The 69675-nt window shown below is 43.1% G+C and overlaps 7 protein-coding genes across 12 annotated transcripts in view; 4 read left to right on the top strand and 3 right to left on the bottom strand.

Moving 5' to 3' along the window:
- Positions 1-8671, bottom strand: part of dip2a (disco-interacting protein 2 homolog A) — a 91282-nt gene extending 82611 nt beyond the window's left edge. The window contains 1 exon segment of the mRNA XM_042083548.1: positions 8178-8671. Within this exon segment, the coding sequence (XP_041939482.1) occupies positions 8178-8301 (124 nt within the window). The 5' untranslated portion in view covers positions 8302-8671.
- A 2414-nt stretch (positions 8672-11085) lies between these two features.
- On the bottom strand, positions 11086-16759 carry LOC121700566 (CASP8 and FADD-like apoptosis regulator). 2 transcript variants are annotated; one of them, XM_042083627.1, is made up of 9 exons: positions 16380-16759; positions 14507-14612; positions 14269-14404; positions 14009-14070; positions 13832-13898; positions 13572-13624; positions 13273-13351; positions 12569-13082; positions 11086-11635 (listed from the first exon to the last, which is right to left on the bottom strand). In XM_042083627.1, exons 1-9 carry the CDS (start codon positions 16661-16663, stop codon positions 11506-11508), a joined length of 1431 nt encoding a protein of 476 aa, XP_041939561.1. In that variant the 5' UTR covers positions 16664-16759; the 3' UTR covers positions 11086-11505. The 2 variants fall into 2 exon arrangements, with proteins under 2 accessions (XP_041939561.1, XP_041939570.1); XM_042083636.1 differs by having other exon boundaries at positions 14009-14067.
- Positions 16760-16888: 129 nt separating this feature from the next.
- On the top strand, positions 16889-28208 carry LOC121700555 (cell surface A33 antigen-like). Of its 2 annotated transcripts, XM_042083617.1 has the most exons (8): positions 16889-17016; positions 23214-23295; positions 24335-24501; positions 24667-24883; positions 25953-26117; positions 26238-26354; positions 26685-26811; positions 27005-28208. In XM_042083617.1, the coding sequence occupies exons 2-8, from the start codon at positions 23250-23252 to the stop codon at positions 27666-27668; spliced, it is 1503 nt and encodes a 500-aa protein (XP_041939551.1). In that variant the 5' UTR covers positions 16889-17016; positions 23214-23249; the 3' UTR covers positions 27669-28208. The 2 variants fall into 2 exon arrangements, with proteins under 2 accessions (XP_041939551.1, XP_041939541.1); XM_042083607.1 differs by lacking the exon at positions 16889-17016 and having other exon boundaries at positions 22749-23295.
- Positions 18364-22239, bottom strand: ndufb3 (NADH:ubiquinone oxidoreductase subunit B3). The gene is made up of 3 exons (XM_042083683.1): positions 22112-22239; positions 19011-19140; positions 18364-18690 (listed from the first exon to the last, which is right to left on the bottom strand). The coding sequence occupies exons 2-3, from the start codon at positions 19136-19138 to the stop codon at positions 18540-18542; spliced, it is 279 nt and encodes a 92-aa protein (XP_041939617.1). The 5' UTR covers positions 19139-19140; positions 22112-22239; the 3' UTR covers positions 18364-18539.
- Positions 28209-28449: 241 nt separating the features above from the next.
- Positions 28450-41548, top strand: ildr2 (immunoglobulin-like domain containing receptor 2). 3 transcript variants are annotated; one of them, XM_042083562.1, is made up of 10 exons: positions 28450-28847; positions 30880-31209; positions 31840-31959; positions 35045-35101; positions 35849-35995; positions 37270-37437; positions 38048-38161; positions 38763-38964; positions 39079-39757; positions 40611-41548. In XM_042083562.1, exons 1-10 carry the CDS (start codon positions 28805-28807, stop codon positions 40644-40646), a joined length of 1896 nt encoding a protein of 631 aa, XP_041939496.1. In that variant the 5' UTR covers positions 28450-28804; the 3' UTR covers positions 40647-41548. The 3 variants fall into 3 exon arrangements, with proteins under 3 accessions (XP_041939496.1, XP_041939505.1, XP_041939514.1); XM_042083571.1 differs by lacking the exon at positions 35045-35101; XM_042083580.1 differs by lacking the exon at positions 38048-38161 and having other exon boundaries at positions 28452-28847.
- Positions 41549-42565: 1017 nt separating this feature from the next.
- ildr1b (immunoglobulin-like domain containing receptor 1b) lies at positions 42566-49221 on the top strand. Its single transcript, XM_042083595.1, has 8 exons — positions 42566-42875; positions 43301-43471; positions 44430-44579; positions 44723-44842; positions 45078-45224; positions 46453-46578; positions 46874-47766; positions 47917-49221. Exons 1-8 carry the CDS (start codon positions 42809-42811, stop codon positions 47953-47955), a joined length of 1713 nt encoding a protein of 570 aa, XP_041939529.1. The 5' UTR covers positions 42566-42808; the 3' UTR covers positions 47956-49221.
- A 784-nt stretch (positions 49222-50005) lies between these two features.
- mstnb (myostatin b) lies at positions 50006-54287 on the top strand. 2 transcript variants are annotated; one of them, XM_042083659.1, is made up of 4 exons: positions 50006-50080; positions 51237-51563; positions 52092-52459; positions 52910-54287. In XM_042083659.1, exons 2-4 carry the CDS (start codon positions 51341-51343, stop codon positions 53288-53290), a joined length of 972 nt encoding a protein of 323 aa, XP_041939593.1. In that variant the 5' UTR covers positions 50006-50080; positions 51237-51340; the 3' UTR covers positions 53291-54287. The 2 variants fall into 2 exon arrangements, with proteins under 2 accessions (XP_041939593.1, XP_041939582.1); XM_042083648.1 differs by lacking the exon at positions 50006-50080 and having other exon boundaries at positions 51099-51563.
- Positions 54288-69675: the final 15388 nt, after the last annotated feature.

Genomic DNA, 69675 nt, shown 5'->3' with positions numbered 1-69675 from the left:
CTCTCTCTCTCACACAAACACACACACACTCACTCACCTCCCCCACGCTCGGTCTTTCAGTCCTACATTTTGTTTTAAATACCCCTCTCATCTCACAGCCTTTCATAAGGCTTGTCATTTGTCCTTATGCCACTGGGCTACTTGGTTATTTTGGGGAGGGGTGTGTTTATGGCCGTTGGGCGTGACCTGTGCCTGTGACCCTGTGTTGTTTGACCACTGCGGGGAGCAACAACAGATCAATATGGGTAGCAAATGATACCTTCTTATTCAAGGGCCATGACGGGCATTGATCCCCTTCAGACCTCTGAGGGACCAGCGGTGAGGATGACCCTTTTCACACAGTCCTACAAGAGGTCGGACTTGATCACGCATTGTGTTGGCCTGCCCACAGGGCAATCTATGCAGCGGACATTAGATCATGAATGATGCCCGCAATTTAAAAAAACAGGCCCCTCCTACACACAGAGGGAAATATACACACATGCACGCACAGTTTGGTAAGATTAGCCACCTATTTACACACATAGAGGCAGAAAGGATTCTTTTGTTATGCACTAAGCCCTCCTTGGGTGATGCTTGGCTGAGGCAGCCATGACCAGGTTTATGAAATGGGCAGATTGTAACAGTGTTCTTGGCCCAGGGAGGTGTCCTTGACTGGCACACACAGACACACACACACACACACAGACACTGCTGTTGCTGCTGCTGGCTTTACCCAGACCTGAGTGGGCATGGCCTCTCATTCTTTCTTTCTCTTTCTCCCTCCCAACCAAGTCTCCTATCTGTTCCCTTCTAAGATAATACATGGCAGAGCTTGAGGTCAACTTCCTGAAAGACCAAAGTGTAGTGTTGTGGCCAGTATAATAATTCTGTGACAGCTCTCTCCTGTTGCTAAATAGTGACTCGAGGAAGTGACAGAATCGGGCTGACTTTCTCTCTCAGGTGTCGTCCATTTCTCTGGATGCTACTCTTATCTGCGGTCAGCACCAACGCTGCAAGTAGCTCAGCAGCAATATTCTGCTTAGACAGAGGAGAACGGCTTGCTTGCACTGTGGGAACAAATTGGCACTGACTGTCCAACCAATGAGAGCACCGCGCCACTGAGCGGGAGAGAGCAGACCGCATGGCTGACTGGACAGATGGCAGCAGCGAGAGCTCTGGACGGTGGACAGGATCTGTTTGCGTGGTGTGCTTGAGGTGCCAGTAGCCGCTGTGATCAAACACTCCTTACTTCCTTAAAGCCTCGGGAGTGACGTCAATGTTAAACAAATGCCAGCTGCAGTCGGTGTAACATAATGACCTTTGATTACCTACCTGCAAGGCCTATAGTGCTCTATCCATTCTGATGAAACAGCAGTTTGGTAGTCACACACCCTGAAGCCTGGAGCACAAGAGATGTCAGAAAAACATCTAGGCTACGGAACACTTCCTTAGCATCCCATCAAAACAAAGTCTGTCTATGAACTACAGCCTATAGGAAATGTGGGCACAACACATTGCTTTAAGTTATGTTTTGTCCAAAGCATGTGAACATACATGTATATGTATGCTAAGGTGGTTATACTGTATTACTAGCATGTACTGAAAACCCAAAATACAAGCTGGAACAACCATATTTACCAATTAGCCATGCACACTCAGCAGCTGGGGGTGGAAGTGAGCTGTATCCAGTGTCAACTGCCTCAGGAAATGAAGCACAATAGCTACTGGAACACTGCATGAGAGAGGGCACTCAGACAACACTGGTGATAAAGACGGTTAAAAAACTACCAAAGGTACCCTTGGTGACCTTAGAACTAATGCTACTAATGTGTGGAGTGAATTCAATTGGACAGAAACTTGTTTAGAATACCAGACTGCTACATAGGGAGAGGGTCACATGAAGACAACCTCATTTTAAATTTCTCAAGAGAGGGAGAGGCTTTTTGATGGCAGCCAGTGAAGCCAAAGTACAATTGTACTGCAAAGACTTTTTACAATGCATTGCCACCAAAAATGCCACAGTGGTGAAAAAAGATGGCAAGTTAAACCTGATGTAGCGGGCTTTGTCATTAAATGTAAATAAATGGAGGAGAAGCAGAAAAATATTTTGAGATATTGGCTTCCCCTGGCAAAGTCCATTAATTATTCATGTTTAATCTTATGGCATGAGATGAAAAGATGCTCTAGAGGGGGAGAAAATAAACAACGCCCAGGAGGAGGAGAGTCCTGGACAACCACTATTCCACCATGACCTGGAATAAAGACAGGCTCAACCTCTTGAAGAAAGTGGGGGAAAGCCTGCATCAATAAACAAACACAACCAAACAAGACATAACAGCCCCAGCTTCATGCAAACATACATCTCCCCTCAAACACACACACTACCACAGAACACGCAAATATGCACTTCCAGGCAGTGCATTGCAGGAAAATAATAATAAAAAAAAATAAAATCCTTTAAAGCCAGTCTGAAAAGCTGACAGGCTTGAAATATTTATGACCCCCCCCCCCCCCCCCCCCCCCCCACGCAGGTCCTATTCTGCACAGCAGCAAGCACCCAGATTCTTGTCTGCTAGAGCCGTCTGAACCCTGCACCCAAAGCGCCACCTCCGACCCAAGGCCTGCTTTTGTCCAGATCCTCTTAAGGTGCAAGTCAGCAGCCGCGGAACAGGCCTCCTTTTGTGAACGGCTGGAAATCCTCTGGTCTGGCTGCAGGCTCCAGCTCAGAAAAATTAATGCTTGTGGATGTTAGTTTATTCAACACGCGGTGGGCTTGTGTAATTCTGCTGTCACGCATTCATGAACAATATTACTGAGGTGTTGGATTTCTGTCGGGAGGACGAGTCAAGCGTGGGTCATGTACACATGGGTGTGTGCTGTGGAGCTTCATAAACCTCAACGTTAACTCCACAGTGCGCACACACACACACACACACACACACACACAATGTGTGCACACAAAAACATATTTTTACCAGAGCTGCTGAGGGAAGAGATGAGTCATTGTAGCTTCTCTCTTGGACTTTTGCTTCATGCTTCTAGCCTGTCTTCTTACTGCCTGGATATTGCTCAATAATCATGAGGAATGAAAGGGCAAAGATGCAGGTTCGCCAAAAGTGTGATGTCAATCAATTGAACGGGCTAGATTCTAAATATATTATATCAAATCACAAAGCAAATCACAAAGGCATTGGCTACTAATGCCTCGGGCACTGCAACATGAGCCTATTCTTGTTAACATATTGCCTAATATAACTTCATGATCCAGCAGTAAAATTCTAATCACGCCAACACTACTATGGACATTATAAGGGGTTCCAGTGCATGCATTTGGAATTGCTGATAGCCTAACACTATCTTCCTGGTCCAGCCTAATAAAACAACACCTCCATGACACTTGGGAGACTTTCACTCTGCCCCTGGCGATAAACACCATGGAGTGCAGCTCACACCATAAACCACACTCTGTTAAGTCTAACGCACCAGCGGGCAACCAGAAATAACGTGCAAAAAACAACGCCACGCCCCACGGGCCGCGGAAGAGATGAGGACACCAGCGTCTGCCGTTTCTGACAGGCCTTTCTCCGTCACGCCACACAGATGCATCGTGGGCCGCAGAACTTTCCCCTCGGCTGAGCTCACACCTCTGATTCTGTCTTCCACCAGAGGCCTGTGGCAGGGGAGGGAGCCAACTCCAGCTCCGAGAGAGCTCAGCTGCAACACCTCTGATTCACCGCATCACATCACCGGTGCGTCGCCGCCAGCCTCCCACAGCCCCAACTCCTCCATCTGTTACACTTAAAAATGACACTTGGCCAGAGTGCCAACTACTGTAGGAGAAAATACATGAGGTCCAAATTCAGATCAAGATGGCAGAAAGGACCCCAGTCACCTCCTATCAGGGTGAGCATGACATAAGTGAACATCCCAAGTTAACCGAAACAACATCATTTCCTCCCAGAGATACTGAGACAGAGCCAGGCCCTCCTCTGAAGAGAGCTGAGGTCTGGCTTTATCAACACCCAAACTCTACTCATGGAGAACCAACAGTGTGAGAGTTGTGCCTTGAGTAACTTCTTGAGTGGAGGAAAGATAAATAAACATTCAGAGCTGCAAGACCAAACACAAACATAACAGAATGAAATGTTCCCCACTGCTACAATCCAAAGCTCCCTAACTCTAGCTTGCATTTCAAAAGCTGGCTTTGAGCCGTTCTGTCTTTACAAGAAACTTCACAATGAAAAAAAAAAAGAAAAACACCTGACTGAGGGAGTTACAGAAGTGGCCACCTGACCATGTTTGGGCTGTTGAAACGCATTAAAAACGTACTGTTCAATCCTCATAAATAATGGGAAATCATGCAGTGCCCAGTCATGTGCTCTGCTCTTGGGCTTGACCACGCAGCCCTGTCCAAGAACGCACAGCACAACAAGGAATGAGGGAGGAGGAGAGCCAGTGAGCAGGCGCGCTGAACCAGCAGAGATGGGCTGAGAGGAGAATTAGGCTGGCAGACAAAGCGTCACTACTAGGCTGCATTAAGTCACTACTTAATGCAGCCCATTTGTCTTCTTGACCTTGTTTTGCGTCCACCGGCCCCGGAGCCACTGGTCCGCATCCAGGACACTGACTGTCATCTGTCAAGAACCCAGCAGATCGGACCCTGGACACATCTGCACTCACTGCCCCACCACTCTCCACATCAATTCACAGGCAAAAGTATCACAGTAAAATGCCACATGCTCCTACCACACAACATCTCAGCTATAATCCCTTATCCTTTCGCAGGGCTCCCATTGGATATAATTCTGAGTGCCTCGGTAAGACCCAAGGCCGCCACCACGCTGCCCATAAAAAAAGAAGCCAGAATATCAAGCATTCTGTGGGGATGATAAATAATTCACGTGCGCAAGAGTCAGGCTCCAGATTTGCTAGGAACTCAGTTTCACATGGCATGCAACTCACTTATTTATTAGTCTCGAATACAGGGCTAATTAAGTACTGGGTAGGATAACAGCGCAACTCCCACACACCCTCTTGAGACAGACATAAAAAGGAAAAGTGGAAGACATAATTGAGGGGTTGGGGGGGGGGGGGGGGTGCACTTAAGCATAACCTACACAATATCCTCTTCCTCCCAAAAGAGGAGCACTCCAAGAAGGCAGTGGACCTGCTTGTGATGACACATATTGATCTAGCACTGTCTTCACACTCCTTCATGCTTCCTCAAGATTGATCTAGCCTAACCAGGGATGATCCTTGAGAATAAGGATGAGAATAACGACTTTACCTTTCAGAAAAACTAGCACCAACAAACTGCCTAAGCCCTGGGGCAACCATCTGGTTACACCAATATAACCATCTTTTTTTCTACAGTATACTTTGCTTCAGCCTTTTCCAATGAGATTCACAGGAAGTGAATCTCACAGCAGGAATCAAACTTTTATTTGATTTTGCAGTCATCGGTTTACATAGAGGATGCAAGATAATGAGATACGGGAAGACTGGGAACATAGGCCTACATAAATACTGGCATCTGTGGGAAGAAAAACAACAAACAAACAGAGCGAATAATCCAAAACAGAACCTTAGCGGCATATTAACATATCCACAACATCTCCTATTTCACAAAGCTCATCAAACAAATGAGTTTGTTCAGCTATGAATTTGGCCTACATGTGATGAGAGGGTGGTACAGCCTAACCCGGCTCTGCAAACAGGTCGGAGTTGCTGGATTTGAGGTGAGATTAAGTCACTTCCCAGTCTCACTGACAGAAGTGAGAGAAGTTCCTAAGACAGGTGAGTCATACATTACTCTACATGACTACCTTTATCAACACCATACTGAAGATCACTTCAGCTGGTGGCAACCATATTCTTTTGGGTGACTAATAGTAGCAAAAGTCATGGCAAGTCAGTCTGTTGACCAGCAAAAGACACGGACAGCTACAGTATCAGACTGAGACAGCAGGACAGGAAGTGACATGCGGAGCAGAGCAGGAAAACAGAGGCCATGCAGATACAGGGCGTGGCAATCAGTCATGCCACCCGGCTGTTTTCACTGAGGTGGTGAAAAAATGTGCTTATTTGGAGGGCTGTAATAATCCTTTTAAACCCAAAACAAAATGATTAGGCATAGGCTTAAGTTTGCCAGGGAGATTTACCCTCTGCCCACACACACACACACACACACAGACTAGGAAATTACTGATTTGGGTCCTCAAACAGACTGACTGCCAACCATTGCCCTATCATGAGCTTCTATTTCCGTTCCTCTCTCCCAGGCAACCTTCTCTCCCTCAAGCCTGACAAGAAAATAGGTCTACTGAAGCACATCAGCACCCAGTCCCCAATCTAATCAAATGCAATATAGGTCATTAGTGTGCACGGCCTGGCCTTATGCACTGCTCCATGTTACTGTTGAGCCAGTAAGATGCTGACAAATTTCCAGCATGGACCTTTCAATCAGATATGGCCAACAAGAAAGCAGGTGGGCAGGTACTGTAGCTAAGGGTACAGGGATTCTTTTCTAATCTGCTTGATTTGGGCTGTACTCCACAATAGTAACAAACACACAACGGCTACATGGTTGACATCTAACTTTTCCTGTGGAGTTCTGATAATAAAGTTACTCGAGTCACAAGATAATAACTAGTTAAATCTCTTACCTCTAACTTCACTACAATAGCTAGACACACTTGCTAGATGACAGTGTGTAATGTAGACCTAAAAGCATAACATAGCCTCACAGCAACATCCCTCCACACCCTTGGTCCTCTCTTCCACAGCTTTGTGACCGGTCTCATCTCTGTAAGAGGAGATTACAAGTTCACATATATCATTTCTTGACTAACTGCCCAAGAATAATGTCAGTTCCTCTCACTACATATCAAATCTATCAAAACCCATCTTGCACCCATGGCTGCTACAGAGCCTCTCATGCTTCTGATGTGTCTCCAAAAAAAGAACCTCTGCTATGACTTTCTTCATTCCAAAATAAAAACATGTGCAGGACAGACTCTTTGGCAATGATTCTACACAGGAATAGACAAAGACATTATTCAAAAACTGACCTAGTGCTTACTCCATTTGTTACAGTGGTGCATGGAAAACAGCTTAGTCTCCTTTCATACATGGAAAGCATGGATGGTCATGGCACAGATAGGTAGAGCTCAACTTCAGCCTCCGACACTCCAAAATTATGTGGAGATATGCTTCAGTTAAAATGAGCCGGTTCACTGCCATTTCCTTTTGCTCAATTAAATAGCTGCTCCCAGGTTACCTTAGCTTTGCCTTTAACAACAATATTCCCAAAAGACTGAGTTTTGTGAGGTATGAGAGTTCTTGTTTTGTGATTATATTCCAAAACAATCTTTTCCCAAATAACTGATATAATTCAAATAGATACAAGCATAAGCCTAATGCATAACATAAGATATTTTGTAGCCTTCTAGGTGTTCAGGACAGAACAACTGTACACGCACATGTTTCCATGAGAATTGACAACCAAGACATTCCCATTCACAGCTGACCAAAACTGTGAACAGTAGGCTACCAGAACCTCTTAATTCATGACAGTCTGTCTTGTCTCTGTTCCACTACTTCACTGGACGACCTAATCAACACAAAACAACAGGCGGACCTATCCAGAGGAAGCCACATGTGTGTGGTCCTTGAAAAAAGCTTCTAGAAATGAACAAAAGCAATACAACTCATTTTTCTTTCTTATACGACTAAGTTAACAGGCCGATTCTTTCATGTCATCACCAACCTGGTCATCCTGTCAGAATAGTTTGCTGCACTCTAGCAATTGTGTCATAACTTGCACAATTTAGGTTGTTAGCCCCCACTTTGTATTTGATCTTTAGATAAGGAGTAGCAAAATTTCACAGCACATAGGGGTGTTTGCCCTGCGTAGCCTATGTTGACCATAATGTGCTATGAAACACAATAGTTTACCTTAACTCAAAAACACAGCTTAACGTTACCATTACCCTCCAACCTATCGTCTTGAGTCTTTATCAGTACTAACGCCGGATAGATCAAACAGACCAGATTTATCAAATAATTTACCTATAACCTAGGGAACGAAATTAACAGACTAGCAGTGTCTGTTTGAACTGTCTTTTCCTGATTTACACCTTGTGCATACTGTGTCCGCCTTGCCCAGTGTAACGTTAGCAATAAAAGGTGAATACCTTCGGATAGCTCTAGCTCCAGCTCCGCGAGTTTCTCTCGAACCTCTGCCGGGAGAGTCATTGCAATTGCCGGAGTTGGCTCCATCATCATCATTAGTAATCCAGTGGAGTTTCGTTCAGCCATGATGTTCCAGTTCACTCTGTGATTCACTGGTTTGTGAATACTCCTCCTGAAATTGTCCAACGAGCGAGTAGTGGTGGGTGGTGGTGGTTCCCTATTGCATGCAGATGTGAGATGATTCCACGGAGCGGTTGCATAGGCTACTGTTCGCTAGCACGGCTAGCACATTTCTCTCTCAACAGAAATGCAGGAACGAAGACACTTGTCAGAATTCGTTTGCCACTGAAGCTTTGTTCTCCTTCGCGTATTCTTGCCACAATCCATACACGACACACGGAAATAAACTCATTCAACTTCAATCTTCAGTGCGCCGCCATTGCAGCAGTGTGGCAACAGCAGCCCTGATACTGCGCGTGCACTGTGCCTTGCTGCGCGTTATCGCCCTCAAACTCACCTAGATACTGCTGGTGTGAAATAATTAGCTTTCATTTCTTCTTCAGCACAATAATTTCTCCTCTCATGATGTGTTTCTAGGACAGAGACACTGTAACCAACATTGACGACTAATTTGCGCCCCAACACTTTCTAGATTGACCATGTTAACTTTTGTAACGTCAGGCAGGTGCGTATAGGCTTACGTGCGATGTGACCTGGCCCTGCCTGTGTTCTCTGTTAGATCTAGACCTTTAATGAATCACATAATTGCCAAGCATTTTTATTGCTTATCATGCACAAATTCGATGCATTAGCTAAACTGTATGAATATTAGGTCAGGTGTGCTTAGGGTGGTGCAAAGTGAGGATCAGCATTCCACAGACTATGATAGGCCTATTAAGCACGCTCTTGTATTGAATTCATAGGCTAATTTAGTAGGAATGGATAGCCTAAATATATTAGGACGCCGTATGTCGTCTAGGCTACTTGGGCTGGGCTATCCTACTTATAAAGGGCTTGGCTACATTCAAGAGTCGACGTCGCCATCAAGTGGACTATTTTGAAAAATACAGTAGGCCTAGCCTATTTATATCCCTCAGTGGTTTCGTTCAATACCAAAATCACTTAGTCTATGAACACAGAAAAGTCCATGTAGCCTACTGTATAAACCAAACCACTAAAGTGAAATCGAATCTTCACCAGTTATCATTCCATACAACAATCAACATAATGACCATATGAGGTTAGGTAGGTAAGGTAAAGTAACTTTATTTATAGCGCATTTTTGTATGCAGAGTGCAACCCAAAGCGCTCCACACAAGACATTGACACATAAAGACAAAGCATACCCGTGCCGTGAGTGAATAATTCAATTTCATTATTTTATTTATTTATTCATAAAAGGGACATATGTGTATAAACAATATATATTTCATAAATAATTTAAATTGTCCAACTTAAAGTGTACATAGACTAATATTGTAAAGCACCACAGCCTACAGTAACGAAGAAAATTGTCTTGGATAAAATAAACCGCTGCATCAAACAGTACACACATCAAATGAGACAATGACTGGAACACATTTACATCACTCTGACATACATTACAGTCTCACTTCCCTTAAAAGCACAATAAATAAACCTTAAATTGCACACATATGCATTTTGCAGACATGAATGACATGACTGTAGGCTATTTTTTGTCAGTCACACAACTCTCTCCTACATAAATCCACACACAACACAGCCACCCGTATAGCCTCACCTTACTTCAATCCTCTATGTAACTGATGACTGCAAAAATCAAATCAAAGTTTTACTGCTTGTTGCCAATTTTCATTGAGGAAAATAAAGTTATATGGTGTAACCATATGGTGCTAGGCAATTTGTTGATGCTAGGTTTTCTGAAACTCATCCTTATTCTAAGGATCATCCCTAGTTAGGCTAGATCAATCTTGAGTTAGCATGAAGGAGTGTGAAGACAGTGCTAGATCAATATGTCATCACCAGCAGGTCCACTGCCTTCTTAGAGTGCTCCTTTTTTTACACTTGCCACATCTGCCACCTAAGGCTAAGATCACTGTTGGCATGCCCTCGTAAGTAAGAAGTAACTTGTTTAATATCCTTATGGCAACAGTGCTGGTTACTGATTGATCTGGAATCTATCAGTACTTCTTCTGTTTTGCGTTCATTCATGAGAAAGTGATGCTCATCATCATCACACCAATGGGCTATACTACGAATCTCGATTAGTAGGTTAGCGAGGTATGTTGCGCTTAAAGCCAGGGTATGCTGTGACACGAAAGTGGCTCTGTTTTAGCGTCACTGTATCACCATGGTGTCTTATGCCCTCAACCAAACCAAAACTACTGCCCACTGACCAATCAATTATCTTGAAAAATGAAGTTCTCTCACATGTAGGATTCTGTCATATATCTTACAGGTGGAGCTCCGCCTCTACAAACATTTTGCATCTCACATGTCCTTTAATAGTGCGTGCAAATATGCCACTATGGACGTGCATACCATAGCCTACAACATCAATTTATTTGATGTTATAGGCTAGACATTAAAAATGACCGCAGTGTAGATTACCCTATCGCTCATAAATCCAGAAGTAATTGTTTTTTTAATATAGGCGGTCTTGTGCGTCTCCACGTTTCACGATTGGCCAACATCATCCCAACACAGAGAACGCGCACAGATCTGAGTTGAAAGCCTAGTTTGACAAATATATCACATAACTGCTATCGTAGTATCACTTAACTTATACCCCTGAGTCAAGGCTTTGTGTAGCCTCGATATGTCTAGATAGCCTAGGTAAGTCTTGAATTTCCCCTGGGGATCAATAAAGTATCTATCTATCTATCTATCTATCTATCTATCTATCTATCTATCTATCTATCTATCTATCTAATGTGCTTCGTAGTATACCCCACTGTTCAACCTGTCCCCTCTGGCTACATGGGTGGCAAATGCTGTCCTTTAACAATTTATTTATGAGATAGATGCAAAATGGTGCAACCCACTTAGACAAATGTCATTGTAGCTGCTAAAAAGGATTAATGCAAAGTTAATAATGTCAGTCAATAACTAATACTAATCAAATAAATACTAAAATTAGCACCTTGTGATATCCTTGGGGGCAAGTTCACAACAACGTCAGTGCAACAACAAACAAGTACCGTACATACAAATTAGCCTAATGGGTAAAATTCAAAGAACATTCTTGAAGCAATATATATATTATTGTTAGCATACTCATGCTATAAATGTATCTGAAAGACTGTTTTTCAAGTTCACAATGCAATGATATTCCCTCAAAATAAGCAATTATGACAGAAATAACATTTTTCGAAGTGTGTGTCTAAGATCAAGTCCATACGTTTGTGTTGGATTCCTATCATTGTGCTCAAAAATTTTTTGATTCACCACCATATGAACATCCAGAAGATTCCTCTTTCTGCAACAGAATAGAGAAAAAAATCCATAATACATAACACATAATTAGCAATGAATGACATAAGCATCAACTGTAATGATGATGATTTTAATGAACAAACATAGATGCAGGCAGCAATGAGGGAGCTAAGCAGTCAAGCATGCTATTAGCAATGCTATTACATCTGACATATGCATTTACATTTACATTTACATTTATTCATTTGGCGGACACACATTTGTCCAAAGCGACTTACAGCAATGCAATAACATTTAGGCCAGGGCTGTTCAACTTAATTACCAAGCGGGCCAGACAGGAAAACCACTGGGTCTTTACAGGCCACCCAAAATACGGTGTTGCGAAAATTAATCCTATTGCAGCTATAAGACATACGCTCATGAGTAGCCTATTCAGCTACATTCAATGAGTTCAGTCAAATATATTCACACTGGATGTGGTGGACATTCCTTTCTGAGATGCATCAAAAGGCTCTCAGAACAATTCCAAACAGACATAAGGTGCTTATAGGGCAGGTCTATAGATTATTTGTCAAATCAACCAGTAAAACAGTATACTATCAGGGGACAGAATATATAACATTCACATCCCAACATCTGTCACAGCTCATAGAAAGAAATCAGTGAAACAGTATCCTGACAGACAATAAGCAGCATTGCAATGCCTCAATCAAGTGATAGGCTAATGGATGCAATGGCAACCATTGGTGGCGCTAGAGTGCCTGTGGTGCAGACATGAAACGTGGTGAAATGAATCATGGGACTGTACCCAATCAGTGTGCCAAATCTCACAATTTTTTACCAGACGGTTCTATGGGCTGCCATCCCTCCCATTGCGAAGGATCCATAATAATAAGAAAACGTAAAAACACAATGGGCGCCATCGCAGCTTCGCAGGCCCCCAATAATGTTTTAAGACAACCCAAAACAAGCTTACCCTTGTTGCCCATTCAAAAGTGATGACTGCAAAGCTTGCAGATATGCAGACTGGTGGTTTTGCTCTTTCAGAGCTGTCTCCTGTGTCCAGCAGTGGCTCCAAAAGACATCTGCAGATGTGGGGATGGCCTCATCATAGGCCACAGCAGGCCCATCTGTTTCAAGATACTTATCCCAGTAGCTGTAGTAGCCTGAGCATCCAGCTGACCTCGGAGGCTCAAAGGCGCTGTAGCTCTGGACAAAGAATAGTTTGGGTTTGCCCACCAGCCCTGGACAGGAGTTGGAATTAAAGAGATGCCTGACCGCATCTAGGCTCAGGCCCGAGGCCTGTGCCTCTGTGCCCAGCAGGTGACTTTCGGAAGCCCGGCTGATGAGACAGCAGGCGAAGGCGTCCGCATCACAGTGGCAACTGAGCTGGGCCACCTCTCGTAGGGTAGACAGGCAGTCTGTCACACTCAGCAGCTTCCGCATGATCACGTGGAAATGTAGACACTTAAATGTCTGTTCAAGCCTGTCTGTGTGAATAGCAATTGCTCAAATCAGCTGCTACAACCTTTTAGAGACAGATTTAGTGCATGCCAATAAAAATATCCATTGTCGAGTTTCTTAACATTTACTCTCATTCTCAGCATAGTTAGATCATAAACTAGTGATAAGAATGAAAAAGACCATTCCAGGACAATGAGTTACTTTGTAAATGCTCACCTCCATCATATCCCACACAGTCGATGATCACACATACTCCACGAGGCTGGGCCTGCAATCTATACACATCCAATGAATTCTGCAGAAAAAAAAACACTACTACATTCCCATTTGGCCATTTAGAATTAGCAGTGAAAGGTCTTCTAATTGTGTCTATTATCAATACACTTGGAGACTAATAAATAGTTGACAATTTGTATGAGAAAGTTGTTCGCAAATGTAGATTGTAGTAAGACCAAGTATGCCAAAATGTATGTGTGTGGGGGATGGGCTCAATGAATGAACAGTGGCAGTCTTACCTGATAGGATATTCTTTCACTTTTGGTGGGCCTACAAGACATTCTGTCATTTTCTACATTAAAAACAGAAAACGCATTCAAATAGAAACCAAAACTCAACTGAGAGACACGTCAGACAACAGATTGCTTTTATACAAAATGCACAACTAAACAATGAGAAACAAATTCTTAATGTCATCCTGTGATGAAAGACATGATTAGTCAGATAAATTCCATAACTTAATTTGAATAAAATTAAAGTAATGTTAATTTCTTCTTACTCTGAAGTCTGAGTAGTTCCCACTTCTCATTTGAAACCTCAGGGGTAACCCTGGACTCTTGTTCTGACTGTGGAGAGAATAAATGTACCTGTAACTACAAAGCGCTTCATAGGTTTCACTTGAAAAACAAGAGGTCACAAAACAGTTGTCTGGGAAAATATTTACAGTGCTTCTCACCTTTCTAAGATTCTTAATACCACTTGTGTGATTTGACACAGACGTTCCTTGTATTTCTGCTACTGGAAAAAAAACACACTATCATTATTTTCAATGAAATGTAACATGACTCATGTCAGCAATGCAAAATGAAGAAAAGCGTGACACAGGCTACTATGAAATGATTAGTCATCATCATAAGGAGATGAATAATCATAATATGTGGAGTGCATTTGTTGAACACAGTCTGTTTAAAAATTAATACAATTAAAAATGCTCACCTTTCTCCTTGTACTTGTTTATCTTTTTTACAAGATCGATACGGTGAATGCTCTTAAGACACTGTTCTATTAGGTCCATACTCCCATTGGACACTTCACCTTGCTTCTCAAGGTCAGTGACTATGTCCAAGAAACTCTGTGATATTGACAAAGAATACATTCCTCTCTGTTAACTCCTCTGATTTATTTGGTTTAAACAGGGACTTAAAAATAAAGTACTATAGGCAATGTAGCCTACCTGCATGCCATCCAGCCTTTCTCTTGACAGGGAACTACTGAGCAGAAATCCTATGGAGCGCAAATCCTCTGCTCCAATATTGTCACTTAGATCAACCATAAGCACTCTGAAATGAAATTGGAATCAGACACACTAGGCTTATAATAGCTTCATATTTTGTAGGTTTAGGCTATGCTTGACACGTGTTAAACCTGTGACGAGAGTGTCGTTTATAGATCTGATGTCTATGGCCTACAGCAGGGGTCTCAAACACCCGGCCCGCGTCCTGCCCAATTCCGGCCCGCGACGTATGACAAAATAATAATGTAATCCGGCCCTTGAGGCTATTAATTGCGACAAACAACGATACTGATTAAAATAGACGATAGATCCCCTACTCTGCTCCACTATGTGCAAGACATCTAGAGCTTGATTCAAACCCAAAATCGCTGTCTATGGCCTACGGCAGGGGTCTCAAACACCCGGCCCGCGTCCTGCCCAATTCCGGCCCGCGACGTATGACAAAATAATAATGTAATCCGGCCCTTGAGGCTATTAATTGCGACAAACAACGATACTGATTAAAATAGACGATAGATCCCCTACTCTGCTCCACTATGTGCAAGACATCTAGAGCTTGATTCAAACCCAAAATCGCTGCGCAAAGTTTTCAGGAAATACTTGTATTACACGCGAGAAACACAAAGACGTGCATTTGTAATGACGCGGAAGCGATGCAGGCCATAGTGTTGCAGAAATTGAAGCAGAAATTAAGCAGAAATAGCCAGGCCTACACCAAATGTTGAAAAACGTTCACGTGTGATGAAGTCTTAGGTAAGCTTATTCACCTATTCTAATTCTGAAGGAGAATATCCTTTTGGAGATTATGATCGATCGTCTATGACAGTGATAGTCACGGTGCGTCTGTGAATGGAGGTGCGTGTATACAACGGTGTCCACTAAGCATACCATGCTGGTTTCGACCCTCTGCCCAACATAGCTTGGAGGTTGCAGTGGTAATCGTGATGATAGTGTCCGTAATGGATGTGGTACAGACAGCAGGGCTAGTAGAAATAGGGCTCTAAAGAACTACAAAGTCACCCGCAATATGATGCGAACTTCTGGGTACTGCAGATTACCCGCGATAGGAACTGTTTGACCAGAATACTTTATTGTAGGCCTATATTGTAGTAATCTATTACTAAACCACAACATCTTAGGTGTTGGTATACATCTTAGGTGTTTTTCTGTTAATTTGTTATGTGGGTAATATGAAAAAAGGAAAGTAAACCTGCTTACATATGTTCATCCAGTATTTACTGAAAGGTGCATAATTTGAGGTGCTTGCCATCATCCAGTGACAAATTAGATGGGTAAATTTACCCCCTTCATAAACTTTTGTTTTACTCAAAGATTTTTACATTTACAGTATAACTTTATCTCTGACCACTTTCAAGCCATGGCCTTTTAAATTTTGATATAAAAATCCAATGGTGTTGCTTTCTTAACCCTGATGCCTAGTTTGCCAGGTTTAAAAAAGTTATGAGAGGAAATATTTGTATTTGGTGTGAAACACACACACATACCTGTTTTTTATGTTTTTCATTTATTTTATAATTTGTATTAATATTTATTTTATCATTATTTTATTTATAAGCTAAGGTTGCTAGCACAGGTGTCTAAAACTAGATAAAAACACTTGCACTTTCTGTTTGCAGTTTTGTGTGGTATTTGAAAAAAAGAACATTGCATTTTCAGAAATAGCCGGCCCTCCAATCAGATGACGTTGGCAGAATTGGCCCCCAGCTCATTTGAGTTTGAGACCCCTGGCCTACAGGCTAACATTAAATGGCAACTAGCTATTGAATGAATGGCCTACGTGACAGTAGCCTACCTGTAGTCTGAGACGAACTGTACAGTTCTCAGTATTTCGTCAACTTCTGTCCTGCTGGCTCGTAGTACTTTCTTTAATATGTCGAAACGTCTCATCCTGAACATGAGTTCCATCAAAAATACATCCATATCCACTACATTTGTCACGCAACTCAGTACGTTTCTGATATCTGCTGATGCGAAATTGACGTCCTCCACTCCGGATAAGTATAGTAATGTCTTACGCTCCGCAAAACTAAGACTTTCAGCAATTTGCTTAATAGTTAGAGATAACTGTGCGGTCATTATACCTGTTGTGATCCAAAGCCATGTAAGATAGCCTACCTTAGTCCTAGCCTACTCAACCCGAAATGATCGGACAGTAGCCTAAAGAGAGCATATTTTGTCATAACATCTGAGGGAGGCTACCCATGACGCAATTTCACTTCCCCCGAGGAATCCCCCAGCAAGGGAAATGAGTTCTCATGAAAGGAAACTCATGTAAAGTGAAGTCATAAGGCAACTAATAAGCTATAAAGTGAAGTGATGAGGTTTCGAGAAAAATTCCATTGCACTTCGTAGGCCTACAAACAAATTGAGAGTCGGCTCTTCCTGTCATTACTTCTACATTGAAGGCTATTTGTGCTACTCACAAAAAGGTAGGGGTGAAATTTAATGTCCAGTACAGAAAGTAGCCTAGCCTACTGAAACATTGAACTGTTGGACATGCGCATTCAAAAGTTTAGAAAGGTTAGGCTGGTGGATTTTAAGTTCATCCTTAAATTTCACCCGAAAGCCGCAGCCTGATGTTTTTGAGTAGTGTGTTAAAAATAGGCCTTGGCCTATAGTGAAAATAATAGAATTGTTGCAGTTTTCCCTAATAAACTGTGTGTTGCTTCATTCCCAATGCCTGATGATGCTTGCGAAGAATACATAATATTAGTGTAAAAGGAACTGGCAAATTTCACCAAGTTGACTGCTCAAGTATATAGATAGATAGATACTTTATTGATCCCCAAGGGGAAATTCAAGTATCACAAGAGTATACCTCAACATTTTTATCAAATTATTTGATATTATTTGATATCTGGGTTGCTTAATCATAAGGACTAACATCTTAACCCGAGTTGTTAAGACCTTCAGTAGCAGTCACAATGACAACCAGCCACTACCAGCTCTCTATTTTATCTAAAATATTAGGCTATATGAAAGATCTAAATTAGCCTATACAATTGTTGCATTACTGGAGTACTCTGCAGAACTTATGACTGACTTGGGTGTAGCTGAGCAAATACAAATTAGACTTCAATGACACCATTGCATGTCTTGAAAAGTAAGTCCACAAGAATATCAGGGTCAGACCCAGATAGGTAGAGCAGAGTCAGGCAACATAGGTAACAAAACAGTCCAGGTAAACCGAACAAAACTGTCCAGGTTAACTGAACCGACTGGAGCAAAAATGAGTGTTTGTTCAAAGTTTTGAGGTGGGCAACTAGCATACTTATAGCAGGGATTTCCACCACAGTGGTTGCCTGTGAACTAAATGTACAGAAGTGCTCACTAATGATGGTTTTACCGTATTTGTGAAAAAATAAACCTTTGCTGTGTAAGCTTTAGATCTTTTACTTCAACTCATGTAAAATGGGAAATTGAAAATGCTCAGTGAAACTAGCGTATATTTTTGTTCAGTAGCCTTCACTTTTCTGATACTGTCCTATGCCATGATTTTTTTTTTTTTAAATGCAGTAAACTGCATCCAACAACATCCTTAGTAATGCTGAACAGTTGCTCCCTGATTCAACCCAAAACATGAAAGTGGTAAGCCTAGAAATTGAGGTGAAAACCTCATCAGTTGTTGAAAACACAAAGCAAGGATAACTTTTTTCAGTAAGGCATCGAATATACTTGATGCTGTTTGTACCACCCTTCTCACAAGGTTTAGGATGCTATTGCAATTGTAGCCACTGAAATTAAATCACCTAGAAGTGATGACTAAAAACTGCAAATGACATTTTTATATTATTTTATTAATGCATGTAGTTAAACATGACCATACAATCTAATTACAACATCCAAGGAATATTCATGGGAAAGACAAAAAGTACACATCTTGGTTAACACCATTATGATCACATACAGTGATAGATGCCGCCAAAGTCCAGCTTTTACTTCCAAACATGAATCAGTGCTCTGATTTCTTGGGAGGGAAAAAAGCATACTCCACTGCCAGGCACACAGCAAAAGCAAGGAATCCTTTCTTGAACCCACGGGCAAGGACATCTTTAAAGGTAACTGGAACACCAAATGATCCTGTGTATCTCCAAGCTTCATTCCTGCAATACATATTTTAGCATTTAAACATTCACTTCCACAGACCACTTATAATCCATAGAGGGAATACAACACAGTTAGAGTTGAATTATAGTTGAACTTTTTGGTTTAGTTTAGTTTAAAGGTGCAGTCAGGGAATTTCTTAAGTCTATAGTCATCGAGAGGCACAGCTAATTCAGAGACTCATTTACCAATTCTCTCCACTATTTGGCCAATGATGGGCTATCTTCCAAGTTGTCAATTCAAAACAAGCAACAAATTTACAATAATACATTTGTGATAATGACAATAGTTCTATGCAAAGGCTGGTCTGGCTCCCTACCGCATCCATGGGTCCCGCAATCCCCTCCGAGCAAGCCTCTGCTGTGTGTCTGCAAGTGGCGTTCCCTCCCATTTCCAGATCTTGTAGTCTGGCAGGGCCACTTTGCTGTGGCCGTGATCCCCACCCATACCTGTCAAAAAAAGTTTGATGTGAACATGTGAAAGTGCAGGGGATAAACAAAACGAATCATTTCACTGGGATAGAAACCAATACAACATCAGTTCCATATTAGACCTATGCTTTGTAACACCTAAATCACAGTTGTCGAGAATTATTTTTTAAGCATGACCAGTATACCAGAACAGAACTGTACAGTTATCTTGGAAAAAGTGCTCACCAGAGCATAAGACTAGCTTTAACATTACCTCCAACACACTGGCACAACTCAGCTAAGCAGTCATCCTACATCTACTTTGTTGAGACATGGGTCATTCCATGTAATTTCTGTTTAAATCCTAGTTCCTCTTTTTTTCAGCCATTGATATTACTTCAGTTTTACAGCCCGATTTTTTTTTTTTTAATCTGGGAAGCAATGTTTGGGCATTAATATCATGAAAAGCATTATTCATAGCCAGCCCAAACTCTGTAGGATGGAAGACAAGCATGTTCTCAGTATGATTAACAGTTTGCATGGCATGGTAGTATAAACTTGTTTTTGTACATATTTGGCATCAATCTTTTTTCCCCTATTAAATGCAATATTTTAATAATCTGTCAATATTTCAGCTTTCCACATACAATGGGCTTGAAGTAGGGGTGTCACGATTTCGGTCTTAAGTCAAAAATCGATCAAAATTATATCTTGAACGTCGAAATCAAATGTAGAATTGACAATGCAGCCACACCCCCAAAGTCACATCCAGCATGCATGCCAAGAGACCAAAAAACAAAACACACACACGTTGAACTGTGGCGGGTTCTGTCCTCTAACTTCAAGCTGCAAAAAAAAAACAAAAAAAAAAACAAAAAAAAAAACAAACATGAACCGAACTTGCCACTCTGAAATCTCCGGTATGGAAGTATGCTATTTTGTCTTTCATTCACGTCAGTTAACACTAACTTAGCCTACTCAACTTATAAAATGAAATTATAGTTTTGTGTCATTTCATGTTCACGTCTATGTTTAATGTCTGGTCTGTTCGCTGTAGGCTTGTTTTAAAATATGCAGTTTCAAAATAAAAATCCCCAAAACAAGGAAATAAGACAAAAAGGTAAAAAAAAAAAAAAAAAAAAAAAAATTGCATTAATAGTAATATAATTGAAAAAAGTTTGAAAATCGAATCCTGACTTGATTCGAATATGAAATCGAATCAAGATTTGGAGAAGCGTGACCCCCCATCAAAGATTTAAAATGGTATGTGGAGTAGCTAGAAGGCACATAAAAATCTATGTGGAAGTAGCTCAATGTATGCACATTTAGTGAACAAAGTGCCAATGTTGTACAATGGATAAATAGATAGTAGGGGTGTAATGGTACATAAAAATCACGGTTCGGTGTTTACCTCTGTTTAGAAGTCACGGTTCGGTTAATTTTCGGTACATGAACACGTAAATTCACGGACAATATTTTTGTTGCACGAATCGGAAATGGTATTTTATATGTTTTTTAGTATTTATTTTTGCACTAGCTACCCCACACACCATTTTAGTCCCATCAAAACTGCCAACTGTGTGTGAGGGTGAATGTGGATGTTTTGTCTATGTTAGGTGTGGGTATGTGGGGGTGGTGGTTGGGGGGGGTACTGGGGTAGTTAGAGGGTATGTGGATATGGGTGTAGATGAATGCTGTATGTATAGCCAGAGACTTTCTAATGAGGAGACACAGCACTCAAAAATTCCTCCATAGAAATGCATGGGGCTAGTTTGTAACGCCAATATGGCAGTTGTCTACGCATATCACACCCCTTCCGCGGCAAAACGTCGACATGTGAATACATTGAGCCAATCATATGGTGTGATGTGAAGACATCGTGCCAATCATGTGTTGTGAACTCGCCGCTGGAGCAAGATTGGTGTCGTGAAGCCTTGCGCACGCGCATTTCTGCCGAACAGGATGCCCGATGAGTGCCCAAAAAAACGTTGAAATATGGCCGCCGAAGTGGAGGGATTTGCCTAAAAGGACTTTGGTATAGCCTATGTGGGTGGAAGCCATATTGTATTGTGTGATTGATTTGTTGTACTGTAATTGAGATTATGATGGTAAAGATCTAATATACTGTTGATATGCATATTGGAACTCCAATGTAATCTCTGAAAAGTAAATAAACACAATTATAAAAAATAAAAATATTTTTAGAAAAACTGCCAAGACAAATGCAATCACACCTCATTTTATCCTTGGCCGAATATTTCACGTGCATTTGCTACAGAGACCTCAAATATTGGCACAAGATTAAGTAACTATTTTTTTGTATCCACATGACATCAATCAGTATTTTGATCCTGAATATCACCAGTTTTTAGCCTGACGTGCGTCTAGATTTCTAGGCTACACCAGTACTTGCACTTAGTTCTAGGGCATGCACTACAAACTGTTACTGGTCCAGTCATACTGAGAACATGTGTTTCAAGTTTCCAAGATAAGACATTTTTGAGAGATTAACAATTATGGAAAAAAAAAAAAATCAAGGGTGTAAAAATGTTGGAATTTAACAAAATATATCTTACTGGTCTTAGTTTTGGGACCTAGGCTAAACATTATGTAAACAAACTCTGAGCAAAATCTGAAAAGGTGCCGCAGCAACCAGTCCTGGATTCTATCTGATTTGACATGGAATGACCCACACCACAGACGAATGGCACAGTAGACTGGCAAAATGTTATGGTAGTGAAATATTTAATGTTGACATGACTTATGTTTAACCTAGCCATCTCACACTATCTGGCATGTCTTTGAAGTTAGCCAGCTGTGAAGTTACCGTATCTCTGCTAACATCATCTGCTATGGCTAGCCGGCTAGCATTCTGACCTCACTAACAAGCAGACATTAGGCAGAATAGTCATCCATCCATTAATAGCTGCAAACAATGACCACAGTGCATTTCAATAAAACAGCTGTTCTGAAAATAAATATTATTGTAATACAGGAAAATATATCAAACCTTCTCTTGTTGAGCTTGGTGACCTTAGAATAGCCAAACACGAATACGTAGCCTACTGCGCACCTGCGCACTGGTATGGTTGTGATGCATAGATGTCACTTCCTCTTCACTATTGCCCTCTAGTGATTTGGAGAGCATACATACAAAGACTCACAAATCACAGTTAATCAGTAGGGTAAACTAGGCTAATGGGCAACCTAATTTTCGCTATTAATAATCAGCTTTTTGAATGAACACGCCCTATGGGATCTTGATTAGATAGGATGATCTACCAGGCTACCATCAGGTTAGCCTAATTGTGTGTTTAAGCTATAGTATTGTTTGTTCCATATGTTCATGTGGCGTAACTGCACCTGAGCTGGGGCACCTGGCAGGCAAGGTTTAAACAGATTATTGATATCCTTTTGAAAATATCAGCTTTCAAAAATCAGACAAATCAACTACTGTTACTGTATACTACAAGTATTCTCTGAACGGGTTAATAAAAATAAATAAATAAATAAATAAAGCCAGAGAAATGGCCACTGCTTGAGCACATTTGATTTGCTCAGGTGTTTCTCATAAAAGCCCTGCACCCATCTGTGAAGTTTCACAGGTATCACAATGCTACTTAACTGAGACCTAATTTACATATAATCCACATTTGTTTCAGCACCGTAGGCCCTAGTTGCAGGGACATCAAACCCACCCCGACAATGAATCCCCTTTCCCAATGTGTTTTTTTTTTTTTAAACAACCTACAATGTTTATTATTATAGCAGAATAAAACGTGTGTAGAAGTAAATCTACTTAATCTAGGCCTGTCCGTTCCTTGCATGTCTTTGCATACATGGCAGCAACGGGGAGTGCATAGGCTACAACTCTTAATATTAACACAGTAGTCTACAATAAAACATATTTTGAACTGATAACAGTTTTCAGTTCCTGTTCTGATACACAGATGGAGAGGGAGGTGTCAGTGTGGAGGGCAAAGTCCATATTTGACCATCATTGGCATGAAGTCTTACCTGGCAAGGTGTGGCTAGTGCCAGTGCACAGTCCAGTGAAAGACAGTGATAGTCTTGGTTTTAAAAGTAAAAAAGTAAAAACTTTGCTTTATTAGGTGGAAATTGTTTGGCATAATTAAATACAGACGAGAATGGGTACTGGGCAAAAGGTAACATTTGGACTTTACATACTCTCAGGTAAGAGTTTTTACTTTTTTCATTTATTCAGTTAACTTTAATCAGTTTAGGTTGTCACCCCTAATGTTAGACCATTTTCTAACTGATATCATATTCAACTATTGTATTAATATGGAGTTAGCATTTTCTCTTTTGAGAAATAGTTGCAGTTCTTTGGATATTACAACAGCATATTTTGTCTTGAAGCTCTCTATGAAGTTAATTTCACAGAGTGACTTTGCTATAAAATAGCAAATATTTAATTGAGTGAAAAAACACAGCGTGTCCTTAACTTGAAATAAGTCTCTTTTTGCTCAAGGTGATAACTGAATGCAAACTAATCGTATACTATTCAGTAACCTGTTGCTGTGAATAGGGGTCATGCTTGCTCATGCAGTGAACTTTACTTCCTGCACTTTGAAAAATGCAAATGTGTAATGTGTTGGTGCAATGAATCACCTTGGTGAAAAGAAAAACATCTGAAAGAATGAAGACAGAGAGTATTCAAAAGACTTTTCAACGTCTTTCTGCTGGCAATTGCATGTCACTTTTGGCAAAATGTCTTTCAAGTGTTGCAAGGTCGCAGGTGTTCCCGTTTACTCCCGTTATATAGGTGTAGGTCAGGTATATCAGCCGTTGATGTCATTACACTACACATGCTAAGATTTGCTTGGTATGCCTGATCAGCCTACTTGTGTTACAAATCCATTGTCATTTCTGCAATATTGCAAAATCATTTTATTTTAGAATTCAGTTGCCTTCGGTTTTGCACCTAATGACTTCCAATTAAAATGGACATTCACAGGAATGTGATATATAATTATCACACAATGGAGGGAGTCTTGGCTTCCAGAAAGGCTTATACTGATGTCCTCAACGTAGGGAAATCTTGTAGGCAACACAATTCTTCAAAAATGATCCATTTTCATGTCAACATGATACAGATGGGATGTATTTTTTGGCACATCACAAGGCTAGGGCATGAGATTAACACCAAAGGTGCAATGGTTTTATCATTTAGTTAGTCAAATGTTAATGTTACTTCTTTATTTTTGTTAAGCTCTCTCAGTCATCTTGGGGATTAATGTAGAGTTTCAGCAGCCAGAGTATGAGGTTGCTAGGGATGATCCGGTCACCATGAGATGCATCTTCCAGACCAAAAAACCAAACAGTCCCACTGTTATAATCTCCTGGACAGCTGATGCGGATGACCCAACAGAGCCACAGGTGACACTGTACAAGCGTTATATGGCATATATGTTCACATCACAAAGCTTTCTCCCAAATACTTGAATTGTCTCTTTGTTACACTGATTCCCTTTTAATGGGAATCAGGAAGATCTGTTGGACTTCATTCCTTTTACATTCCATGCTTTTCTTGCACATATACAGATAACAATTGGAACTTTTTACCACCCTGGTAACCAGATAGACATCACTTCTGAATATGAGGGCAGAGTTACCATGACAAATGATGTAGCTGCTAGAATATCATCACTGTCCTTCTCTCGTGTCACCATGCAAGACAACAGAGTTTTCCAATGTGCAGTGAAGATCCCTGGGGATAATGATGGCCAGCCAGCAGACACAGCCAGACTGCTGGTACTGGGTGAGACACTATAACATGTTCTAAATGATGACTTTTGTTACCTCTAAATTCAAAAGGGCTGATGGTTAAATGGCAGTTACACTTATGGTGGAACGATCAGTGAATGATAGTTGCACGTCTGGTGGAAATATCTTTAGTCTCATGCTCCTCCAAGTGACCCTTAAATGAGTATATACTTTCTGGTTGCTGTTCAGAACATGCTACACAATGGAAAGCAACTCTGGACTTTTGTTTGCTCAATGATGGCTAATATCAATCAAAAAGAAATCCATACGCTTTTTAAATGTGATCTAACATGAAAGCTCTGTGCTCCGTGTCAAACAGAGGAAGGAGAGGATGAGGAAATGCATTCAGGAAACTCAGGAAATTTCAGAAACAAAAGTAGGGCAGATCTAGTGCTATGAAAACTAGACCTACTTATTCATGTGAGCATTAAGAATTTGAGTAGTTTTACCTAAAAGTTTAAATAGCCAAGTCATTCTGACACAAATCTCGTTAAGGTAAATGGCAGATTTTTTGGAACATGATATAATAGATATGTGGCAGCCGTGGCCTACTGGTTAGCGCTTCGGACTTGTAATCGGAGGGTTGCCGGTTCGAACCCCGATCATAGGAATGGCTGAAGTGCCCTTGAGCAAGGCACCTAACCCTTCACTGCTCCCCGAGCGCCGCTGTAGCAGGTAGCTCACTGCGTCAGGATTAAGTGTGTGCTTCACCTCACTGTGTGCTGAGTGTGTTTCACTAATTCACGGATTGGGATAAATGCAGGGACCAAGTTTCCCTCACGGGATCAAAAGAGTATACTTATATACTATACTACAGTATATAGAGTTTATAATTGTGCACAAATGTATAATAAATATATGTTGAGAAAGTTGGTGAGCACAGCAGCCATTGATTATGAAAAAAGTGGCAGTCATATGAACTGAGCCAGTCACCTGAATTCTTTCAATTGTCCATCCAACTGTTGGTCTTGCCAAGTTTAATTAATATTGTGTACAGAGGCAGACAAAAGAACATGTTGGCCCAGAACACCTATCTAAAATGAATGCCTGTTTTCTCTCCATAGTTGCTCCATCTGTCCCTGTCTGTAATGTCCAGGGAGCAGCAGAGTATGGCCACAATATTAACCTAACCTGCAAGTCTGCGGAGGGGTCTCCACCTCCCACATACAAGTGGGAGAGATTTGACACCAGAAATATCCCCCAACCCTTTCCACCAAGGACCACTGAGAGTATGTGTGTGCATGGTCACATGTGTTTTGTGTGTGTCCCTGGATATATTTTGTTGACCATTATTTTCTGTTATATTCTTTTTTTACTGTTAATGTTTTAAAGATGTTTTTTTTCAATAGGCAATGGAGTTCTGTCTCTCTTCAATGTATCAAGGGAAACATCAGGATATTATAAATGCACCTCAACCAATAAGATTCGGTCAGTGTCATACAACATGACACTCAGTGTTATGCCACGTGAGTGTTGTTTTTAACCATATCCTTCAGGACCATAGCAATGAGGAGAGGTGGGGTACAAGCGTTTATTGTATTATCTGATATCTGATCTCAATTGATCAAACTTCTATGATCCTGCTGTAGCCCCATCACTCATGGTGTTTTGCATCTTTCTTTGACTGAACTCTCTCTTGAGGAGAAATTTTAGGGAGTTTAGGGTTTGAGCTGGGATAGATCGGTTTTCAGTACAGGAGCTGGATAGAGGACATCTGTACTTCTGCAAAGGATATAGCCTTTTGCAACCAATTGCCATGTTTTATTGTCCATTTATTACATTCTTTCTCTCTGCAGCTTCCATGAACATCGGTTCCACAGCAGGTATCATCGGTGGTTGTGCTGCTGGACTACTGGTCCTCCTCATTGTTGTGTATTGCTGCTGCTGTAGGAAAAAGAAGAACGCACCAGATCATGAAATGGGGTGTGCTTCTGACAACATATGTTTGTTTGTGTATTTTGCGTGTGTGTTTGTGTGTGTGTGTGTGTGTTTGGGTGTGTGTGTGTGTGTGTGTGTGTGTGTGTGTCAGTGTTGACTCAGCACAACTTATATAATAACTTTATAAGCATAACTTTATAATAATTATTAACAAATAATTGTTTTCTAAACCCTGTAGAGATGCAGTTGAGTTCCATGATAAACCACCTTTGGAGACTGAAAATGAGAGTGATGGGATTCGGTATGAAGAGTCCAGAGAGGACACCATCAAACAACGCACCGGTTATCTACTGGAGGATCGCAGTGATCGCTTTGACACTGATGGTCGTCAAGGCGGTAATCGCTATGATGATCGCTCTGAGGGCAGTCACAGCCGCTCTCGTGATCGACTTGATCGCCAAGAGGACAGTCGCAGTCGCTCCAGTGATCGACTAGATCGCTATGACGACACTCGCAGTCGCTCAAGTGATCGTCTTGACCGCTGTGATGATGGTCGCAGTCGGTCCAGTGATCGACTTGATCGCTATGATGATGGTCGCAGTCGGTCCAGTGATCGACTTGATCGCTATAATGATGGTCGCAGTCGGTCCAGTGATCGACTTGATCACTATGATGATGGTCGCAGTCGGTCCAGTGATCGACTTGATCGCAATGACGACACTCGCAGTCGCTCAAGTGATCGTCTTGACCGCTATGATGATGGTCGCAGTCGTTCCAGTGATCGACTTGATCGCTACGAGGGCAGACGAGATCATTATGACGATCGCAGTGGCCGCCAGGGGGATCGTTACGAGGACAATCGCACTCGATATGATGATCGGCATAACTATGAGCACAATTGAGATAGTTATGAGGATTGTCGTTAATACCTGGATGGTCAGTTGATTGTCATGATGATCACAGAAATGGTCGGTAGGATGACCGTCTTATGGATTATGGCCCCTTTATGAAAATCATCAACTGACTAAATTGACTGAGACTATCATAGGCTACATGTCAAGCTTGTGCTTCAAATTGTCTTTTATTTTATGCTTACAAGGATTAGGCAATTTAGAAGTTTTTGTGTTTTTTATTTACTATTGCAGTAGCTTTCTTACCATTGGCAACTGTTGGTCATGTAAGTGCAGTTATTATTTGTGGATTAACATCAAATTAATGTTCATTTTAACTTCAGGAATTGTGTAAGTAAAAGTGTATCATGCTTGTGTGACTCCATAGAGATGGTCTACTTAATCCATGATTATGTTTTACTTAAGTCATGTGTGCAAATCATTTTAGAAATTGAGTAGCATTTATTATAGATCTACATATAAAATGATTGTTTTGTTTGTTTTTCTTTTGTAACTTTGATAACATTTTAATAAAATCTTGATGTTTGCTGATGAAATAGAAAAATATTCATGAGATATTCAGCAAAATGTACAGGGTTCACCTAGGCCCAGGCTAGGAGCCAGCCTTTCAAAACAATGTATAATCTTCATCTGGAATGAGAATGGGATTCCAAGATTTTAAACTTGTAGACGTTTATCAAACCTTCTCAGGAGATGGCGGTGTATTTTGTTTCCTTGTGCAATTATGTTAGGCCTATAATACCTGATTATGAAAATCTTGCACTCTGTAAATTCAAGACTGTTCTATCACAAGTAGGGGGTCGTTTTCATAGTTTAGCAGGCTACACTTATATAGGCTACATTGTATGTTAGGTGCAGGTGTGGATTGCCCATTGAAATCACCACATCTATAACACTGCCCTGTAGGCCTGCAATTGTTGTCTTTAAATGGTGAGGTGGGTAGGATATTTTACCCACACGGTCCTTGCTGAAGCCATATAGCGCCCCTGTTTTTGAAGTGGTATAGTCCTTAGTCCTGGATTGACTGCGTCTTGCTTATTCCTGCACAGAGCCTGAGAATGAGGTGGAACGCGGTTTGAGAATGAGATGGACTGAACTTCTATAAATGTCCGTTTTATTATTCGGAAATGGCCTTGACGTTGAGTTGGATACTTTTAATGTTTTTCTTTGGTAAGTTTGTCATTTTCGGTGTCGATTCAAAATCCTTAAATCGAGCAGGTCGCGCAACAGGTTGATTCCAGTTGTCGTCAAAATATCTTTGTCTTGAAGTTCTTGTAACCAGTGATTTAATGGATGTAGAGAATTTATTTTTAATTGTCATGTTTAATATCGACCGCAGGCTAAAGGTTCTGTATTTTTTCTGTTGACCAGCAAAAACAAGCAGCACAGAATAGGCTAAACGTAGGCCATTGCGTTTTTTTTTTTGTTTATGCTGGTTGATATAGCCTAATAAAGTTGTAAGTGGGGTCATATCTTCATAGCCTTTGCCGTTTGCCTCTTACTCAAGGACGAATTAATTTAAAAGTAGCCTAGCCTAGGATAACCTATTTCCAATAGGGGGCCTACCGTTATCTCCCGTTAAGTTTAATTTTTCGAGTCGGTAGCCTACTAGAGTTTTGACTATGAATTGAGTTTGAATTTGAGAACTGAGGAATTATTTGGCCTATATGATGAGTGTTGACTGGTCTTCCACCAATCTTTAATTAAGGAACACAGTCGCCCAGCTTAACTGTTGGAATGCTGCTTTTCATTCCAGCTTTCGATACATTCTTGATCTTGAATGTTGCATTTCTACAGAGGCCTATCAGATTACTAGAGGTTACTGTTTGCTATGAAAATTTCCATTAGGTTGAAATGGAAGATGTAAAGCTCTTTTGGAGATGAACGTTCTGAAAGTGTTAATATAAACTCTAAAGGTAAAACAATCTAAGTATTGCTTATTTGAACACAGAGGTACCCATTTACATTGTTATGAAGGAAGCTTAGATAGCAACAGCTGGAGGGTTTCTACCTCACTTGGAAGAGGTGAGAGACTTGTATTATTGCTGTGAGCTAGACTGGCATATTTGAAATGGCTTGGTTTAAATCTCTAACGGGCAAATGGGTGTTCATGCCTGACTAGGCCAGTGAGTTTATCTCATTGGCTAGGAGTTTTGTCTCCCCCCTCAACTACCCCTCCTGCACAGGATCCTTTGGAGGGGTGGGAAAAGGAGGGGGGTCTCCCTAATGCCAAACAATGAGTCAGAACAGGGAACAAAAGGACAAAGGGAAGGACTGGACAACCCTGCAAGTGAAAATGTAGTACTGAACTCTACCGTCTTGCCAACCTGTTCTGTCTCCCATTTAGAATCATCTCCTTTCTCAATAGCCAATGCACTAGATAAACCTTGCAGCATTCCAGATCTGGACTACCTCTGAGAAATGACTGATGGCTGAATTTCAGCACAAACGCCCTTGTTGAGTATCTGTAGTGAACATGCGTCACACACTTCCTCTCCTCTGGGAAGGTTTAGGCTTTGCTTCCTCAACTCCAATCAGATGGGCCGTTTGAGGGATGATGACAAGCACTGCACCACATCTATTACTTCTCTCTCTCTCTTTCCATCTTTGTCTGACTTTTTTACCCCCACACCCAACTGCCTCATACCTCTCTGCACCCCCCACACACAGTGGAATGTAACCTCTCAGGAGAGGAGATCAGGCCAGTGCACTCCTCATTTTGTCCAGCTCACTGCTCCGCTTTCTCCCACACACAAGTCTTAGAAAAGCACCCCGGATTACTTGGGCCAGATGTTTTTGGGCGTTGGTGTTTTTATCACTCATTTCTCTCTCTCTCTCTCAGACACACTCTCCTCTCTCTGATCTTTTGAAGATAACGAGTACTTGTTGACAAGGCCTCCTCTTTGACAGGAAGAAAGGAGGCACAGTTTGACGGGGTGATAAATATGAAAACACAAGCCTGTAACTAGATCTGATTCTTTCAGAGTGAGGGGACCCTCTATGGTTTTAAAAGTCCTCAGTTCCAACACTATTTCTTTTCAAGTTTATGGATCAGTAATCTATCATCCTTTGTATACTGATTATATTGTCTCATGTCTGTTATGATCAAATGAAGGGCAGTATGATTTAATGCATTATGTGTCTGAACTTTGATCTAACGTCTCTCTCTCCCACTCTTTCTTTATTTCTCCCCCTACATCAGCGTTGAGCTGTAATGGTGTTGACGTGCTGGTGCGAGAGAACAAGAAGTTCGCCACGCTCTTCCAGTCGGTGGTGCTCCCGTGTCAGTACTCCACGCCCTCCACCCAGAAGGCCGTGGTGCAGTGGTGGTACAAGTCCTACTGCACAGACCGCACGCGCGACTCCTTCTCCTTTCCCGAGTCCCTGGGGGTCCGCGCCTCCGAGCTGGGCTCCAAGTCCCATTTGGAGTGTGCAGACAGCACCCGCACCGTCCACATCGTGGCCTCCGGACAGGGGGCCTCCCAGACGCTGTCGCCACAGTACAAGGGAAGAGACATCTCCATCATCAACCGTAATGGCTCTTTATTCACTTGTGTACCAACTAATTTAGCTGCTTTCAAAATTGCTTGTGAACATTAAAACACACACACATAAATAAATATGCATAGGCAGATGAAATGAGTGCTTATTCTAAGCAGTGACCTCAGTTCCTGTTGTTTGGGATATGATCCAGTGGGACCTTTTTTACGTATTCTTGTTCCTTTGGAGAAAGATTATAAGCACATACAGCTGCATTGTGTGAACAAGGGAGAAATATCCCTTTCCAGCAAAGACTGGGGCAGTGAGTGTACATGCTCACTCCCCCCAGCAGGAAACATAGCCGATTGTGCTTGGCTTTTCCTGTTCCCCTAAATAGGTCTGTATTCTCTCTGCGGCACAAAGGAGCAAGCAACACTCTAAACAGATACCCCCACGACACCACCTCACTCACCCAGACCCAGTATTACTGCCCTTATCACAAGTAAACACTCTCGTCCTTCTTCTCCTATCTCTCCCGCCAACCCCTAGGTCTTTCTTTGTCTAACACAGTGGAAAAGGTTGTGGAATAACCAGCGTTATTTATTACTGTCTTTGTGTGTGGAGCTGTTTCATTGATTCATATCTGAATGACCTTTGGCCTTTGTTTACCTTACCCTGGCAGAGGCGGACTTGCGCATCGGAGAGCTGCAATGGGGAGACAGCGGCGTGTACTACTGCAAGGTGGTCATCGCCGACGATGTAGTGGGCCAGAACGAAGCGTATGTGGAGCTCCTTGTAATGGGTGAGTCGCCTGAGGAAGTGAGTCATTATTTCGGACAGGAAACTCCGTCGGCTGGTCTGAGGGAGTGTTTGCTTGCAGTGCTTAACGGTAGACTGACCCCGCAGGCCATTTCCTCTGATCCTGCTATCTAGATAGCCCACATTCCTTGCATCCTCCCTCTTCTTCTTCCTTCCTCCTGCAACTCCTGTTCTGTTCAATGATGGGCAGGATCTGGATCATGGCACACGGCGGCTACCCCCTAACACACTGAAGGCGTTGTTTGTTGGTCTTAAATGAGGACAAAATGCTGCATGTTTGTGTATGTGTGTGTGTGTGTGTGTGTGTGTATGTATGCGCATGCACACTCCTGTCTGTTTGGAATGTTTTTGTTGTTGTTTTTTTTTTTTTGTCGTTGTGGCCGTTGGAGTACCAACTGCGGAGCCCTCATCGGCACCAGTGTCTGCGTTCCGAAGGGCCCTTACAAGAGCTGCCATGACGACTGCTGAATGGCGCATGCCTCTCGGCAGGGCTCCGCTCCTCAAAGAGAGCCTCTATTGTTCTGCGCTCCCGCTAAAGCCAGTGTAGCTTAGTGAAGCCGCCCCATATCAGAGGCAGGGGAAGGTATGTTTGTATAGCCCAGGAGAGCCACATGTAGCCTGGCTTCACTGCTATGGCCGCACAGACAGAATTCCAAGGACCCTCCTCGCCAGACAAAAGAAAAATAGCTCGTAGTTATTGACTCGAGCAATGTAAGCCACTTCTTAAGCCATTTCCATGGAAACCGAGGGCTCCTGCGAGGCCAAAAGACTTCTGTTGTGGAGTCTAAAAAAGATGAGGTGGACAGAGGGGCAGGAGGGAGACAAAGAAGGACAGACTTTGGGACAGGATCTTGAGGGAATTATTGTAAACTCTTGACAAATGTAACAAGCTTTTCCTGGCTTGAGTAATCAAGTCATAATTGACTTAGGAAAGGGTTGGGATGATCAGTGACTTCTTTGTCTGAATGAGCAACAGGTTGATTCAGCTGTTACAGTACAATCAGATGACTGAAACCTCCCTTTAGAATGCCTTTAGTCATCGGCCTCTCCTTTTAGCGCTTGGTTCTTTCTTTTTCTTTCTGCCTTATCTACTCTTCCCCCTCCCTTACTTCTCCCCCTGCTGTTCCGTGTGACCTCTCCCTCTCTCTCTCTCTCTCTCTCTCTCTCTCTCGCTCTCTCTCTCTCGCTCTCGGTCTATGTCTACCTCTGGGCTTCAGGTTCAGTGTTTTCTGAGACTCTCCAGTTTCGCTGCTGATGACTGAGAGGTTGAGCATGTGGCTATTTCTCTCCCTCACGCCAGCTTATTCAGCAGTGACATGACTAGAGCTTAAATCTGCAATGACAGCTAACCAGCCTGTGTCCTACAGCAGTCAGGGGGAGAGGTGGTGGGTGGGGGAACAGGGGGAGGTGAGGAGGGGGGCATCATGTGCGGTTGAAGTGAGTAAGCTGCTTTTAAACTCACAAACAGTCATGGCACCATGGAGATGGCAGATACTTACAACTGTGTATGTATTATATCAAGGTGACGCATTGCTGTTGCAGTATCTATGGCACATTCAGCAGTAAGCCAGGTGTTTTTTGGGGAGGAATATGTTGCTATCTATGGGTGCATGTCATCAGGAGATAAGACCAGCTAGATTTGGGCTGCTAGCTCTTCCACTTTGACTAATGTTGTTAGTGTAAGGGTTTTGATAACACTCAGATGAGGTGGGAGGATGACTGTGTTCTCTCCTGGCTCTGTGGGAGTGTTTTTTAGCTGCCTGTTTTTGGGAACATTAGCAACATTGAGGTCAGTTTAAACTGTGACAATTCTCTGTTGTCATTAGCTATGTGAGAATATGTGTCTCTCTGGGGAGTGACCCTTTCATGCAAAGTCCTGATCCAGTCGTAGTGGGAGGGGATTGAAGGAAGGATCTCTGTCTGTCCAGTGTTGATTGGACAGTCAGGTAGGACACCCATAGCTTCCTAACAAAGCCGGCACTGTTGCCGTGGAGATGACGCTCCCATAACCCCCATTTGCCTGAAAACTAATGAGTGGGGGAGTGCTTAATTAGACCCATAATTCCTCCATGTCTGCCCCCCTTTTGTGTGCTCAAACTGTACCCTTTCCACCCTGCCCCCCCTCCCCCCCCCCCCCACGCTCCTATGCCTGTCCCCATGGCAAGCCTCTCTGGGCCCCACAACCATCTGTAGAACCGGATCTGCTGTTGGGGCTAAATATAACCCTACTGCAAAAGTTCCCAGGAACAAACAACTTCCTACCTGCTGCCACCAAACCTGGGAAAAATAATAGCAAAGTGTGAAATGCCATGGACCTCATTTTGGATTTATCCTGGTTGCTGACAAGTATTTTAATTAAGAAATCTGAAGAAAAGCTCATTTACCTACTGTGGCTGTTGGCTCACATTGAGACTGGTGTGTTTCGGCAGGGCATGTTCTGGTGAGCAGATGAGCTAAAGATAGGTGGTGTCTCTTACAGGTGTTTCATGGATGTCATATAAGCATGAGTAAAATGAAGCGCTCACGCAAGCCTGAGACTAAAATGAGTGGTGCCAGACATGCCTCATCCACACAGTCCAAGTGTGTTGTTTACGGTGTCACATCAAACAAGCATCAGTGCTCCTGCTCTAGTTCCCTCTCAGATAAAATTAGTTTCACTGCTCGTGAGAGGATACTTTGCTCTCTGAACCCTAACACTTGCCCTTACTGTCAGAGAAGTCATTCCAAGCGTAGGTTCTGATCATATTCACAACACTTACACATGCTGATTCAGTTCCACCTAAAAAAAACATCACCCATACACTGAAATAGAACATTCTTTGTTGCATGCATGCATGATGTAACGTTTCTTTGAATGCTTAGAATTTCTCTTTGAATCTGTTTTTAGGGAAACTCTTGCCATTCTGTTTATTCGCTAACTCTCGATACTCAAGCTCTATCACAAGCTTCTCTGCATCATCACTTCCTCCTCCTGTTCGCCCTTTTTTGCCGAGTCTGACCTCTGCCCTTTATCTCTTCGCTGCCAGCCTGTCGGCCGCCGCTCACCTGTGCTCTCCCTTTCTCTCTAGGTAGGACAGGTGAGCTGGACGATATCCTGCCTGAGTTTGATATGGAGATAATGCCAGGTATGGCGGCTTCCTCTCTCCCTTCCTCTCTCCTGCTCTCTCCAGCAGTTTCTCTTCTGCTGCTGCCTGCTAGGAGTGCTGCAGTTTCCCCTCCACTGGCTCTCTTCTCACTATGCCTCTGTGATTCATTCTCTCCAGCTCTATAGAGTAAGCCACTAATGAGTCATAAGACTAACGTTTTCAATCAAACACAGGACACTCGCTTGCTGTGCCAATAGCTGATTAGCTTGTGGTATTTATTAAATGTATTGCATTGTAGACCCTTGTCGGTAGAATATCAAATGCACAAGGGATGATTGGAGTGTGTTAGATAACAGGAAGTCCCTCATTATGGTGGTGGGTTTGCCCAACTTTTTGAGATAGCATCAGAAGCAAACATCCACACCCCAGCCCATCAGCTCAAGATTAAGAGATCAGAAAAGAGAAATACAGTGGCCTATTGAGGACATATCTGAGTGCCTGACAAGAATTGTTTTGTTGACATTTTACCTGGATACAGAGACCTACGGAGACCTGTGTTTTCTGAAATTCAAACTAAAATAATTTAACAATTTATAAATATCACCTGTCCAAAATAGTTGTTATAAGTTCTTAACATGGTTTATAATGTGATCATCTGTAGGTAGTCTATAACACCTTAGTGTTTATTAGTCTAATTGATTTAGTAGGTTTAGAAATGCAGAGCTCCATTCCATGTGAGTGGTGTTGTAATGATGGGCTCCGCCTGCTGGCGTGTGTCTGTTCCAGAGTGGCTGTTTGTGGGGGCTGTAGTGCTGGGCAGCATCCTCTTCCTGTTACTGGTGGGCATCTGCTGGTGCCAGTGTTGCCCTCACTCCTGCTGCTGTTACGTGCGCTGCTGCTGCTGTCCAGAAACCTGCTGCTGCCCACGCCATCGTGAGTGACCCACACACACACACACACACAGAGACACATACATACATACACACCACACAAGGCATATAAATATATTTCATGTACACACACATTAACATGTACACAGATAAATAAACTGGTATATACTGCATGTGTGTACAGGTACCTTATATTTATATTTGTATATATGTAAAGCCCTGGTATACCCTGAGGCTGTTATAGTTCTAATGTTATTATAATACAATATAAGCAATATCAATTTCAATACTTACATACAGGTAATGAGCTAATCTACACCAAAAAGTAGTTAAACACATTACTAATGGAGAGACAGATGCAGAATGACACATAGCGGATGGCTGAATGACAGCCATATAGACAGATGCTGAAGAGCTGCACAAATAGTGGTGTGACTAATAGGGCTCGTGGTTTCTTTGAGTAAGCCTCTGTGGAGGCGTAACACTTTACTGGGATAGTCCGCCCGCAGAGATGATCTCTTACCATTCAAGTTTAGTATGTACAATTTTTATGGAACAATTAAGTATAAGTGTATATATACTCTTGATCCTGTGAGGGAAATTTGGTCTCTGCATTTATCCCAATCCATGAATTAGTGAAACACACTCAGCACACAGTGAGGTGAAGCACACACTAACCCGGAGCAGTGAGCTGCCTGCTACGGCGTTGCTCGGGGAGCAGTGAGGGGTTAGGTGCCTTGCACAAGGGCACTTCAGCCATGCCTACTGATTGTGTTCGAACCGGCAACCCTCCGGTTACAAGTCCGAATTGCTAACCAGTAGGCCACGGCTGCCCCCACTTACTGAATTTCACAATTCTGAATTTCTGAATCACAATTACTGAACATCAATATAACCAAATCCAACCCTTAACCACAAACTGTAGTTCACATAGTGTCAACAGATGGTTTGTTGATATTATTATTATTATTATTATTATTATTATTATTATTATTATTATTAATGATAATAATAATAAGCTTTATTTGTATAGCACCTTTCATACACAGAATGCTGCTCAAAGTGCTTTACATTTGGAGCACTTAACATAATAATGTCTGAGCATTTGTATCTACAGTCTGTGGGCGGACTATCCAAGTAAAGTGTTTTACTTGTTTTACTATAAGTATTTTATAGCCCCAACTCACTTTTAATAAACTTTTATAGCCCCAACTCACTGGTGGCAAGGTATTACAGAACTCCCAAACACACACACACCCATGTCAGTGTCATTATACATGTGCACCACTGATGACAATGTGATGTGCTGCGCTCCAGTGTACGAGGCAGGAAAGATGATCAAGAGCACCCAGCCCACCCCCATCCCCATGTATGCCCCCTACTACCTGCCTGGCGTCCCCACCATCGTCCCCCAGCCCTCCCTCTCTGTAATCGAGCCCAAGATGGCCTCCGTCCCCCCGTCTGTGGACCACAGCGGCCCTGGAGGTGAGTGAGCCTCTTTTCCTGTGGTGTGGGGTCCTGATCAGGCTCCTACCCCAGTCAGTCTGCTTATCAAGCTAAGCTTCTATAGTGAGGCTTTGTAGGTTAGTCCATTTGGTCAGTCCTTTACTCCAAAAATTCAGTCCAATACTAATTTTCACTAACATCATTGTAGATTGTCATTCAAGTTCATCTTAATCCTCTAACTATGTGTCTCTTTTCAAGTCTCTTTCTTAAATCACATGATGTAGTATCTTTTATATTTCAGTGTTTTTTATTTTAAGAAAAAAGACTGGTGACAATTGGTTAGTGTGGTTTCTGTAAGAGGGCTGAAAGCCAGGGAAAATCAGTTGACCTCATAAAAGTGATGTTTGATCTGGAGTGGCTGACTGTGTGAATGTCTAAAAAGCCCACCGTGTGAAGTGAGTAGGTTGTGGATGACGAACACAGAGGTGTGTGTGTGTGTGTGTGTGTGTGTGTGTGTGTGTGTGTGTGTGTGTGTGTGTGTGTGTGTGTGTGTGTGTGTGTGTGTGTGTGAGAGAGAGAGAGGGGGGCGAGAAGAGAGAAAGAAAGAGAATTTACTTATAGTCCATCTAGTCTCTGTGTGTGTCCACAGTGCGCAGTGGTTATCGACTCCAGTCAAGTCAGGGTCAGGACTCTATGAAGGTTGTGTACTACATAGAGAAGGAGCTTGCACAGTTCCAGCCCACCCCGATGACAAACCATAAATGTAAGCCTGTGTGGAGTTAGCCTAATTCTTTGCAATCATGTGACCTTGTGTGTGTGTGAGAGAGAGAGAGAGAGAGAGAGAGATAAAGAGAGTGGATTTGCTTGTGCACGAGTCTGTGTGAGTGGTAGCAGTAGCTGTGTGTGTGTGTGTGGGGGGGGTTGTTTGTAGATCAAAGGTCAGGTGAAACGTTTGCATTTATGGCCCATGCCACCCTTTCACTATCACTTTCTCCACTCTCATACTCTCTAGCCTTTGTCTATAGATTTGCATGCATTTTGTTACGTGTGTCATGTCTGTCAAGTGAATGTCACTGTACCCGTCCACAGACAAGTACTGAACATTTTCAAGTGTTCATGACCTTGATATCAGTAGTCCACTACAGTGACTTTTAGGACGGAATGTTTACTTCCTAAGTCTTGTAGAGTCAGGCAGTTTGACCAGAGAGGGTTAAAGCTAGTAATCAAGGATCTTTGGTTTGACTGTTGCATCACTCAAGAGTAACATAGCGTGTTGAGTCATTTTGAGTCACTGGAATATAAAGAGAGAACAGTGTCATCATAACTGTGGAATTCACGGTCCTAAATTGCACATTACATTTCAGCTGCTGGAAGTGTATCAGAATTAAGCTCTCTGCACGAGGGCGATACAGATTTCCGGCAGACCTATCGGCAGGTGCAGAGGAAAGCTCTTCCACCAATCAGTGACTTTGATGATGAGCCGCGTGTCCGGACGGGTTCCACCTCCCATGGACACCGGTCCACACGCTACCCCAGCAACCACTCAGAGGAGCACCATGATGGCAGGTGTGTTTGGGTGTGCGTTTTTGTGTGCATGCATGTAGTTGTGTGTGTATGTTGTTGTTGTTATTACACTATACACTATCTGGGTTTCTACGTTAACTGTATCCTCAACTGCAGGTGGAACCCTCGCTCGGAGCACTTGCAGAGGAAGGCCTTCGGCACCAGGGGACGCACTGGCTCTCTGGACGAGCTAGAAGAGTTTGCCAGGTCCTACGGGGATCATGGCCGCCGGGGCGAGGCCAGAGACCTTGAGCGCGACTACGACCTGGAGCTGAGGCCACGGGACAACTATCCGACCTATCGGGCCGGCTCGCCGAGGCGCTACCGGGATGATGACGGCGGTGGCAGCGGTGGCTGGCACAGCCGTCATAGCCCACCGCCGTCGCCGCGGAAGCGGCGGGACACGGCCGACAGCGAGCGGCGCGGGCCCCGCAGCAACTCCTACGACGACACGTTCCTGAACGCGCTGCTGGAGCGCAAGGCCCGGGGCGGGAGGGGGGCGCGGGGGGAGGGGGACGACAGTGACACGCCCTCCAAGGGCAGCTCCAAGAAGAGCAGCGACTGCTACTACAGCCGCTCGCCCAGCAACAGGCCTGAGGAGGATGACCCGTTGCCTCCGTACACGGAGCTGGTGCTTGAGCGGAACCGGGCCCTCAGTCCACCCAAACCGCCTGATCGCTACCGGACTGTGGACCCCAGTACGCAGCCTTTCTCGTACACGCGGCCCGCTAACGGGCAGAGCATGGCCCACACCTTGCAGGAGCGGCGTGATGACCGTGACAAGTCCAGGAAAGTGGTGAGTTATCTGTAGGAAAAGGTGGCCATCCGAATTGGCGGCCTCGAGTTACTGTAAAAGCTAAGCTTTAAAGATGCCTTGCTATGGAGCTGAAGACACCAGCAAAAACTCAGAGCTTCAGATATGCAGGAATGCCTTCTGTATTAAAGCTACACATCCAAGATGTTCAATCTTCAGCATCAGTTCAGCAGCCTTATCAGAAAGTAAGCCTACAGTACCTCACATTTGCGAGCAGGAGGAAGCAGGAGGTCAGTCCTTAGTGCTCAGGAATAGCAGGTTACTCTGTGTAATAAACAGGACCAACTCCAAGCAGCCCTGGGCTAGAGTTTGACGAAATAGGAAATATCTGATGCTCTTACCTCAGAGTCGCATAACCAGCATCTTAACATTAGTCAGGTTATAAGAGGCCTCTAAGCCAAAATAGGAAGTGGACATAACTTTTTGCACCAGTTATGCTGTAAATTTGATCTGTGTGTGTTGCCAAACTCTATGTGTCTTATTGAAAAGTTTTTTTTACCACTGTAGTCATTTACTGTATGAACAGAAATTATCTATTGAATATAAAAGATTATCTATTAAGATTATATTGTGAATATACAAGTTGATTTGATTTTTCTGTGTTTTTAGCACGGTCATAATTGGTTAGCATTTTTATTTGTATTTTATTTTGTTCGTGTTATTGTTTTATAATTGTCTAAATGTACATAACACATGACCTAACAGACCTTACTAACCGAGCATGAGCTGCATGTTTGCCGTGGATCCTCACAACTCACTGACATACCTGACTAATCGAGCTTGACCATCACGATAACAGGGTCCCTAATGTCTGGCATTTGGTGTTTTTTAACAGAACACTCATCTAAGCAGAGACTCTCTCATAGTATGACTCCACCAGAGAAGCTTGCGGGCGCAAAGCGCCAGTCACACACAGCAGACTAACTAAGCAGCAGATACGCCAATCTGCCCAAGATCCAGCGATCAGACTGACTGAGAGGAAAATAACTGGATAACTTACCCAGAGGACACAAGGATTGTGTGTGTGTGTGTGTGTGTGTGTGTGTGCACGTGTGTGCACGCGCTCGCGCACCTATGTGTGTGTGTGCGTGTGTGTGTCAATATACATAAGTGTGCATATGCACATGTATTTTACATATGTTACCTAACCTGACTAAGTGCCGTGTGTGTGTGTGTAAGAGAGTGGTAAGATGTGCAACCCTCCTAGCCCACTTACCATCTCCTTGTCTTCTTGAAGTCATGCCTTTATATGTCCCCGAAAAAAGGAACAGTCTAATGATTGTGATTGTTTTCTTTTTCAATCTGTACAATGACCATGCTGCATCCAGTTACAGCTTACAGTTACACACTGCAAGGGAGCAGTAGTCACGTAATGGGCTGTGTTACAACAGCACATTATTGTGTGGACTTAACTGTGGAGCTGTTCTGTGCTGTCGCTTCTCTAGCAGCTGAGTGTCACCTACACTCTTAAAACGAATGTGTTGAAAACAACACAACTGGCGTTGTTTTTTTTAACACATCTCTGTGTCCAGATAGGGACAACACATTTCTTTTAAGAGTGTACAAGTTTATTTCTTTTTATGTACTGTAAGTGCACACCATTGCCTTTTAAGTGTTCTAAATTTGCACTATAGTGTAGTATTACTGATACAGAGTTAATCAGTTGGCCCACACGGGTTGGCAGTTCAAAAAGGTGCCATTCTTTTGTATGTATTTGTATTTCATAATGTTTGCCATTATGATGTTTTTGATATAAACATGCTCTCTATTTTATGAAGTATGTGTGTTTTTTTATGTGGCTGCTTGATAAATCATGTGTGTTGCTGATAAAAAAAAGTATATGTTTCTTATCGCTAATTAGTGTAAACAGGCTTATAAATGAGCAAACACACACCTACAAGTACAAACACACAGACCCACCATTTTATCTTTTTATCTTTTAAACAAATATGTTTACCTAATTAAATATTAAAACCATCTCCGGTATACATTGTTTAGATACAGATGCAAATGGTGAGTTTTAATGGTTCATTTTTTCAGATTTTGAAGAATGAGGGCAATTGAAAGTGGAAATAGTACAGTTTAGTACATTTTTAATTTCCCAAGGGGGGAGAGATCCATCCTGTCCAGGATGAAATCACAATACCAGGAAACAAGTGACATTGTGCTTCACAGGTGCAGGGAAGACTGACTTGGATATGGTCCAACCAGGCAGGGGGAAATCACCAGTACAAATCCATGTAAAATGTGTATCAAATGTGAGCTACAAGTAGGTTAAAGAGAGCTGAGGTCTATCTGTATTCATTAGTTGCCTCTGAGCTCCTGCATCTCTGCCAGATTGTGGATTCTTGCCCTCCCTCCTTGTGGGGAGCACTCATTTACTTCTCTTCTGCATAATAAAGAAGTCTTCTGTGTAAAGAGCCATTATTGTGCCAGTGGAGGTCCTCGCACAAACATTAATCCTATAGGGTAGCTTTTGGTGCCCATTATGCTGATGCAGGCTCCCCAAATTTCGAAAGCAGAATATTTACACAAAAGTATAGGACTACTCAATATGCCCCCTGGTGGATTCTGGAGGAATCATCATGTGTGTCTTTGTAACTGAAGATTAAACTGAATTGATAAATTATCAAATGAATGATACAACTGCCATCTGGATTTTTTTCTAGTCGAGAGTAAAGATTCGCATTCAAACTGATGTGGTTAAACGTATGGGCATCCATGTTGTGAGTGGAGTTTACTCCGAGATGCACCTGTCATTGTGGGGTGGGGTAAATGATGTCACTTGGAGCAAGCTGTGGGGGATGGGAAAGGAGCGAGGAGCACTGCACTGGGAAAAGTTGCGCTTCGTTGTGTACCTGCGGTACAAACAGTCTGAAGTGAGTCGTAAATTTCACGAAGTTCGGAGGAAACAAGGAATTATGATTGCCTTCATTTAAGCATGATCTAGCACGATCATTTTTTTTTTACTTTTTAACCATTACATCGTAATCATAGGAGTTTATCTATAGGCTTCGATAGCTTCCGCGTTGGATGTCCTTCGGAGAAAAAATGGGAAATTTGATACTTGTAGTAGTTCTGCTTGGAATTCTCCCCAAAGGTGGGTTAGAACAATATTTCCATACATTATTTCCTGCTAGAGTATTATGTCTATAGAATAAGGTATAGTGTTGTTTTACCTCAAAATGTACCTTTCTACCGAAACTGGCAAATGTTAATTATCAACAGGTGTAAACACGACAACGGAGACCTTTGCGTCACGTGACGATGTTGTTTAGGCCTAGGCCTACTAACTCTGTTCTAACTCGACCTACACACCGACTGATCATAGAAGTATAGACCTTGATCGATCTAGCAAGAAACACGTATTTTGCTTCTAAAATGTTAGGCCTTGTATAAGGCAATGATAACTGACCTTTAGACCCCTCTCTCAGATGTTTTACCATTTCCATTGCGACGCCATGCTAACCCTAGGTGTAGATGTTAAGTAGACTGTCTCACATTCAATTGTTGTGTCTAACGCAGAGTTACAGTCCATTCAAGTGACTGTTCCTCAGACAGAAAGGAGCACAGCGCTCTTTGCATCTGTCATCCTTCGCTGTGACTACTCAACATCCGCCAATCCATCAGAGGTCCTAGTTACATGGAGGTACAAGTCTTTCTGTAAAGACCCTGTGCTGGAGTACTACTCTACAGGTATGTTAAGAATCCTGGCCTTGTGATATTTGGTTGATTGTAATAAATGAATCATTAACATGCAGTTTGTCACTTTGTCTGTCAGATATGAGTTTATGTTCAACTACTTTTTAAAAATGGATAGACACACCTGCTGTTCTAGTAATCATCCAGCCTATGCACTATGTTCTAATTCTGGTCAGAATAACTCACATTAAAGTTAAAATTACTCTCAGCATGGAATGCATTTTTGAGTAGGAGATGACAATATGGTCTTGAAATCTGTACGCATTTGTGAATTGTCCATGCAATCAAATGACCAATACAAATGACCATTTTGACACTTAAGTCTTAAATGAAAATATTTTTCTTATATTTTTTCATTATATACCTTACCCTACTTATTTGAAGTTCATAAAGACACCTGACAGTGTCGACATAAGAGTGACATGACACTGTCATGAACGTGTCATAAACAAGTCATAAACGTTTATGACATAATGCTTCTGTTATTAAGTGACATTCATTTTTGTCATAACAAATTAGGGTTAGGTTTAGAGTTATGGTTAGGGTTGGGGTTAGGATTAGGATTAGAGGTTAGGATTAGGGTTAGGTTTCATGTGTCATGACAGTGTCATGTCACTCTTATGTCGATACTGTCAAGTAAAGTGTTACCTGTAATTCATTCAGTTGGGTATTGACATGTGCATTTTAATCATAAATCACATCTGTCATTTTTGGAGAAAAAAAAAACACAAGGGGCCCTAATTTGTTTGGTGGGCAAAGTGCAAAGTATGTCAGCAAGCAAAGTGTGCTCATGAAATACAGTTATCGTGTGCCATATGGAACCATTGTGAACAAAACAGGAGGGTGTGTTGTTTGATTCATGTATTTGAATCTTGTGTTTTTCTTCATGGATAAAGTATGTAATAATCACATCAGACAGTTGAATGTGTCTTAACTCATTTTCTCTCCCTAGCCTATCAAGCCTCATTGGCTCTGGGGCAGGACCCAGCCAATGACTGCCCCGATCGTCAGCGCACAGTTCGTGTAGTGGTTCAGAAAAGGGGCACCAATGAACCCACACTGGGCTCAGAGTACCGTGAACGCAAGATCACCATCCAGGACAGTGAGTCATAATGCATATCAACTACATTTTGTGGAACCTTGTTTAAAACATCTTGTCTACGTTGATTAAAAAGCCCAAAGTGATGTCAGAATCACTGTAACAAATATTTTTTTGTTTTTTTCATATCCTTATGTGCATCTCAGAGGCAGACTTGGTCATTAATGAAGTCATGTGGTGGGACAATGGGGTTTACTTCTGCTCTATCGACGCACCTGGAGACACCACGGGGGACTCCGACCGGGAAATCAAACTCATCGTGTATCGTAAGTAGGAAGAGGAAGCTGACTGCTCTTTGTGTATTTGCAAACTCTTTACACTGTCAAGAAGAGCAGTTGTTCTGAAACAGATAACAGATATAAGAAGTAGACTAAATGTCAATACATGGAGAAAGCAGTGCATTTGTTTCCTATTTGCATGCTGTTTCAAGGTAAACAGTTTTATGCAAAGTATTCCGAGAGTGATAGCAGACAGCACAGAAGCCCTGTGTTCTCTGTTCAGATTGGCTCACGGTGCTGTTCATCATCATCGGGGCCCTCCTCCTCATCATGTTGCTGTGCATCTGCTGCTGCCAGTGTTGCCCGCAGAACTGCTGCTGCTACGTCCGCTGCCCCTGCTGCCCCCAGACCTGCTGCTGCCCAGAGAAAGGTGCCGCACATGCCCACGGCTCCACATGCCCACGGCTCCACATGCCCACGGCTCCACATGCCCACTGCTTCACACACTCGGGGGTCTGCACACAGGGACAACAAAATCTGACATCTTGCCATTTTTGGGATGGAAACTAACTATAATGCCGCCACAGTGTCCATCCTACTTTTTATTTTTTTATTTATTATTTATTAGGACAATGCTCATTAATTAACAGACAAGCTGTAAATAACTCGCCGTTGTGAGTGCTAATTTCTATCCATTGTCTCTAGCCAGTTCTTAAAAAGACAGCCTCGAATAAAATAGCAAATAAAAACAAAACAAAAAACAGTAAGTGACTAGGCAAACTGTGCAAGCTGGTACCCAGACCAAATATACCCATCAGACAACACAGTACAGTAAAACTGGCTACATTACACACAAGACAAATAGCTATTACAAGTAGCTAGAACAAACATGTAAACAAAAGCAAAATACAGTAAAAACACCAGAAAGACCAGAACAGTGTAGATAATGTACATATTAACAGTTTAGAAATGAAGTAACAGTGTGAGTCTTAGGGGTGTGATTACCCATGGTCACAATTTTGGTTTGCCTTAATCCATGTTTTAAAAGTTGCAAAGTTGTTGCTCTCTCTTAACTCATTGGGTAGACTCGAGTGAGTCTGCTGCAACTTTCTTTCAGCTTCATGAACTGGCTCAGTGGGGGAGGTGCTAGCCCATGTAGAACCTTGTAGATCAGGCAAGCATCAGTGAAATGTTTAACATTATCAAAGTTAAATAAATTATATTTCTGAGTTATACGACAGTGGTGATAGCTGTTGGCCTTACGGTCAAGTGTTTGTAATGCCTGTTTGTAAAGGGACTCAATTGGTTGCAGAGTTGTTTTGTTTGCCTGTGACCAACTAGTAAAGCAGAATTAAATATGTGAAAAAATCATAGCATGCATAAAGATCTTAGCGGCATCTGTAGACAGGTATGTGCCTGAATGTTGGCAAGGTTAAATTTGAAGTTGGCAAGGTTAAATCTTTCTTTTTAGCATGCTTTTGGAATGACAGAGTTGAATCTGTAATTCCTAGATATTTCAAATCTGATACCAACTTGAGCTTTTTTCCTTTCACCAGGACATCAGGCTTACTTGCCATACCGTTGTTGAGTGCATCAGTGTTGTGTGTGTATATAATGCATATTCCAATGGCCAATAAATGATGTTATTGTGCTTGCAGTGGTGATGCAGCACCGGATGCTGAAGGAGGCCAAGAGAGCGATGGCCCCGTGGCTCCATGGCCAGCCCATATACGCCCCAGTGTCCAACGGGTCCTCGCAGGCCAATTACCCTTTACTCTACCCAGGTCAGTCTGCCGAGGAGCCTCTCTGACCGGGCTGAGCTTATCAGCTTTATCAGCTGACTTTATCACTGAGTCCTATTGAGCTGCATGCTTGGCCTGGGTTGTGTTGATGCATGCAGATACTTGGACATTAATCAGGTTGATATCAAACTTTGAGACCAGGCTTTTGTTGGTTGTGATTTAAACAATCCACTCACAGGTGTGTCTATAGAATATACATAAAATCTTGGAATTTGATCATAGGGAATGGCTTCTCTTTCCACTCCATTTGTTATTTAGTTCTATTTGTTTTTCTTAGGCTCTGTCTCCGACTACCCCACCAAGCAGGGAATTCCTATGGGCCCAATGGGCTACCCACCTCAACACCAAGGCCCACCTGTCATGTCTCATGGTATCTATGACAATGGCAATGTTCAGGGAAGTATCCATGGGAACAATCAGATGTTGGACTTTCTGGAGAGCCAGGTGCGGAGCATGGATGTTCCACAACCCTTGGTCCATACCCAGCCGGCCCCTCAGCAAATGGCGGCTCACCCTGTCCAGTCGTTACCCCCCCAGCACCGAGCCACCCCACCGCAGGCTGTGCCGTTCTCTGCTGGGCCTCCCAGCATGCTCTCTGCCCTGGACGAGATCGGTGTCCACGGCATGGAGCGACGCGTCATCCAGTTGCCACCCATCATCGGCCGCGGGTCCGGTCAGCGCAGTTCTGGTGGCACCCGCGGCGGGCCGCGCCTGTCCAACCCGTCTAGCGACAACTCCAGCCGAGGGGGCTACCGGCGCGACCCCCGAGAGGGCCCCCGTGACCCGCCGTCGCCACGCCGCGGCATCCTGCGCAGCTACAGCGACGAGTCGGACTGGGACGATCGCCACGGGAGACGGACAGGCGGCTCTGGAGGCAGGCGAGGAGGAGGAGGAGGAGGGGCCAGGGGAGCCGAGGGTTACCGTCCTCGCTCGCGCAGCCGAGATGACGTGATGGACGAGCTGCGTCACGTGACCTCTCGCCGGGACAGGAGCTACACGCCCCCACCCCGCCGCCGGGGCTCCTGGAGTTCCGAGGAGGAGGACAGCCGGAGGGGGGGAGGCGCGCGTCCCTCACGAGGGAGACCCTGGCCTGAGAAGCCACCCAGCTACTCCTCCATCGAGATCCAGGCAGGGCATAGCAGCAGGAAGAACAACATAGACCGCTTCTCTGTAAGGGTTTGAACTTACAATCAAGTGACGCTTCATGACTCAGATCACTGTTTTCTGACCAAATTCTTTTCATCCTTCCCCCTTCTCTCTGATCTGCTCTCTTCGCCTTGTCTTCCTGCCCTTTTCTTGGGACTTTTTTCTGTCTCTTAGGAGAGGAGTTCTCGCAGTGGCAACAGTGTGGTGATCTGAAACCTGCCTATCTTCAGTTTAAGCAGAAGCAGAAGTCCTCACTTTTCACTCATTTTTATGTACTTCTAGGGAATTGAACCACAGGACTGATGGGTTGTCAGTAGGCAGTAGTCACTGACAGTCAGGGGTCCGTGGTTACAGACACTGTTGTTAATTTCTGAGATCCAGACGTATCTCATTCATTCTTTTTTATGTATGTGTGTACAAATATGTATTTTGGTTGTTTTCAATGTTTTTTACGTATTTTAGAAGTTTAGTTTTAGCTATTGGCATCAGTACTTTTAAAGGTGAGCGCTGTGGAATGCGCAAAGACACCACATTTCATTCTTTCAGATATCTTTTACCTCTTTTTTACCAATGAAGTTACTAGAAACTAACCTCGGGCTTCTAGTGTGTGCGTGTGTGTGTGTGTGTGTATACTCCAGTTTACATTATTTGATTAGTGTGTGTGTTCATGTGTTCAAAGTATTTGAAAGCCTCACCAAGCAATGTTGCATCAAACAATTTAAATGACCACTAAGGTAACAATACATTTAGGACTGAGGGCACAATAAGATTTTGTATGTGTTATAACTTAAGTAAGTATAAGTATATATACTCTTTTGATCCCGTGATGGAAATTTGGTCTCTGCATTTATCCCAATCCGTGAATTAGTGAAACACACTCAGCACACAGTGAACACACAGTGAGGTGAAGCACACTCTAATCCTGGCGCAGTGAGCTGCCTGCAACAACAGTGGCGCTCGGGGAGCAGTGAGGGGTTAGGTGCCTTGCTCAAGGGCACTTCAGCCGTGCCTATGGTCGGGGCTCTTCTGCTTCTTCTGCCGTCAGGCTCAGCCCCTGCCCCCTGCAGTTTAACATTGTATACTGACTTCAGTCCTCCCGAATGGTTGTTGCTTAAAACATCTATCTGAACAAACAGCAATTAATATGGTTTTGTACAATTACTGGTGTTCTCTTTTTAACTATTAGAGTTTAGGCGATAACTGTTCTGTCTATATAATGAAGGATACTAATGATGTAAATGGGGTAAGAAGTCTAACACAAGTTTATCTCCATTTGGATAGAAATGTCAGATGTGTCTGCCCATGTTTTTTGGACATTTAGGCTGGAGATGGCATTGTATGCACTATGTTTGGATTGTGAAGTATGTTTTGTATATATTATGATTTTTAAAATATTATGTATAAAGTTTTCAAGGGGAACCATAGAATAGTGTAAACTGATTGGTCTAATTGCAAGTTCAAATAAATTATCAAAGAAAACATTCTTGTTTTTATTCTTGAATGAAGTATGAATACAGAGAAGTGAAATGTTTTTGTGTCCATTAACTATAGCTATGCTGCCCTCTTGCTTTAAAAGATATACAACACAATCTCAAAACTGGCATTGTACAAAATGCCTCTGTGGGCAGAGAAAGAAAAGGCCTGTGGGAGAAGGAAAGAAAAAGGTTGGGAGACAAAAAGGGGGGGGGGGGGGGGCAATCACGCATTACATTAAACATTACAGGAGCCCCCACCTCCACCACCACCTCGCTGTCAGAGCTCTGGGGGCTTAGAGGAGGGCAGCCAGAGGAGATGTGCCCTCAGGGGGGAGGCCCTGGCCTGAGAAACCTCCTGGCTACTCTGAGCCCTTATTATAGAGGAAGAAAATGTCCAAGTCAAATTTGGGAAAGAAAACGAGAGCAACAAAGCATCACATTAAACAGTACATTACACTGTTGGCTCCTCAGATGAGAACAGGTTTTATAGCTTGTCTGTTGTCTGTCAGGTTTTATAGCTTGTCTGTTGTCTGTGACATTTAGAATTGAATGTTGATGACTGTTATGTGTTTTTATTGGCTTAATAGTAATGCGATAATTTGCCAACTTATGGGACAATCACAACTGCTCATGCACACTTTGATGCTAAGACATTGTAATTGTGCACTGAAATATTAACACCAAATAGGTGTCAGAGACTTTTGTCTTTGCTTTGGCACTTTATGTTCGCCCTTATTATGATGTATAATTTTCAGGTGAAGCTGACATTCGTTTCTTTTTCTATCCACTAGATGACGCTGCTTGAATTGAAATATTATTCACATCAGGTCAAGTTCAAAACTCACATCAAATAATTTATGAAGGTAGGCTACAACTGAGCGTTTGGACGAAAGAGTTTCAAAACCCATACCCTTACTTTTAAATCCATCCAAAGTATCCATATATTATCTGCTATAGACCCAACCCCAACACACACACACACACAAAGTTATGAATCGTCTTATTACATCCAAATAGTTGAAAAGTCGCTGAACAAATCAATGCCCCTGGGCCATCTTCCATTTCGTCACATTCAAATAGTCTGTAGGACTGACTGCTGAAATGATGATGAAATGATTTAGCTATATTCATTGCGCGAATAGGCTATGGTAGGCCTACATAACAATCGCGCTCTGAAATTTCATCCAGATCGTTAATACAGTAAAAGATTGTCAATGTCAATGAGCCTGAACCTTGGCGCTGTCTTTTTGTAGTCTATGTGGTGATCGGTAGATGGCACTCTTTTCTCCCATCATAAGAAATATTACATGCTATGGAATAACTAAGCCCGTCTATTTATACACCCATTCATATTTAAGATTGTCACTAGAATCGATGCTGTTACATTTGTGACGTAATATTGATCTAAATGAATAATTATTCATATTAATTAATATTATTAATCAAGCATCAATATTGTTATAGCGACAGTATTTTTATTATAAAAACTTCTATGGCATTTTGTGGCACCCAACAGTTTTTTTATATATATATATATATATTTCTTTTTAGAGTTGTTTTTCGTTTATTAACATAAAAGATCGTGTCAACTACAGCAACATCAATGAATCCATAACGGTAGTCGACAGTTTGGCACAGTGCGTATTTGCATGAAGCTGGGTGATGAATTGTGTCAGCTGTTTCATAACCTAATCTCACTTTTGAATAATTATGACATTGTCTTAACGTGATGTGAAGTGATGTGGCTCTACCTCTTTAAGGTTTGACTGAGGAATTGAGTCACGTCTATCTCAGTAGATTCATTGTTGCCTGCCCAGCCAATCATTGAATTTGACGACACAATAGAGACCAAAGTTGCAGTATAAAAAGCCTTGCAGAATTTTAAGCATGACACCTATGAGTGTGGTACTCAGTGCTGATAACCTCGGGTGTAAACTTGTATCAACTGGATCCTAACGAAGTGATAGAACATGCATTTTGCACGACTTCTGATTTCTGTGTGTTTTTTAATTGCACTAGGTCCAGTGGGTTATGGTGAGATCACAACGCACCACCAGACTTCAGTTGCGTCGGAGGACAGTGAGCAGTGCACAACATGTGAGTTTAGACAGCAGAGCAAGCTCATGAGGTTACAAGCCATCAAGTCCCAAATTCTGAGTAAACTTCGGCTCAAACAAGCGCCCAACATCAGCCGAGATGTTGTCAAACAGTTACTACCAAAGGCACCTCCACTCCAGCAACTCCTTGACCAGTACGATGTTCTTGGAGATGATAACAGGGACGGCGTTATGGAAGATGATGATGACCATGCCACCACAGAGACAATCATGACCATGGCCACCGAGCGTAAGTTCTACTGTCCTAAATGCTAAGATACTAATCTGCGCGCTGCTGGCGTGGTCGCCAACTGGGTACTCACCGGAGCGCAGCGGTTGCGTTATTTTACGCCGAAGGTTTATGTGTTCTACTTTATTATTGAAGCGCATCTCATATGGCCAGATTATTGATACATGTCAGAAGAATTCGAAAACTTCGTATTTCTTCATATGCATGACATTTCACTTATATAATAAACCGATAATTGTATTTGTTTGATGCAATGTAACAAAACGTTAAAAATGGAAAATAAAACCATCCACTTCCAAAAATCTCATTAGCGTTAAACGTCATTAGCGTTCCTTTTGCGCGTTGGCACTTCCCTTACAAGTGCGCACAGTGGCTGTTTCCTCGCTGCTCTTAAATCTGAAAGCTGGACCATTTATGTTGAATACTCTTGTTACTGTAAAACAGTAGGCCTATATATTCTGAGAGACTTCTGACTGACTGACTGGATGTCTCTTTTTCTGTGTCTCTACTGTTATTTTTTTTATCTAGCGGATCCCATCGTCCAAGTGGAGCGGAAACCCAAGTGTTGCTTTTTCTCCTTCAGCCCGAAGATTCAACCCAGCCGCATCGTGAAAGCGCAGCTTTGGGTGAACTTGAGACCAGCCGATGAGGATACCACTGTATTCCTTCAAATATCGCGATTAATGCCAGTCAAGGACGGAAACAGGCATAGAATCCGATCGTTGAAAATTGACGTGAAATCAGGGACCAAATCATGGCAAAGCATAGATGTCAAACAGGTTTTGACTGTGTGGCTGAAACAACCAGAGACCAACTGGGGTATCGAGATCAACGCGTACGACGCAAAGGGAACCGACTTAGCTGTCACCTCTGCAGAAGCCGGAGATGAAGGACTGGTGAGTTCAGCTGACTTTTCACTGTAACACAAGACATGTTCTAACAGTCTTTATTTTAACAAATCACTAAATTCACTCAGTTGCAGTTGTATGATTATATATTCACTGAAAAATATGGGATGTTTAGTGGACCAAACCACTAATGTCTGGAGAAAAGTCTGTGACTGGCTGTAATTATTTATGGGCCTATTATTTAAACATCTCTGTACCAGAGTCCCTTTTGTTTCTATATTTAGTTGAGGCTTTTATCTGGCCTTTCCATCTTTCCTAGGTCACAGAGGCCAAATAATGCACGTTTGCATGTGCATGGCCTTTTTTATTATTATGCATGGCTGCTCTCCTTCTAGTGTAATGCCTGCCACAACACCAGAGCTCCCTTTGCACATTTTACTTAATGACTGCAGGATGTAGCTGTAGAGATCCATGATTACTGTGGTTTGACTTTCACAGCAACCTTTCATGGAGGTGAAAATCTCTGAAGGCCCCAAGAGGTCCAGACGGGATTCTGGACTAGACTGCGACGAAAACTCGCCAGAGTCTCGCTGCTGCCGGTACCCTCTCACCGTGGACTTTGAAGACTTTGGCTGGGACTGGATTATCGCCCCCAAGCGTTACAAGGCCAATTATTGCTCAGGCGAGTGTGAGTACATGCACCTGCAGAAGTACCCCCACACCCACCTGGTGAACAAGGCCAACCCACGGGGCACGGCCGGACCCTGCTGTACCCCCACCAAGATGTCCCCCATCAACATGCTGTACTTCAACAGGAAAGAGCAGATCATCTACGGCAAGATTCCGTCCATGGTGGTGGACCGCTGCGGCTGCTCCTGAGTAAGCAAACTCACTGCCAGTCTCATCCTTCTCCTGGACTTCTGAAAATAATCACTTTAACCATTTACCAGTGCTTTCTTACACTGTGCAATAGAGCCAGAAACCACAACAAGGATGCTCACCCATTTGCCGAGCATAAGTGTCACATGGATATACTGATGGAATGTCATAGAGTTGGACTTGGGAATGGACATAGAAAACAAACAAGAGAAAATTTGACGACATTCAATGACAAACCTTTTTTTTCTCTTCAATCTGCTTGATGTTTTTAACTGTCCCTCACATACATGCTGTATACATTCTCTTGTGTGCATCTCTCTTACATGTCACACTCATTTTGTAATATCCATATTTTTGCAAGTATGGCTGTCAGTGCCAGATGGCCATGCTAACCTATTAAGGCAATATTTTTTAGGACATTTTTGAGTGAAATGGAGAGGGACTCAAGAACATTTGACTAGAGCTGGAGATCCTATCTGAAGAGATCCATCTGGCAAACAGAACCGGGTCTCATGTACATTGCCATAAATGCCACACTCAGTTCATTCAATTCGTCCTGATTATAGCTTTACCATTACTCAACTGCTTGAACTTCCCTACACACTTGAATTATTATATAATTATATATGTGTATATATATAAATATAAATCAGCATTACTGGGCAGAAGGACTTGAACCAGAGGCACTACGAATGCAGTCTACACATATATACGTATGTGTAACAAAAGCAGAGGTATATGAAAAGAATGAATGTTTAAACCATGCTTAAACTCTGTCTTTCAAACAACACAGTTTGCACTATGGCAGACCAATAGAGATAATTGGTTGCTAAAAAGTTGTAAAAACTGATTTTGATATGTTTGCTAATTGTACTATATGCCATTGTTTCCAGTAGCTGTTTACTTTTTTAACCTCTGTTAGTAAATGTATAAGACCACAACCTAGCAAGAAGTGCACAATATCAAATCTATATATCTGTTAAACAAATAAAGGTGCTTGCTCTATTCTGTGATTAATTAGTCATCACTGGACTACAGACTAGGCCAAGCAGTTTCACAAGATGTGTAGTTTTCCGTTTGAACCCAGTTGCTCTTGTTTTTGTGCATGTTTGTCTTCGTGTGTATCCTATGGCCATTTATGTTTCAGAACATGTACACATTTTGTCATAAGACAGAGTGAATTCAATTTACTCTAGATTAAATATGAGGGAATAGATTCCATGTGATAACATAAGGGTCGTTGAGTAGAATCCAGATGCATCCATATGATGCTTACAGATGAATGCATGCCTACAGAGGACACTGGGGAAAACATCTGATTAATAATCTGGAATCAAGGGAGAGAATGGTCAATGCCAAAGGGTTTGGCTTCCGTTTAGCATTTTTAAATGATCCTTATGGTGTGGCTACTCAAAGGTCTTTGACCATTGTTTGTCATCTGCCCTCTGATGGTTAAAGTGGCCAACAGTGTAATCATACTGTTTATTGCAAGTTGACATTGGGGTTAGAGGCATTTTCACACATTCCATTTACAAGCATGTGAGCCTGATTTTAAAATATCAATATTCTGGCCAATAATTCTATTTCACTTTTTATTTAAAATTCCTATGATCTAAATTTCTTTACATAACGGTTTTGAAATCAGGGCTAATTAAAATGACAGCCTATTGAAGCCTTCACTTCCGTCCAGAAGAGGGCGAACTGTGCTGTAGGAGAGGCACTTCCTTTCCTGCTGTGAGCTGGACTGCAGCCATGTTGACCAGGTGGGACCTGCATAGAAGTGAATAGACCAGTCAGAGGGTTACAATTCCCAGAGACATAGTATTGCTTTCCCCATTACGGCTGAAATATGTCCTCTGTCATTTTTTGGTTTTCATTAGACTGTATTTGGTACTTAAAGATTCATTCATTCATGCCATTCAGCTATAATCAGTCAGTATGTTTTGCCTTGCTTTTTAGTGAAAGTCCTTCCTAAAGAAGCAATTCTTGAAAGTCTTTATTCCTGAGACCTAGATAGCTGGTACAGTGTAGAAGGATGCCACTGGTCCATATGACATGACAGATGGAAGATTCCATGTCCATACTGCAGCACTGAAGAGAACAAGCCACCGAGCCCCCACTAAGATTTACCTCCAGTCCCTTTTTTCAGCCCACATGATTGATGTGTTTTCTTAAGCATCTTCTTTCCAGCTGAAAGTATGACAAACAGGAACACACTAGTGGCTGACTGAGTGCTGTTACATCTGTCACAGGACGCTCCGCTCCGCACCCTGTGTCTCCGCAGCCCGGCGTCGGCCAGCACATTCCCACACTGACAGGTGAGGAAGCCACTGTGAGAAAATGGGAAGGCGAAGAGGCGCTCCTCAGGGGCAGAGGCGCGCCGACACAGCTCATCTCCACGTTCCAGGATTCCCAACATCCTGTGCCTAGCCATAGGGGTGCCTTGTCAAGGCGAGTAGAGTAGCCCTCCAGATGAGGGGGAAACACCACACCAACAACAGGAAGAGTGGGGGGAACAGCTGCCAGGTGTGGTCGAACATCTGCAGCCACAGTTGTGCTCGTGCACTCTGAGATGCTGAGACAGAAAACAGCTGGACTCGACAGCTTGCAGTCCATTGGGGGGATGGGGGGGGGGGGGGGGTGTAAGGTGCGGCCATCAAGAGTCTGTGGTAGAGTGATTTCTGCACAGCAGGGTTAAGCCATCATGCTGAGAATGTTTCAGTTTCAAATGTTCCTGTCTCAAAACATAAATGACAAATGAAATGGTGACAGGAATAAAGCCAGCACCTAACACCCCCCCCCCCCCCCCCCCCCATATGAACACTGCCAAAAGAACACTGACAATCACCTTGACCATCCATTCATCTTCACAGTCATAATTTGTCACCTGGTACAAGCAGACAGACTGAAAATTCAGCTGTTACTTAACACATTCGAGTTTATCATCAACATACCTTTCGCAACGCAGTAATCACCTGAATAATCTAGGGGGACATGATTTGGGAACCAGGCAGACAAGTTTGCCTAAGCTCTGTGCCCGCTGCAGCCAAAGAAAGCAATGAAAATCAATAAAAGACATGAGTCTGGAGCAGGGGCAGGCAGATGTGCAGCCGCTGACAGGTAGCTGTCATCAAGGCTGATGGATTTATCCAAGGCACCCATACTGGGATTTCTACTCACCAGCGCTTGTTTTTTCACTTAGTGTTGGAATGGGCAACCTTTTCCCAGACGTGTATTGACCTCTCTGGAACTAGAAACGTGATTAATTATATCGTAAAGCTACTGGAAGTTCACGGGGTGACGATTCGTCAGAGATTGTTCTGTTTAAGACATGCAATATAAAGTGGAATTCCGTTTTTTCAGTGCTGGTAGAATGCAGATGCCATTCGTCAAGTTAGTGTTTCCAGGTCTGGCAATATTGGGAGAGAAGACTTTTAAATGATTTTCTTCATATTTTATTTCAAGGTATGTAAATAACTAATCCAGAAACAAATAAACAGTAACAGGACAAGGCAGTAAACCATATGTTCTCAAGGGAACAATGACTGACAGCGATGGAGTATAGATGCTCCTCTACGGAAATAGTCTGGACGACTTGGAAAAAATGAAGAAGTGTCTCCTCTGGATTGACTACAACTCCTGTCTGAATGCTAGAGAGGGGTAGAGGAAGGTATAGTGATATCTGTTGATACAAATCAGGTTGAAATGAAGTCTAAAAATCTTTTTAAAATCAAACAATAAGGTTCCTCAGTGTGTTCTTCAAAAAGTTTAATTTTAGTCAGAATCATCATGTTCCTAAAAGACATGCTGTTTGCTGTGCTTTCCACCTGCATTAACAAGCAGCCCATCTCAGATTTACTTTTTGTGTGGAAGCAGAGCAAACAATATCTTTAAAGATGACCTGCAGGCAGATGATATCTGATGCCTCATCCCAGCTTTATGAGACCTCTCAGGTCATTCATACACACAAATCCCACTGAAGTATAATGGATCATCCCACCCACAGCGTTCAAATGAATCTAGTGCTAATAGAATAGAGTGGGACTATGACGTCAAGAATGAAATGATCAATGTTGAGGGACAGCAAAGCTGTGCCCCACACCCAGTGCATATGGATTCATGTCTTTCCAGTTTAATAGGACATTCAGTGTTTCAGTTTTTTAATGACAGTCAGAAGGTTACACTCATGGCTCTCTCCAATTAAAACCATGGTTCTCTGATAGATTATCTCAAAGTCTTGACCTGCAGGCTTTTCAGCCTTCTGTTCCTCGCATCTGGAGCTGTGACATGCAGTTTTATTCAGCTACTGTCATATTCCAAACCATAATACATTTTCAGCCATGACTTTGGAGAATCTGATAAACCAGTACCTTTGGTTTTGTCATCACACAACATTTTGTCTTGTTAATTAGTCTAGCTATAATATTTTCTGACACAAAGTCATATCACAGACATCACCAAGTGGAATACCAGAACCAAGAGGGGATACTTTACATCATGTCTAACTCTTCTGGGTAAAAGCTATTAAAACTGCTCAGTCTGGTGTTTCAATTTGAAAAATACTATTTGGCAATGATGACTGCAACACAACATTAGTGACTATATTCTAGGTCTGCATCAATATAATTATTTAAGAGGTAAACCTAACATGACGCATATACAGTACAGGCCAAAAGTTCGGACACACCTTCTCATTCAATGTGTTTGCTTCGCTAGCGGCGGTCATATAATGATTGTCAAAGTTTTTTTTTTTTTTTTTTTCCCCGTCATCTACTTCCTGAATTTTTGGTCAACGATACCCGGGACACCGAAACACCGGTGCACATGAAATTTGGTGGGTATGTAGCCCCACTAGACTTTTACGGAAAAATTTCGTTTCGTCCCCGGGGGCCACTCCCCTCCCCCCGTGCTGGGCCCCCCGAACCGCAAAAAAAGCAGTTTTTCCTAAATAACTACTTGAACCGTGGCACTGAGGATGAAGAATCTTTTATGGTATGTTGGTCTCAAGGGCCCACATCAACCTGGCCCATAATCACTCATTTGTGATTTGAACCCCCGGTAAAAAATGAAAATGCAATATCATTCTGCTTTAATCGCCCCTATCTTCAGTTAAGATGTTTAGAACTGCACTTTATGTGTATGATTGACCTGGCATTCTCTGGGGGTATGCCAAGTTTCGTAGAATTTCATCCATGGGGGGTTCTAAAACAAATTAGGTTATGTGTACATTTAGTGACTGTACACTCATTGGCCTGTAGATGGCGGTGCACACATATACACATGCACACACACACAGGTACGCACATACTATTGGTATTAGAACAGCGATACATAATTACAAATTCAGTAGGATTAAAAGAAAGCCAAATATTCATCATCATCATCATGGCTGCATTTCCAGTATTGGCGATAAGTAGTCGTTTGTCCACTAGATGGCGCATCGTTGCAGTGAGACGTAATTTTGTTGGAAGTTAAAAGTGGGTTGGAAAAACAATGGGCGCTTCCTACAAGGACTGTAGTTTACCGCAGAGAACGTCTAATAAGGATAGGAGGATGTTCACATGAAATGTAATTCCCATTTCTTCTTGAAGCCGAAATAAATCTGAGAATGTTTATCGGACATGCTTGGTTTTTACTGCAGGTACGTTAATCTTATAATATCAATAAGGACATAGGTACAATAATGTTACCGTTCACTAGTTCGCCCTTCTATATGATTGCTTCAGCTAGACTAGAATGTATGGGAGAAGTGCGTGTTTGGCAAGGTAGCTGTCCGTGGTCCTGGAGTGCCTGGAGCGGATATCGCGATAGAGCGATGACCGCTTGCACCCCCCTGTGTAAGGAGGATGAGTAACAGGGCAATTGGTGAAATGGAGGAGTAGGGGGAGGAGGGGGGATGATTTCGCGAACGTCGGAGCGTGTGACGTATGGAAAAGGAGGTCGGCTTAAATAGGCCTACCCTGCGGCGGCAGTGGGTGAGTTAATTGCTGTCAATCATCCCGAAGGCTCCACCCGAACTTTGTTTATAAAACATAATTTCACTAGTTCGCCCTTCTATATGATTGCTTCAGCTAGACTAGAATGTATGGGAGAAGTGCGTGTTTGGCAAGGTAGCTGTCCGTGGTCCTGGAGTGCCTGGAGCGGATATCGCGATAGAGCGATGACCGCTTGCACCCCAAAAGATCACAGAGAAAGGCCGCTACCAACTACATAAGTGCTTGCTGAGCGAGTCGTAAATCCGCTAGATTGGAGCGGATGTAAGACTGGTAGGCATCCGAGGACCAATGGCCCAGTATTTTAATTTGTTGCTCCGATAAGCCGTTGAGCGCAGCTGTTGTGGCAGCTCCTATCCTGAAGGAGTGTGCGGAGTAGCGATCCGCGGGAAAACCAGATTTGACTAGAATGGTTTTTAAGAGTGTCTGGAATCTGTGGCGAGTGATGGGTAGCCCTTCGTCTGACACGAAGAGCGGGCTAGTAGACGAAGCTTGAGCTAACCGATATGAGATGTAGTGAGATAGGTATTGGAAAGGCTGAAGATCTGAGGCGGAGTTAAATGGATATGGAGTGTCCTTTTCGGGACTGATCGGTTTTACTCTGTTTGATGGTAAATCGAATGGTGTCTTGGTCTAGCTGCTCTAGATCTGCGATGCACGGGTGGACATCGGGAATGAAGAGAGACGAAGGGCATGTAAACTCGCTACATCTCAGCAGCCCAAAAAGGCCAGTAGAAACATAACGGAGATGGTGGAATCGGAATGCGGTGACATGAACCCTTTGCGAAGGGTAGCGAGGCAGGTGGCGAGAATGCTTGAGGTAATGGGAAGGCGGGAGTCTTGGGGGACTGGCTGTTGCCTACGGATACCTTTGATTAACAAGCCTATCCTGGTGTCAGAGAAGGAAGGGCATTCGGAGCCGTGGAGGAGTTTGTAGACGAAATGAATGCCAGCTAGGTAGACTCTAATGGAAGAGACTTTGATCCCGAGTGAAGTGTGGGCGTGGGTGATAAATGATGATATGGTGACTGCATCGAAACTGGGAAATGGTAGTGAGTGCTTTGCATGGAACTGTTTGAAGCACGACCAAGCAGTCCAGTAGGACTGCATGGTCCTGGGTGCGAGGGCTTGAAGGGCTAAGTCGGCCGTGATGGGCTGAAGATAGCTGAGGGGGTGGTTTATAGGAAGATGGTCTCCGAAAGGCTGGGGAGTTGATGGTCGGGGTTGACTAGTGGACACTCGGCCGCGCCGTGACTGGGGCTATTGCAGAGGGGACAAGATGGCTTAAGTCCTAGAAAAACGCGGTTATGGAGCTCCATATCGAGCGCGCCCCAGTAGGGGTTTTGGTTCCAGAGGCCGACTCTGGCAGCGCATTTAGCTGAAAACAGCCGGTGATATGTGTAGAAATGAGCTCCCCCGTAGGATACGGCTAGACCGGCGATGATGGCCAGGTAGTCGTTCAGCTCTTTGCGTCGGCTGGGGAACGCGAAACAGATGACTTCCGTGTAGTTGGTAAAAGCTACGGTGAACTCGGGAAATGACAGGGTTTTTGATGCTGGGCCAGAATTTTTTAGAGAAAAAACCAGTTCGCCGCAAACTAGATCCCGGTTATGAGAGGGAATAGGAAGGGAGGGAAGAATGGTAGAAAGGTCTACGTCTGCACCTGACAAGATGAGGTTCCTGGTGGACGCTGTGACGGGTGGTGGTTCGAATGCTGCAGCGTGAGGAGGCGGTGGCAGGGCCTGTGCTGTGGCTAAAGAATAGTTTTGCTGCCGGAACGGGACGTCGTGGTCCGAAGCACTCGGTGAGTGCTGATGACCCGCTGCTGCGGGCTGGTCTAGCGCGGAGCCGGGGAAGAGATGGGAAGAGAGAAAAGGGGGGAGGGAGGGAGCGGTCGCTGACGCGACCGGAAGGGGAGCAACCTGGGACAGGGTCGCGGGAAGTGGGACGGGGAAGGAAAGAGGGTTAGGGGGGAGTAGCGACGCTGTCGCTATCGGCGCCGGCTGAGACCAGGTGCTCGCTAACTCATAAGAGAGATGGGGAGCTAGTGAGGTGACTCTTCGAGCTGACGCTTCGTGAGTTGAGGCGTGCTGTACAGACGTGGCTCCCGGAATGGAAAGGGGAGGGGGGAGAGGGGGGAGGGAGGGAGCAGTCGTCGGAACGACTGGAGGTGGGGCAGGCCTGGACCGAGTCCTGGCTAGGGGAGGTGGATGGGGGAGGGAAAGAAGGGGTGGGGGGAGTAGCGACGCTGTCGCTACCGGGGCCGTCTGGAGAAGTGGGGTTGGACCCGGAAATACGGCGGAGATGCGGCGGGAATGGGCCTGAGCCGCTGACGTGGCAGTGGCTGTGGCTGAAGCAGCGGAATGATACACTCTGAAGCGTGTGGTGCCGGAAAGTGCTGTCGGCGTGCCCGGTTTGTGAGGTGGCTGGTGGTGTGTGCTTCGTCCGGCTGAATGGCCGGCGGAAGGAACCGTGTCGGGATGCCAGAAGGAGCAGCTTGCTTCCTGATCTGGGGAGGAAAACAAAGTGAGGGAGCGGGAGGGCGAAAAGACCGGGTTATCCGACTGCGTTAGAAGGCGGAGGAGATGGAACTTCCTATCCGACCTACGGAACGCGATGCCGCGGGAATGGAGAGTGCTGCGGATGCGAGCCACTGTCCAGTGGGTAGGGTCAACGCCTTGCTGGCGCTGGGTCCTGGTGCTGCCGCGAGTTGAGGCTGCTGAGCGGGAAATGCTGCCCCGCACGGGGGCAGGAGAGGAGCACCTTCTGTGACCCTGTGTCCTGGATTCCCTACGCTGGCGGCGAGGGGAACGAATAAGATTATTTTCGCCCGGCGGAGGGCCCTGGGTGTCGGGTGTTGGTGGGACGAAGTTGTCCTCCAGATCCCTGGAAGAGGCGTGGATTTCCAGTTCCATGAGAGCTGTCTTGTCAATGCAAACAATACGCAGACTGAATGATTTCGCGAACGTTGGAGCGTGTGACGTATGGAAAAGGAGGTCGGCTTAAATAGGCCTACCCTGCAGCGGCAGTGGGTGAGTTAATTGCTGTCAATCATCCAGAAGGCTCCACCCAAACTTTGTTTATAAAACATCATTTAGCATTGGTTGAGTGATGGAGGCCAATTTGATTGCATTTGTAGAAAACTATAAATGCAGTTATACCAAGCAAATTGATAGCAGCACTGTAATTGTATCTTTCGACTGTCATTTGTTGCAAGTGCTACAAAAATCATTCTGTGCAATGGAAGATTTACCAACGTTACACCGGTCTGATACAGGTTTGCCTATACATGCCTGAGACTAAGACGCCTGTTTATTTGTTTTAAGTGCGTGCAGGGTGTGAGAGGGGAATCGATGTGCTTTGATTCCAGCTTGGTAGTTGTAGTCTGTGAGATTAAAAAGCACGTGTGTGTGAAGTATCCAAACAATGACACCTTCATTTCATTATGGCTGCATTAGCAACACAAAAAGCTACTGTGTAGTGGGTCCCATTTAGAAGTGACTACTTCATTCGCGCTTTCCTTGACTCATGGAGCTGCGTGAATTTTATTACAACTTTTCGCACGATATGGCAGTTTCAAGTCCGCTTGATACTGTAAGGCGTAAGCCATTGGTTTCCAAAGGAGATTTTATTTGTGTCGCCAGCATAGCCTATTGACAATTTATATTGTAAATAGGCCTACCTGTAGCTGGAAGCTAACAGCTTTATTAGGATCTAGTTGGTAAGTTACAGTTTTGTCATAACTCCTTGATGCATTTTTGCATTTAGAATAACCATAGCGTGGATATCTCAATCGGAAAATTAAACAATATCGGGCGCCTATGGACTAGGCTGGGTGAACCCAGCCTGATCTGCCCGCTATTTATTTTTTTATTTCTTAAAAGATTGAGCTTGGTCTGGTGAAAGCCAGACAAGCCATGGACCTCAGTTACACAATGCAAGGGAACATGAATCAGCCTATATTTGCACGAACAACAACGGACAACAGCTCTTCAACTTTGGCCCGTTAAAATGTGTATGAACAGTCTAGCGACGCATTTCATCAAGGCCCATTTGGATATGTCAGTTATTTGCACCACTGGTTAGATGTAAAACAGCATTTCGTTTCAGACTACTGTTACTTAATTTGTGTATTGACAATAAAGTATCGCATGAACTAAAGATGACTAAAATCTTATGCAGAAGAAGAAACATTCACAAAAAAGCCATCTATCCAAAAATGACCTTTGTTTTTGATAGCTGTTGAAAACGGCATGGAACTGACAGAGATGTTTTTGTTTATTAATAAATAAATACATACATACATAAATAAATAAAGAAATAAAAATATAACATTATGCTGATACCTTTTGCTTTTCCCAAATACAATGTAGCCTACAGGTGTAAGTGACCTTTCATCAATCCAGTTGCAATGGATGAACTGTGATGAACTGCCCTACTTGTGATTGTTTAGAGATTTTAAAGGTTATAACCAGGGCTTGAAAACAAAATTATTTTTCAAACGTTCCGTTCCGAACGGTTCAGGTAGGCCTATGTTTAACGTTTTCGTTCTTGCATGCGTTCCGCCACCAACATATCGGTCCTGAACCGGTTCGGAACGCAAAATATCGTTCGTTCTTAAAGTTCCGGCAGTGTTTGGCGGGCCTATCAAGTCTATTTTTGTGGACTTTACCTTAGAATAGACATACTCATTATTTCCTCTTGATTTAGCCTATATCGTAGCTATGCCCAAAAATAATAAATCACAGGCGGCATCCAAAAACATTCAGATGGGCTATCCATCCCATAGCCTACAGACTTACTATAGGCCTAACCTATGCCTATAAATAATTTCTTATCAAAAATATTTCTGGATACGTGCTAAACTCCTTACCTGGTTGTAGCCTAAGTTTTATCCATATGGAGATCTTCAAAGGCTTGCGCTAATTCCAACCCTGTTTGTAAACGAACCTGTCTGTTGCTGACAAGGCCTATCTCAAATTTCCTGTTTAACTCTTCTACATAGAATAGGCTATAATTGCGCAAACATTTCAAATCCCGACTTTAAAACGACAAAGCGTGGACAGGCAAAATAGGCTATTACGCATAGGCTACAAACAATTTCCAAATCAGTTTCAGTAGCCTACGCTACGAGCTGGCCTAAGATCCGAAGTGGCAGACGGATAGGTTACATTACAACAGTAAGACAAAATATACACATTTGGACCAAAGGTCCATTTATTCGTTTTTTTTTTTTTTCAAACTGCAGAAATCAAATTATTAGGCTGTTCGCCTACAGTAGTTGGCTACATAGCGGCTTGTTATCTCACATTAACAGTGTATGCTTTTGCGAAATTTTATAAAATATATAGAGAACGAAAAAAACCCGTTATTAACCGGTTTTGTGGATTTCAGAATAACGTTTCTGTTCCGGAACAGTTAAAAGACCATTTTGTTTTCGTTTCCGTTTCCGCTCCTCGTAAAATTCCGTAAAATTCCGTTCGTTTTCGGTTTTCGTTTTCGTTCCTTGAACCGGTTCGGAGCCCTGGTTATAACAATGCTACAACTTCTTTGGCTATTCTACAATCTATTCACCTTTTCAGCGCCAGTAGGCTACTTTCTGTGCAGCCGCACACACACACACACACACACACACACAGGCATGCCAAACAAGCATACACAAAAGTTTCAAGAGTGGGGGATGGAGTAAAAGATGGAGACAAATTGATTAGTGTGATTTATTTTCGCGGAAAGGATGTACAGGACTGAGCAGCGGTCATATTTTCTAGTTTTCATGACTATTCACATTGTAGATTCATCAAAACTATTAATGAACACATGTGGAATTATGTACTTAACAAAAAAGTGTGAAATAACTGAAAACATGTCTTATATTCTAGTTTCTAGTCTAGTCGACGGAGGGGGCTTAAAAAACACCATCGTGCAAGTACAGCACATTACACCAAAAAAATCATTCCAAAATCCATCAACATGGCATTTCATTTGAATATACATGTAAACTGAACTGAGTTTTGTAGATTAGCATTGCCTATTTATTCATCTCATAGAGAAAGTAACTATGCTAATAGGGTTCACACCCCAGTCTGTTAATATCTGAAGAATGTGAAGGCCGCACAGGACGAGTGTTCAGAATATGTAGAGAGCATGGCCAGGCCTGGGGAGAAGGCAGATGCAGGAGGCCACTTTAACTGGTCAGGGCTTTGTTGGGGATTTACCTTGTGATCCATGCAGGTGCCCCCAGGGACTCAGCCATGATCCATGCCATGTTTGGGTCCAGGTGCCCCCAGGGACTCAGGTTTGAATGCAACCTGAGGTCATTTCCAAATCCCACCCCATCTCACTCTCCCACTCACTTCCTGTCAATCTTCACTGTCCTATCTAAATAAAAGGCAGAAAATTGACAATGTGATCAAGAGAACAACCTTTGTAATATCATGTAGCACATGTGTGCTTGTGAAAGTACTCATCTCGGTCACGCCAGCTGACTACCGGCGTACTGTATGCCCCTGTGCCCTTTAGGGACCCTGACAATGGCAAGAACCCTGCTGCCTCGCTAACTACTGAACCACTGGCATGGCCATTTGGCCCAGCCCCACAGAGAGTGACGTGGAGGACATCACTGCTACACCAGTATTTTCCCCTCGGTCAACGTCAGCTGCTCAAGTGTCTGTCATCGACAGATGGTTGCGTATGGGATGCAGGCAATGCTTCAGAGATTTGCACTTTAACCGCAAAGTTTCGCAGATCCCTGACATAGTGCTAATGCCCAGAATTAGCTTGCTCCCATCCTGCAGGCAGATGACTTACGACTGAGACAGAGTTCCCCTTGAGTAGGCCTTCAGGGAGCACAGCAGCAGTAGGAGAGAGAGTTCTCTTTGAGTAGGCCTTCAGGGAGCACAGCAGGAGTAGCAGTAGGAGAGAGAGTTCTCTTTGAGTAGGCCTTCAGGGAGCACAGCAGCAGTAGCAGAGAGAGTTCTTTTTGAGTAGGCCTTCAGGGAGCACACGGATACTGTGGGGATCAGTGCTCTCAAGGAGACGCTCAGATATGCACGGTAATGAGTATCTCAGCTCTCCCTCCATTTACCTTGAGCCTAAGTTTCCTCTTCTCTCTCTCACACACACACACACACACACATTGCTCCATCCTCGTGGTCTGTAAAACAGTGTAAGGTTATCCTGAAAGTATCCACGGCTGCTGCTCAACACTACAGCAAATTCAATCATGCGAGGGAACCCGATAGGCCGTCTTATGATAATATTATAGTTAGCACAGGGAAAGGTCAAACCGCAGCACACGTCTTGGTTAACACGGGCCCTGCCATGGCGCGTGCGGATTGGCTCACATGGCTACAGGGTGCAAATTCTCTAAAGAGGCATTTGGAGGCAAGGTTCCCTACTCCTCTGCGTAACCCTCATTTGAGAGCTCAATTAAAGTAGCGTGTGCTCCACGGCCGACTCCTAACTGCCAGGGCAGCAGAATCTGGCAATATGTGCTGTGCCTGGCATGGGGGAGAATATCACGGTGATTAGTGAGGATTAGCTGATGGTCATCTTTTGAACGCATGACCACCGAGTTAAAAAGGTCACTTAGAGTCATTTTACCAGATGTCGGGAAATTATGTAAGGTTTTTTTTTTCTGTCAGGAGAAGGTTGGTAAAACACAGATAAGCCTTGTGCAAAACATAATAATTGTGCTGAATGCAAAATCAATCAGGGCCATCTCAGTAGTGGAAAAGATTAGCGGTGTAAGCATTTTTTTATTTTTTTATTCTTTATTTTGTTTCCTTTACAGTCTAAGGCACTAACCCACGTTCAACATGGATTGCAACTTTTTGGGCAGTGGTCAAGTGGGAGTAACTTGATTCAGTCATCAAATCCAAATGAACCCTGTATCGCAGCCACCTGTTGGCTCACCAGTCGTGGTAAAGATGACAGTGCAAACTTGCATTTCATTCCACATTTATGATTTTCATCTCCAAACATGTTTAAGTACACACACAGCCCTTTACACACACACACACACACACACACACACACACACACACACACACACTGCTCTGACATGTCTGTCCACTTAAGTAACAAAAGCACTGGATCATAGAACAGTCATATACACACACACATGGGAATGCAGAGATCAAATGACTTAAGGTCCATAAGGTGGACCAATTCTGGCAATAAAAATTTTAAAATGGCACACCCCCTCCCCCACTCCCCTCACTATACTCTATCCACATGTATTCACACATGCACACACACTGACACACGCAGGCATACTCACACACACACACACCCACACTCACACTGACACATGCAGGCATACTCACACACACACACACCCACACTCACACTGACACATGCAGGCATACTCTCACACACACACACACACGCATGCCTACTCACACACACACGCACAGTCACACCGACACATGCAGGAATACTCACTCTCACACACACACACTCTCTCTCTCTCTCTCTCTGCCGTAAATGGTCCTGCGGAGCCCTGCCCCTGGGACTGTCCCAGAAACCTCCACCTGATCCATTTCACTCCCCGCTCTCCCTCTCTGTGCTGCCCTCCCTCCCTCTGCCTGACTGGCGGTGGGCACAGGCCAAACTCTCCATTAGGGCCGGTTCCTCTGGGCGCAGTTACTCAATCACTTTATATTTATGCCCCCCCCGTTAGACCATCCATCACACACACTCTGCATGGAGCATATGTTTGTCTTTGAGCAGACGTGAAATGACTAATGCTCCAAACCAAAAAAACTGTAAAGCATTTGTAGTGCGAGTGTCACATGATATTTGCCCTGGAATACAAGATTAAATTAAGGTACATCATTAAAAAGTATGGTCTGGAAAAAAAGCCATTTCTGAGGCTGTCCGTGCACACTTGCGGAGAATAAAACATGATCATGATGAGGTCTAAAGGCTATTGTCAACACCTACTCAGCAGTCATTGCAATTTCCTCTCTGAAAGGTTAACCTGGGCTTCAAAGGAAGGGAATGTCAACTTGGAAGATGGAAACCATAACTTCTAATTGATGCCTGCATTCAAAAGGCATTCTGCAGAGCTGGTTAACCCCGCACGGGGCATGGCTGTGACACGGGCAGCGCTTTGGTCAATGAGGCCAGGGATTTGTTTCAAAGACTTCAACAGCTTCACTGACAATAAAGCCAAACGTGTTCTCACACCAATGATAATTAAGACCAGACATGTTTCCTAGAGTCCGACAGTTGAGGGGGAAGAATTAATTGCTCGCCACTAGTTAAATGGCAAAGTAATGGCCACATGAAGACAGGCGAATGTCAATCCACTCCAAACAAGGTTTGAAGGGGTAAATTCCTCTTCTGAGAAGGCCTGTCAATTATCATCTCATAAACCCATGAACTGGCGCCACAGTTACTGAAGAATTCAAATGAATTTAATCATGAGAATTAGGCCATAATGTTTATTTTGATGATTGAACATCAGTGGCAGGCAAGGTTTAGGATTATGTGGTTCACATCAGGGATGAGGTCTGTTCCTACTCATTTAGACGGTATCTATTCATTTAGTCTCAAAATAGGAACAAACAATGTGGCTAAGTGACTTTTGTTAGGGGATATGAATGTGAATTGCCTAAAGATGATGAAGCACAGGTAAATCTTTATCTTGACAAAACAATCTGGAATGACTTTTTTGGTCTGAAGTCAAAGCTGTGTAGTACAATACAAATTAACATTACTATATTGAAAAAGCCTAAACCAAGTCTTTGCATTTCAAAGACCAAGTCAAACAAGCATCATGTGGAGAGGGTCAAAGCACTCGCACACAAACCATAATCCTGTAAGGAACCAACAGTTAAAATGGCTCCCCATCTGAGCTTTATTTATGACTGGTAATTGGATGGTTCTGACTGTGACTGTGCACTTTTGGCAAACCACAGTTTGCAATGTATTACGTTTTATAGCCTTCAAGCTCCAACTTTTGTGATCAAGGTATTCAAGGTGCTGATTTTTAGGGGTACAGCAATTTATAGCCGCAGCACATTAAATTTTGTGGTTCAGTGGCTTTGGCCAAGGGGTCACTGATTCCTGCTTGTTTTTATTTCTAATCAGAAATCAACAAGGCAAGTTGTTAAATTTGGGACCTTAACCTCGCAGCAATTAAAGATGTTTAAAATGTATGTGATTTGCAAATTTAGTATATTTCAAAACTTGTCTCAAAATAAGTGTAGAACTGTACTATTTCTAGAATTTCTAGAAATATATTTTTATCAAGCTAATTTAGAAAATTCAAATGAAGACTAAAATAGACTACAGAATGAGTCATAGTCACGTACACATAAAATACCAGCATTCCTTAAGGGATTTGTCTTTACACAGTGCAGGCTTCTCTCAACTGCAAATGCA

The sequence above is a fragment of the Alosa sapidissima genome, chromosome 2 (assembly GCF_018492685.1).
Source record: "Alosa sapidissima isolate fAloSap1 chromosome 2, fAloSap1.pri, whole genome shotgun sequence".
In the NCBI taxonomy this organism is placed as follows: Eukaryota; Metazoa; Chordata; class Actinopteri; order Clupeiformes; family Clupeidae; genus Alosa; species Alosa sapidissima.
The sequence above is the reverse complement of the archived record's forward strand: the minus strand, read 5'-3'. Positions and strand labels throughout refer to the sequence as shown.

Bases quoted from the DNA above. Each gene is read 5' to 3' on its own strand.
- ildr2 (XM_042083562.1), top strand. From the start codon at position 28,805: ATGGCCTTGACGTTGAGTTGGATACTTTTAATGTTTTTCTTTG. The intron at 35,996-37,269 runs GTGAGTGACCCA...GCTGCGCTCCAG, and splicing joins CTGCTGCTGCCCACGCCATC to TGTACGAGGCAGGAAAGATG. The intron at 38,162-38,762 runs GTAAGCCTGTGT...ATTACATTTCAG, and splicing joins CCCGATGACAAACCATAAAT to CTGCTGGAAGTGTATCAGAA.
- ildr1b (XM_042083595.1), top strand. From the start codon at position 42,809: ATGTCCTTCGGAGAAAAAATGGGAAATTTGATACTTGTAGTAGTTCTG. The intron at 42,876-43,300 runs GTGGGTTAGAAC...TGTCTAACGCAG, and splicing joins GCTTGGAATTCTCCCCAAAG to AGTTACAGTCCATTCAAGTG. The intron at 45,225-46,452 runs GTGCCGCACATG...TTGTGCTTGCAG, and splicing joins CTGCTGCTGCCCAGAGAAAG to TGGTGATGCAGCACCGGATG.
- ndufb3 (XM_042083683.1), bottom strand. From the start codon at position 19,138: ATGGGTGGGGATCACGGCCACAGCAAAGTGGCCCTGCCAGACTACAAG. The intron at 18,691-19,010 runs GTAGGGAGCCAG...TATGTATTGCAG, and splicing joins TTGCGGGACCCATGGATGCG to GAATGAAGCTTGGAGATACA.
- LOC121700555 (XM_042083617.1), top strand. From the start codon at position 23,250: ATGGGTACTGGGCAAAAGGTAACATTTGGACTTTACATACTCTCAG. The intron at 24,502-24,666 runs GTGACACTGTAC...GCACATATACAG, and splicing joins ATGACCCAACAGAGCCACAG to ATAACAATTGGAACTTTTTA. The intron at 26,118-26,237 runs GTATGTGTGTGC...TTTTTTCAATAG, and splicing joins TCCACCAAGGACCACTGAGA to GCAATGGAGTTCTGTCTCTC.
- mstnb (XM_042083648.1), top strand. From the start codon at position 51,188: ATGCATTTTGCACGACTTCTGATTTCTGTGTGTTTTTTAATTGCACTA. The intron at 51,564-52,091 runs GTAAGTTCTACT...TTTTTTATCTAG, and splicing joins CATGACCATGGCCACCGAGC to CGGATCCCATCGTCCAAGTG. The intron at 52,460-52,909 runs GTGAGTTCAGCT...TGACTTTCACAG, and splicing joins AAGCCGGAGATGAAGGACTG to CAACCTTTCATGGAGGTGAA.
- LOC121700566 (XM_042083627.1), bottom strand. From the start codon at position 16,663: ATGACCGCACAGTTATCTCTAACTATTAAGCAAATTGCTGAAAGTCTT. The intron at 14,071-14,268 runs GTGAGCATTTTT...TTTTTTTTCCAG, and splicing joins AAACAAGTACAAGGAGAAAG to TAGCAGAAATACAAGGAACG. The intron at 13,083-13,272 runs GTGAGCATTTAC...CTATTCACACAG, and splicing joins CTGTGTGGGATATGATGGAG to ACAGGCTTGAACAGACATTT.